This window comes from Panicum virgatum, chromosome 6K (genome assembly GCF_016808335.1).
Source record: "Panicum virgatum strain AP13 chromosome 6K, P.virgatum_v5, whole genome shotgun sequence".
Classification (NCBI taxonomy): Eukaryota; Viridiplantae; Streptophyta; class Magnoliopsida; order Poales; family Poaceae; genus Panicum; species Panicum virgatum.
Genome location: NC_053141.1, coordinates 1689345 through 1759021, shown reverse-complemented (window position 1 = coordinate 1759021; position 69677 = coordinate 1689345). Strand labels below are relative to the sequence as shown.

Here is a 69677-nt window from a genome sequence, read left to right as displayed (position 1 = left end):
GGCGCAGCTCAGCGACCTCGACAAGAGCTCCGACACCGACCGCTCTTCTTCACCGACCTCTGACGACAATGACAAGAAGAAGAAGCGGGACAAGGAAGCCACCGGCTTCATTGGCCTGTGCTTGGTGGCTGGTCGGCGAAAGGGTTTCTGCACCATGGCGGGCGAAGCCGATGGTGTTCGTGCGTCTTCAGGTGGACATGCTACACCGACGCACGCCGACTCTTCTCCTGGATCCGAGAGCGATTCAGAGGTAAACTCCACAATCGACCTACTTGATACAGAGGTTAGGGAGTTGTACGCCGCTCTCGACAACCAGAAGAGGCTGCTTAAGGAAGCAGCTAGAGAGCGTAGAAAGCTTAGGGCTGAGCTGGCTTGTGCTAGGGAGAAATCTAGTGAGGATGAGTACGCTGGCTGCATATCTCACATGAATGATCTTGTTGCTCTCCGTGCCAAGCATGATGAGAACGTTGCGAACTTAGATGTTGCTAAGACTTCGCTTGCTGACGTGTCTCATGAGCTCGCTAAGGCCAAGCATGAACTAGAACTGGTTAAGGACGCTCCAATTGTTAGCGATGTGCATGAATGCGATGAGTGTCCTATCTTTAAGTCTGATCTAGCTTCGTTGCAGTCCAAGTTTGCTACTATTGTGTGCGAGCTAGAGGAGCTTAGGTCTAGGCCTGTTCTGCTTGGTGCTTCTAAGCTTTGTCCCACGCTTAGGTCAGAGCTAGACGAGAAGAACGCTTTGATTAAGTCTTTGGGGGAAGACTAAGGTCATGGAGTCTAGCCCACCTATTGACTGCTCTGTTTGCCCTGGATTGATTGCTGATCTGGATAGTCTTGCGGTAGAGAAAGTCAACTTGGAGAATAAGAATACCTATCTTAGGGCGATTCTGAGTTGGGTTTCTAGCAGTGAGCCGCAGTTGGGCATGATGATTAAGCCGTTCAAGCGTGGTGATGGGTTTGGGGTCGGTTACACATACACGAAGTCAGACTTTGATAGGTTGTATGGTAAGATTGGCAAGGCTGCTGGAAACACTACTAGCACGAGCACGCAGCCTTCGCTTGTTGACCCCGCGGATGGTGTGCTTAAAGAACCACCGAAAGCACCTCCGCAGAAGCAGGTTTGGGTTCCAAAGCCCAATGAGCTAAGGAATCCCCTCGACACGCTCCCAGCTGCCGCAGCCCAGGTTGCCCAGAAGAAGGGGGCTGCTCCTCCCCATCTGCAAGCTAGGCCTCCACCTCCCAAGCGTGAGGTGAGGTACCACTGCGAGTTCTGTGACCGGGAAGGTCACCTGGAGGAGTTTTGCTTCAGGAGGAAGCGGGCTGTGAGGCGAGAGCAGGAGAGACGGAACGCGGACATGTACTCTGCTCGGGCGCATGGTCCTTCTAGGCGTGGTGGTATGCAAGATGCTAGGGCGCACCGTGTAGGTGGAGGCCAGGGAGACGGTGGTGGTTACCGTGCTCCAGCGGGTGGTCGCTTTCCGGTCGTGATCCTGGTCATTTTCAGTACGGCTATGGACCATGGGACCGAGGCCTTGGAGGAGGTTTCGATGCTCCACGCTTTCCTCACTGTGGTGGTCGTCAATCACGCGGTAGACGGGACGGGGGATACGCTTTGCCTGGTTTTGCTAACCCTTCTGTGGAGCAAATGGCTCGACACTGGTTTGCTTCTCACTTTGCTAACCCCAGTGTTGAGACATTTGCTCACCTTTTGTCTCACTACTGATGTGCAGGTCGGAGGCTTGGAGAACAGGTGGATCATGGACTCCGGTTGTTCGCACCACATGACCGGAAATGACAAATGGTTCTCCAGCCTCACCCCGATGCGCTCAAAGGAGTACATTGTGTTCGGGGATAATGGAAGAGGAAAGGTACGTGGACTTGACGCTGTTCGAGTTTCTGATTGCTTTACCCTGAGAGAAGTTGCTTTGGTTTCGAATCTTGGCTTTAATTAGCTCTCTGTTTCGCAACTTCTTGATGAGGGGTTTGAGGTTCGCTTCAAGGAGGGCTGTTCACGTGTTTTGGATTCCAGAGGAGATTTGGTTTGCCGGATGACACCTCGCGATCGGGTTTTCTTGGTTGACTTCTCTGGAACCCCTCTTGGCCCTTCTCGTTGCTTGTTGGCTGGTCCTTCTTCTGATTTGTGGAAGTGGCATAGGAGACTTGGACATTTGAGCTTCGATCTGTTGTCGAGACTTAGCTCACTTGGCCTGATTCGAGGATTGCCCAAATTGAAGTTTGAAAAGGACCTTGTTTGCCATCCGTGTCGCCATGGGAAGATGATTGCTACTTCACATCCACCTGTTAATCAGGTGATGACCGCTCACCCTGGAGAGTTGCTACACATGGACACAGTTGGTCCTTCTAGGGTGATGTCTGTTGGTGGGAAGTGGTACGTTCTTGTGATCGTGGATGACTTTTCTCGCTATTCTTGGGTCTTTTTCATGAGAACCAAGGATGAGGCTTTCGAGTTTGTTCGAGACTTGATCTTGAGATTGAAAAATGAGCTACACCAGGCCATGCGAGCGATTCGCAGTGATAATGGCACAGAATTCAAAAACGCTCGTTTTGACGTCTTTTGCAGTGATCAAGGGCTTGAACACCAGTATTCTTCTCCCTACACTCCACAGCAGAATGGAGTTGTAGAGAGGAAGAATCGGACGCTGGTTGAGACGGCGAGGACGATGCTCAATGAGCATAGGACTCCTCGCAAATACTGGGCTGAGGCGGTTAACACCGCTTGTTATGTGTCCAACTGCATTTTCTTGCGTGCTTTCATGCACAGGAATTCTTATGAGTTGCGATTTGGACGCCAGCCCCGTGTTGACCATCTCAGAGTTTTCGGTTGCCGGTGCTTTGTGCTGAAAGATGGAAATCTTGATAAGTTTGAGTCTCACTCGTCTGACGGCATTTTTCTCGGTTATACTTCTCACTCTAGAGCGTACCGTGTGCTGATTATTGATACTAACATCGTCAGAGAGACTTGTGAAGTCACTTTCGACGAGACTGCACCGTGCAATTCTTCTGTCTTTGAAGTTGCAGGAGATGATGAGCTCGGCACCTCCATCTTTGAAGATGAGGAGGAAGAAGCTGCGGAGGGTGAGACTGATGCTACCACGCGTGCTGTGGACCCAGTTGCCTCCGCCACAAGCTCGGACGATGATGACGGCCCCGATCTGACTACGTCTACTTCACGGGGGCCGATCGAGGAGATGACTCAGGCTTCACCAGCTACACCTGAGGAGACATCAGCTTTGGTTGAGGAGGAGGTGACTTCGACACGGGAAGCACCTCGACACATTCAGCGTCGCCATCCACCTCAACAGATGCTAGGTGATCTCAACGAGCGAGTCACCAGGTCCAAGGTAACAAGTATCGCTGGCTTTGCTCTTTCAGCGTTTGTTGCCTCTTTTGAGCCCAAGGATATTGGACACGCTCTTTCTGATTCTAATTGGGTCAATGCCATGCATGAGGAACTTGAAAATTTTGAAAGAAACCAAGTTTGGGTCTTAGTCGAGCCTCCACCTGCTTGTAATCCCATCGGAACGAAGTGGGTTTTCAAAAACAAGCAGGGTGAGGATGGGTTGGTTGTTCGGAACAAGGCTCGTCTTGTTGCCCAGGGGTTTTGCCAAAAAGAGAGTATTGATTTTGAGGAGACTTTTGCCCCTGTTGCTTGTTTAGAAGCTATTCGAATCTTTCTTGCATTTGCTGCTTCCAAGGGTTTTAAAGTTTTCTAAATGGATGTGAAATCTGCCTTCTTAAATGGTTTTATTGAAGAAGAGGTTTATGTGAAACAACCCCCTGGTTTCGAAAATCCCAAGTTTCCAAACCGTGTTTATAAACTTCAAAAAGCTCTTTACGGTTTGAAACAGGCACCTAGAGCTTGGTATGATAGATTAAAAACCTTTTTGCTGGCACAGGGCTTTAAAATGGGATGTGTGGATAAAACTTTGTTCCTCATGCGGTCTGACACTGAGTTCCTATTAGTTCAGATATACGTGGATGATATTATCTTTGGTGGCTCTTCTCACGCTCTTGTCTCCAAGAATTCTGAGCAGATATCCAGGGAGTTCGAGATGAGCATGATGGGTGAGCTGCAGTTCTTCCTCGGGCTGCAGATCAAACAAACTCCTCAGGGCACGTTCGTCCATCAAGCCAAGTACACCAGGGACTTGCTGTGGAAGTTCGACATGAGCGACCTGTCTCCTCAGCCGACTCCGATCAGCACTTCGACGGCGCTTGATGAGGACTTGGACGGCGAGGCGGTGGACCAGAAGGAGTATAGGAGCATGATCGGCTCGCTCCTGTACCTGACGGCGACCCGTCCGGACATTCAGTTCGGGGTCGGCCTTTGTACGTGGTACCAGGCTTCTCCGCGCACCTCCCACAGGCAGGTGGTGAAACGCATCTACAGGTATCTGAAATTCACCCCTGAATTTGGTCTTTGGTACTCTGCGGATTCTTATTTGGTTTTGATGGGCTTTTCTGATGCCGATTTCGGTGGGTGTCGGTTGGATCGCAAGTCGACATCCGGCACTTGTCAATTTCTCGGTACATCTTTGGTGTCTTGGTCCTCTCGCAAGCAGGATAGCGTAGCGCTTTCTTCCACAGAAGCTGAGTATGTTGCCGCTGCTAGCTGCTGCTCCCAGATACTTTGGATGAAACAAAACTTGCAGGATTATGGTTTGAGTTTCAGAAGGGTTCCCATCTTTATAGACAACATGTCAGCCATTAGCATTGCAAAGAACCCTGTCCTACACTCCAGAACCAAACACATAGATATCAGATTCCATTTCTTGCGAGATAACCATGAGAGAGGACACATAAACTTGATCCATGTCCATTCTGAGAGGCAAACCGCAGATGCATTGTACATGTTTGCATTTTGCATTGTCTCACTTGCACTAGCATTCTTGTATGCATTGCTATGATCTTCTAGTGCCTGCTAGTGTGAGTTGATAAATTTGATCATGTATAGCTTGCTCCACTGTGTATATGACATCATCTAAGTGAAGCTATTTTAATTTGAAAATCTGAAAACATGGTCACCCTGTCTTGGCTACTAGCATGTTAGGTCGTGTCGATATGCTTTGCTATCTTATTCATACTAGTGTAGCCTTTCATTCAGCAATTCATACTTGAAATGATCTAAATTTGATAAAATTGTTTGAACTGTTCTTGAAATGGATTGAAAAGATCCAGGTGGGATTGCTTGTCGCACTGATCGAGCTTTCGGGACGGCTCACTTTGGACTTGTGAGAACTCGGGCAAGGCTGTGCATGACTGAAACGAGCGTCTTAAGCTTCTGGTTGTCTTTGGTATAGGCTTGGCCTCGTTGCTAAGTAAAGCATGACAAGCTTTCAACCCCTGGCATTAAGAATTGCTTGATATAATTTGATTGAAAAATGAATGTTTGCACCATGCTTTGGCTGGTTTGGCTCACCTGTATGAGTATGATTAGCACTGCTTTCCTTTCCCTACTTGTTAGTGGTAGATCATGGGTGATGCTTTTATTTCTAGACTGATTTGATATACCCTGTTGAGCTAGATGCAGGTCTTGTTTATGGATGCACACGTGCTTGTGACTAGATGTTGCTCATATCATTGTATCCCTGAATGCTTTCACTTACACCTCTTGCATTGCATTTATTGCATAGCATCTGTTCAGGGGGAGTTTCAGCTTCAGGGGGAGGTTTAGGCATATTTTAGGCTTGATGTGTGCATGTGCCAACAAGGGGGAGAATTTTTGGGAGAAGTGATCGAACAAGGGGGAGCTTTGCTTGGGGAGTGCCTGCTTTGTTTCTGGCTTCTGGTTTTTCTCGTTTTCTCTCCACTTCGAGCATGACTGAGTCGAGCGTTACCTCTGTCTTTGAGGAGTCATGTTTTGTCTCTTGATTGATTGCGTCGAGTCGTTGCCCTTGTCTTAGGGGATCGATCTGTGCTTGAGTAAGTGACTGTTCTTGCCTTTCTGAGCTTTTCGTCACTTGCTTGAGCTCTTCTCTCTCATGCTTCTTTGTTCTTCTCTGTTTTCACTTCTCCTGGTTCGTTTGTGGTGTGTTGACAATGCACTCATCAAGGGGGAGATTGAGGAATGTGAGTACTCTATCCTGCCTGTGATGAGTGAATTGCCAATCGTGCGGTGTGATCGTGCGATTGGTCTTTGGATTGCAGCTTCACGGGCGTCGAGTGTCGATGGAGAGCTACCGTGGAGGAGCTCAGGCCGGGCGGCAGCTGTGGCGTCCATTCCTGGATCGAGGGCGCAAGCGGCGACGGTAGGCGGGTTTCTTGGTTTGCGTCACAAAACTAAGCAGGCGGACGGCGGTTGAAGACGCCAAGTCGTGGAGGCACGGGCGTCGGTCTCGGGACTGACGGAGGCGACGGGCGTCGACGGCGTATAGGGCCTCGCTGCGGGCGAGGAGGTGACGGGTGTCGGGCGGCGTCTAGGGCCGTCAGAAGGCCGAGGCGGGAACTGCGTCTAGGGCCACGGCGTGGAGGTGGGAATCTTCCCGCGCGAGGAGTTTTGGCGGTTTTCTCAAAACCGGCCACCTACCCGGGTTTCGCGGACTCTCCAAAACCGCAAACCGGATCTTCATCAACATGGCAGCATCGCGGAGAAGACTTCGTTTCGAAGAAAGAATCTGAGCCGCCAGATGAGATCGTGTACAGGGGGATGCTGCAGACCAACCGGTCTGACCGGTCCCTGGCACCGGTCTGACCGGTCTGACCGGTCCATGGAACCGGTCTGACTGGTCTCCGCGGGTATAAATACCCCTTCACTTGTATTAGGTTTCAGCGGCTTTTGTAACTTGTCCGTGAATTGCTCTTTCTCCCAGGCCGCCGCCCCTGTGTTTCTCTCCCCCCGTTCTTCTCTTTAGAGTAGATTTTGTCCATGGATTGTTGTGACCTCTTGTTGGATTTGATTGGGAAAGGAGGTCCTATCCTCTTCGTGCCCTCTGGGTTTTTGAATCAATCCAATCCCTTCGTTTTTGTGGCCTTTTGTGATGGATTTTGATTTCGTTTTTGGTGCACACGATTGCGATGGTTCTACGAGCTCTTTGATGTGATTCCCGTGCTTCTAGCCCAGTTCTAAACCTTCTGGAATCGCGAGCTCTTTCGAATTGGATTTCTTGAGTTCTTGAGAAAACCCCATCCTCTTAATCTCATCCCGAAATTCTCGTGTTATGATGATCTTTAGGACGAGATCTCTTGGGGATATGTTCACGGGGTAGATGCGAAGCTATCCTCCAAATTTCGTTGGATTTGGACTTCGTTTGCTCGATATTTGCCTTTTGGAGCTTTGGTTGCGGGCTGTCTGGGAGCGACCGGTCTGACCGGTCTGACCGGTCTGGGACTTCAGCCCAGCCCGACTGGTCTGACCGGTCAGTGAGAGCGGTCTGACCGGTCTAAGGCTGCCAGGTCTGCAGTTTTTCTCGATTCGCTTCCGTGTCTTCACTCGCTCGTTCTAGGGCCTTTTGTGTTGGTTTAGCTCTTCCATAGCTATTCCAAACTTCGCCTAGAACTCTTAGGGCTTGTGGTGTTTTTGGGATATAGGCCGACGGATCAATTTCGAGAGAAATTTTGATCGGCTCCCATTCACACCCCCTCTGGTCGCCAGTTTCGGTCCCTCACTAACTTTGTAACAAACTTCTTCTTCTTTTAATGAAATACATGCTCAGGCACGGTCGTGACGAAAAAAAACAAAGATAATACCAAATAAAGAGCCACAGAGCATATTCGTGTATGAATTAAATAGTTCTCAACTAATCGCCATCAGTTGAAAACAACGCATCACCTGATTACTAATAATCATATACATAGATCCCTTTGGACGGACAGACGGCGGCGATGAAGAATCGACAGGTACAAATTTGAAGGGCACCAAACCACACACTTGTCGATCTAGTCTAGGAAACTAGAGACGATTCCACGCAACATGTGGACTATTTGCAAGGAAAAAGGGTAGGCAAGATGAGCAAAAGCAGCTGCTTTTGACAGCATATGGACGGGGAATCAGGCATTCGAAGAGGTAGGTGCCAAGCAGGGCATCATCCGGTGTTGATAACAGAGCATGGCCTTATCGACGAAGATTACAATATGCCAAAGATGGAATCTGCTGAATGATGGCTGGCATGGGAGTGGTGGTGGAAATCAATCGGACATCTCTTTTCGGGCAGTGGGGGCAGCGCCAGCAAGCATTCCCCCCCATGGTCCATGCATCGGATCAGCCAACACTGACTGACTGATGACTGACTGGATGGCTCTACATGTTCCTGAGCTTGCAGCAGCGGCCTGACAGAAATCGGTGACAGTGATTCACTGATGACTGCTGTGTATATGAGTAGAAGCAGGATATCGTGGCGTCATCAGGTTCAGGCTTCCCGTACCGCAAAGGCCATTGCTTGCATGCTTATATTATACACACCCAAAAATGCCGTGAAGCCAGCCATGGCGATGGCGATGCTCTCAAGCGCCGTTTTCCGAGGCGTTGTCACAGCATTTTCCTACTCCCGGTGTCTTTTGCAGCCATCTGCGGATCTTCGGATAAAAACCCATTCTCGGCTCGCCGGATGAGGCGGCGACAACGTTTTTGATGTCATTTTCTTCTTGAAACGTCGCCTTGGAGATCCTACCTTTGTCACCTCAGCGGCATCGGACGATTCGAACATCCAGTTTCTAAGAAGACGATTGATATGATTGTTTGGTGTTGTGATAAGACTTTGCAAGGAATAAATGTAAACGAAGAAGATGATTGAAACTTAGTCTTCTAGTTTTCTTTCTTTATTTTGGAGTTTTTTTCTTGTATTTTCGAGGGCTATCATCCGAGCAAGGTAAACAATCGAGGGCGCACAAAGAACTTGAGACAGAAACAAGTTGGAGAAAAAGGAAGAGATGATCTTGAAGCCACTTTGTGTGTGCCTGCTTGAGGTCCAGGGGCCAGGCCGAAGAGTCATCATCCCTCCCCTGTTGTGCGTGTGCTTGCAGTTGCAGATGATGCATGGCTAAAAGGGGGGCATCTTTTGGGTGCATTACCCAAAAGCATCCATTTGATTGCACTAGAGTAGACTACTAGAGAGAGGAAAAGAGAGCGAGATGCAAGGACAAGAAGATTTCATCGCCCAGTACCAAACCAACAGGAATTCAACCTTTTTCTTCTTGGAGCCCAATCAAACCGCAGCAATCTCGTAGAAATTCTTCAGGGGTAGAGTGCACAGCAACTGTTTGACACCACCATCACGATGGCTGCTGACAGATGGCTGCGGCAGGCATTGATGCTGCGCAGGGGAGTGAGGGCGGGTACAAGATTACTGACCGGCGGACGAAGGAGGAGACGAAGGCGTCGGGCTTGCCGGACTTGAAGGCGCGGAGGAAGGCCCACATGGCGCCGACGACGGGCCACCCCATCTCCCCCGGCGGCAGCCGCGCGCGCCGCGCCGCGCCAAGCGGCGCCTCCCTGTACCACCCGTGCAGCGCCCGCGCGGCGGCGTCGAGGAAGAGGAGGAGGAGCACGGCGCCGACGAGCACCACGGCCGCCGCCGCCGTGGTGGGCCACCACATCGCCGCCGGCAGTCCTGCAGCCGCGCCCTCGCCCATCTCCGGCACGGTTACCTGGGCGCGCCGCGCGCGTGCAAACTCTCGGACGAGCACACGGCGGCGGAACCGACGACGAGACGAGGGGATGGCGAAGAGGCCGAAATGGAACCGCCCGTCGTCGTCTGGGTCGGCCGCTCGCTCCTCGCGCTATAAAACTCATGAACCGCGCTGCTGTGGGGCCCACAGGTAACACGTCGGTGCATGTGGACCAGGTGTGCGCATGCCTACTCCTGCCTGTAAACTCTCCGAGCACGAATCCCAATGCATATACATATAGTATGGATTTAAATGTTGTTTTGGCTTTTATTTCTAGGTAGGCGATTTTTATCATTTATCTGGACATAATATATATCTAAATACGTAGGAAAAGGTTTATACCTAGAAAAATTAAAATGAAAAAGGAGTATGTTGCTAGTAATTAAGCCCCGTTGAAATGATAGATGAGGGTTCTAAGATTGGATTTATGTGCAAGCTGGATCCTATGATGATACAGTTTTATTTATCCCCTCTCTCTCCTCATTAATTTATTTATAAATCTGTAAAAAAATATTTGGACATCTGAACATTTTTTTTCTATGACAGTAATTAAACTCTACAAGAATATCATATAAACACAACTCCATTCTAATGCCGAGCTTCGTAACAATGGTTGGTTTCATGCCCAAAACTGGATCTCAAAATAATACAGTACTTTTCTCCTCGATCTATCCCTATTAATTTATTGCTAAATCGATAAAAGATCTTATAGGAACAGAAACAGGTCCAGTAATATCCAGTACGAGATGAGCATTCTAATGGTTGGAGCATGCCCAAAGGTGGATTCCTGCCGGCCGGATGGTTTGCACTGTCAGGCGCCCGCTGCGGCCGGTTTTGTTTTTCATCTCAACACTGCAGCATAGCATAGTGCATATCCGCCAAGTGTTGCCGAAACACGCATATGCCTTGTCTAGCTAGCTGCCACTTTATTTTTCTTGCTCGTTTCAACAACGACAAAAAGGAACCATGCTTTCTCTCACGCTGCGGCGCCTTCTGCTAAGCGTGCAGTGTACACACTGCCGTCCATCTACGCAGCCAGTTACTCAAAAAAAAGATCTTGTGGAGAGGTTGGAGGAGGCCCGTTTTTAAATTACCCATTAGCATTGTAAAATCTTGCTATCACACTAGTACAGAATCAGCTAGCAGTCCCGGTTCCCAACCCTCTTTAGTCCCGGTTCCTGGTTATGGAACCTAGTAGCGTCCAAATGTGTAAATTTGTGGCAGGAGTAGGATTGGTCAAATCATTTATAGGTACATAAACTGTTTGGATCATAGTTATAGATACTTTTTGGTAGAGTAATTCTTTCTTGCAAAGAAGCCATTTCTGTACTAAGGTAGGTTGATAGCCTCACTACGGAGGGCATCCTCCCTAATAAGGCAGATACTTCCAATCACGCTTTAACAAAACGAAAAATATTATCGATGAATAAAACACATCTTGCTTATTAAAATATTGGAAATATTCTGCCATAGTTAGTGCAGCTAAACAAACTCTCATATGAGCTTCTGGTGGTTTATTCATTTGGCCATATAGACTAGAGTTACTTGACTAAAGATCCGGATTATTAGTCATGGTTCCCACCCCTTGGACTAAAGGTCCGTGACAAGGCAAAAAATTTACTCCGCACCTAGGACTCAAACCCGATACCGTACCACTTACCTCACGCATATCTCCTTTACCACCCCACATACACATCAGCCTGGGTATTCAGTTCTAACCAAACCAATCAGAAAATTTTGACATTTGGGGTGGTTTCAAATGTGGTTTTATATTTTTGAAAAAAAATAAAAATCTAACTATATCTAAAAATTAAAAGTAATTCATTTTAAATCAGAAAAATATGAAACTAGTACCAAAATTTTTTCTAAAAATATAACCTATCTGTTATTGCTCTATTTGAATCTTAGTTACTCAAAAATAGTAGGCATAGCTACAATCAACCAAATATAAATAGCATAAAAAATGATATCTAAATAACCGACAAGTATCGTACCAATAGATAGGTTATATTTTTAGAAAACTTTTGATATATTTTTCCTATTTTTTGACTTAAAATGAATTACTTATAACTTTTTAGTTTAAATTTAAATATTTTTAATTTTCACAAAAATAAAAAACCATATAAAGGGCCAAATTTGCCCGATTTTAACAATTGATTGACTTGTTATCCAGTTTCGTAGTTAAAGATTGCAAATGGAGTTTTGTAATAGTTTGAGGGTATAAATCGAATTTTTTCTATTTATATTCACACGACGCTGGATCGGATTGGAGCGGAGCCGCTCACTTATGAGGTATGGTAATAGCTAGATTTATTGGCCCAAAGGATTTTACAGCGTGCTGCTTTATTTGCTAAAAATGACCTGGCGATCTGGACAAGAGTGAAATCATACGAAGATACTGATGATGATGCATGGGATCCGATACGCTGTGAAAAAGTAGCTTGTTGTTTTTCGACCTTTCTGTCTAGGAACATCGAGGCAAGGTACAATATGCATAGGAATGACTGGATGTGGAGACATCAGACGACATGAGGGTACAAATTAAATAAGGCCTAGTTTGGTTGTGCTCCATAAAATTTTTGAAAAATCATCTTTTTGCATTTGAAATACTAAACATAGACTAATTACAAAAATAATTACAGAACTCGTCTGTAAATCGCGAGGCAAATCTAACGAGGCTAAGTAATCCGTCATTAGAGGTGGTTTACTGTAGCATTACTGTAGCAATTTAGCGTCCGATTACAGCCTAATTAGGTTCATTAGATTCGTCTCGCCATTTACAGACAGCAGTCGCAATGCGTTTTTTATTTCGTCTAGATTTAAGTCTCCAAGCAGGTGCCGGAAAAAAATTTGAAATTTTGAATTTTGTAACTAAACACAGGCTAAATAAAAGCGATGAGACTGACTCTTGTATTGGCGCATCATCGTACGTGATGACACAGCCAGCGACGAGGAGCTAGCTCAAGATAGTACACACAGACACAGCTAGCGTCACTACTACAGAATATGGATATTGTCCGGGTTGGAAACCGGCTTTAGTCCCGGTTTCCCAACCGGAATCATGACTCCGGGACAAAAGGTCCCAAGCATTGTTCCCGGGTGATGCAACTGGGATAAATGAGAACTTTGTATCCCGGTTGGGTTTTGGAACCTGGACAAAAAATTAGAAAAACAAACAGAAAAAACTGTTTCTGATCATCCGCAGTAGCTCCGCCTCCATGCCCACACCACCTCCTTCCTGGATTCCGAGCTCCAACTCCATCACAAAACTACTTCAACTCGCTAACAAAATGCAATCGCACTTACAAGAATCTTTAGATTGAATCCAGAAATATGTCATCTAACATATCCATTGCACATCACACAAGCAAAAGCACAAATCTAATTCACAACACGAGAAATTGATTTGATTCACATCACACAAAAATTCACCAGCACAATCGCACGAAATAAAAATTCACAAACAAATACTCGTCGACCTTCTCCGTTGCTCGCCCTCCCCTGCCATGGCGGCAAGCGTCCCATCCCCCGCGCTTGGCTTCGGTTCGCTGGCCTCGCTCGCGCAGGGCCGCACGGCGGCGGGCGCCTCCGCCCTTTGCGCCTGGCCGCGCACGGCGGCGAGCATCCCAGCCCCCGCGCCGGGCTTCGGCTCGCCGGCCTCGCTCGCGCAGGGCCGCACGACGGCGAGCGCCCCCGCCCCTTGCGCCTGGCCGCGCACAGCGGCTCGCCGGCCTGCCGACGCGCCCCGCTAGAGCCTGGCCGTGGCTTGCCGTGCCACGCGGCGGTGGGGGCTCGCGCTCGCGCCGGCGCCAAGCGGCGGTGGATCGCCAGCCCCCGCCCCTTGCGCCTGGCCGCGCACAGCGGCTCGCCGACGCGCCCCACTAGAGCCTGGCCGCTGCGGCGGCGGCTGGCGCTCGCGCAGGCGCCAGGCGGCGGTGGCTCGCCGGCCCCCGCCGTGCCTGGGAAGGGAGGAGGATGCCGAGGGATAGAGGAAGGGAGGAGATGCTGAGGGAGGGAGGAAGAGAGAAGGGGGAGAGAGATGTCGAGGGAGGAAGAAGACAGAGGAACGATAGTAAATAAAAGAATTGCAGAGATCGGAGTCCGCACCATCAAATATCCCGGTTGGAATTTACAACCGGGACAAAATGATCCCTTTTAGTTCCGGTTGGAGCTTTTGTCCCGGTTGGTGGCTCCAACCATGACTAAATAAAGTTACCGACCGGGATAAAATGTGTCTCTCTGCTCTATAGTTGTCCTAGACTTGCACCCGGGACTAAAGTCTCTATTTATCCCGGGTCTAATATTAACCGGACAAATTTGAAGGATCTGTAGTAGTGCGTGCGTGACCATAGGCGCCCCATCATATGGTACGTACGTAGTACGTGTCGTCAGTCGCCGGAGCACACCGCACCGGTGATAGATGCGCATGTTCAAGTAACGAGACTGACGCACATGCCTTTTTCTTTCACGTCGATAGATCGGTTGCCAACAATTCCCACTGCTAAAAAGTCTGTGAGCAGCAGAGCAGTGCATCATGTGCATATATCGTAACTATATTTTTTTTCAGAAGCATAAGCACTACATGCATGCAACCACGCACGTACTCCGTACTTGCTTGCTCGTAAAAGGTGTCAAATTAAATTAAATAAAGCTGCCTCTCTCTAGACTTGATTGAAATGAAATGACTGCAAAAGGTAAAAAAAGATGCTGCAGGGCCGTGTCGAGTTCGAGTATAGTAGTGACTGGGTTCCCTCAATTGTTTATATTCTTATTTGGTGGCTCTTATCAAGTTTATTATTTTACTATAATTTCTGACAGCTACGACGATATAAGTGCACTGCCGTCAAGATATATTTTTATAGTAGGATAGTAGTTGATTTAATCGATTGATTCGGGATGCATAAAATTAGAACCCTCGCATTTTCGAAAGGATGGAATACTAATCTAACACTATAGTACTAATTTGCTAGCTATTTATTTATTAGTTAAGCATCGAGCATGTTAATCTATGATGATCAAGGGATTTTGAGTTTGTTCTAATCCAAAACTATTTTAAGTTTGATTAATACAATAGTGTTTACGATATGAAATGATCGATCATAATTTGGATTCATTATGAAATATGTTTTCACAGTTTATTAGTTCTTTAATGTGGTACAAGTAATACGCTTTTTATAAATTTATTTATTAGTTAAACTGGAGATAAGCTAACCTTATATATAGGACATGTTTGGAAGGGCTCCGGCTCTCGCGGCAGCTCCGGCTGGAGCCCTACCAAATATTTTCGAGGTGGAGCGGCTCTGCGCAAAGCCGCAGAAATAGATTTGCTTGCCAGAAGATAGAGCAGATGGAAACTAGATCCGTTTGCTCTAACTCCGGCGCCACCCTTTCCGCGAGGAGCCGGAGCCCTCCCAAACACGCCGATAGTAAGGCCCTCTTTGGGAGGGCTCCGGTCAGCGCCGGCTTCTGCACTGTTCATCTACTGTTGACTACTGTTCACTGGAGCGGGGGAGCCACAAAATGCTGGCTCCGGCGGCTCCAACCTCCCTTACGTTGACTGTAGCGCGGAGCAGAAAAACCAGCTCCAAACTACAGTGTCGTGAACAGTGCAAAACAGTGGGTAAGGAGCCAGAGTCTATGCGGCCGGAGCCCTCCAAAGGGGGCCTAACTCGATGCATGCACCGCGTGATCGAGAGGCTACTGGGAGCGTGAGAAGAAGATCTAATAAGGATTTTTTTAAGGAAGAAATCTGCTCTGCTGTGAGGGGTTTCTTACAAGATATGATGAAGGCATATGATAGGGTTGAATGGAGATATCTAGAAGGAGTCATGACCAAACTGGGATTTTCGAGTAAATGGATCACTACTGTTATGAGGTGTGTAACAAATGTTAAATATGTTGTTCGAATAAATGGTGAGCTCTCGCAAGCCTTTATACCATCAAGGGGATTAAGACAAGGTGATCCGATCAGTCCATATTTGGTTCTTCTATGTGCAGAAGGGTTGTCTTGTCTTATAAAGGAGGAAGAAAGAAAGGGGCATTTAAAAGGGATTAAGAATGGAGTTAGCGGTCCACCTATATCACACCTTCTCTTTGCAGACGATAGTATCTTCTTTACAAGAGGGGATGTAAAGAACCTGCAAGCACTAAATGACGTTCTGCAGACTTACAGTGATGGTTCCGGACAGAGAATTAATCTCCAGAAATCTGCACTTTTCTTTGCTGATCGTTGCCCGGTGCATGTCAAACAAAGAGTGAAAACAATCCTTAGTGTGCAGAGTGAAGTTTGGCATGCAAGTTATTTGGGAATGCCATCCTGGGTAGGAAAATCACCATCAAATACTTTTAATTTCCTACCAGAAAGAATGTGGAAAGTGGTGCGGGGTTGGAGTGATCGCCCATTGTCTCGTGCAGGTAAGGAAGTTATGCTGAAATCAGTCATACAAGCGATCCCTGTTTACGTCATGAGTTGTTTTCGCCTACCAACTGGAATATGTGATAAGATGCGAACTACAGTTTCAAATCATTGGTGGGGTATTGAAAATGGAAGGAAGAAAATGCATTGGCGTTCATGGGAGTGGCTGACTACACCAAAAGCAATGGGTGGCATGGGTTTTCGGGACATGGAGCTTTTTAATCAAGCAATGCTCGGAAAACAATGCTGGAGAATTCTCACATGCCAAGATTCTCTTTGTTCAAAGGTGCTGAAAGGTCGATACTTTCCTCATTGTGATTTTTGGCAAGCACCTCAGCCAAGAAGCTCATCTTACACATGGCGCAGTTTGATGCATGGAAAGAAACTTCTAGAGAAAGGTATTCTGTGGAGAGTTGGAGATGGGAAAAAATTAGGCTAAAAATGATCGTTGGATTCAAAACTACTCTTTACTAAAACCAACAGTTTCTCTTCAAGGTGATATAACAGTCAATTTCCTTATAGATGAAGAAACAAAGAATTGGAATGAAGCCATCATTAGAACATGCTTTCACAATGAAGATGCAGAAAAGATCCTACAGATTCCATTGAGCAGTACATCATGTGACGATTTTCCAGCTTGGCCACTTTCCAAATCAGGTATTTATACTGTAAAATCAGCCTACTCATTAATAAGACTTGAAAGTTTTCATAACTATATGAGTGCCAATGGTAGGGGAGAGAGTTCAAATCAAAAAGGAAATTCTAAATTATGGAAACGTCTTTGGTCTGTTCAGGCACCACCAAAGATGAAGATTGTGCTTTGGCGTATGGCTCAAGACTATTTGCCAACAGGTACTCAACTCAAACACAGGAATATAACTGGCCCTGATATATGCTATTTTTGTCACAAGGAAGAAACTGTTGAACATGTTTTTTTTAATGTGCCAGTATGCATCTGAGGTTTGGCGCGAAATAAAAAGGTCTTTTGGCTTCAAATGTAAAATCAGATATCCAGTCTCGATGAAGCAATGGCTATTTGACTTCCTATCTACTGCAACTGAAGACGAAGCAACAATTTTTACTATCACTGTGTGGCATGTGTGGGAGGCAAGAAATTCAGTTCGCAATGGTGAAAAACAAGTTCATCCCAAAATAATTGCGGAGAAGGCGAAAGCTTATGTACAAATGGTCTTGCTGCACTTATTTAAACCACCGACATCACATAGGTGTGAGTCTGATTGTTCCATTCCAAAGTGGACTCCGCCGCCGGATGGGTGGTTAATGATAAACGTAGATGCAGCAATATTCAAAAGTCCACCACGCATGGGTGTTGGTTTTGTAGCCCGTAATCATAAGGGAGATTTTATAGCTGCAAGCTGTCAGCTGGTAAAAAGATTTGATGATCCAGAGCTTGCTGAAGCAATTGCTATTAGAAGAGCAGTCTCCTTTTCTTTAGAGAACAACTTCCAGCAAGTGGTGGTGGCTTCGGACTGTCAAAATGTGATAAAAAAGATAAACTCCAAGGTTTATGACAGATCTCATGTTGGAATCATTATTCAAGATGTAAAAAACTTGATCACTGCTAATCCTTTTATCTCCTTTGTTCATGTCAGTAGATGGTGTAATGAGGCAGCTCATGTTTTAGCTAAGGTAGCAGATAAGTTTGATGATTTCGTCTGGTTTAATGAGCCTCCGGAGATGATCCGGACCATATTGTGTAACGAACGGTTATCTTAATATATAATGCTGCCTTACATCTCAAAAAAAAAAGAATCGGAGGTAGTGGCCGGAAAGATGTGATGGCGACCGTGAACCGGGTCAGAAGAGGTAGCTTTCGAGATATGGGTGCTAGATAGGCTACGCTGCTAGCTTCTCCTCCACCTAGCTCCTTTGTGGGCATGGCGGCCCGGTCCCTACCCTACTGATCTGTCCCCTCGATGGATCTCTCTCATCCAGCCCCAATGGATCTCGGAGCCGGCCCCTCCCTACCAGCAGCAAACTGACCATCGACTCGTTCCCGACCAAACAAACACCTAGACTCTCCTAATTCCTAAATAAACTTGCATTGTCCGTGGCTTTAGCTTAGGATCGAAATTAATATGGCCTGTTCAATTCTTGGACCAAGCCATATATTGCTAGAAACAACTAGCTAGCAATCACTACTACATAAATGCATATCAGCTTTTGTCTTTAATCCCGGCCATATTTGGATCCGAGACTAATCTAGACATTTGTTCCGGATCCAACGGTCAGAGGACGAGGAGCTTTAGACCGGTTGGAGCCACCAACCGGGGCCGGTTGGTGGCTCCAACCAGAAGTAAAAGTTATTATGAACATCTAGTTTCGTTCACTACTACAAAAATGATTTGTAGCAACGCTCTCCTTTTTTTCTAGGGGCGGATCAAAATTTGACCCGTTGTTATAAATGCAGCATAGCTACTGTAGCAACTAATTCGCCCCTAAAAATATATTTTTAGCAGCGGATCACCCCATCATCCGCCCCTACAAATGGACTCATTTTTTAGGGGCGGGTGAGGGGGTGATCCGCCCCTAAAAATACTATTCGTAGGGGCGGATGAGGGGTGATCCACCCCTAAAAATACTATTTGTAGGGGCGGGTCACCCCTCAACCGCCCCTACAAAATTTGAACATAGTGGGCGGGTAAAAATCGAGGCGGCAGAATGGGCATGGGCAACAACAAATTTTCTATCTTTCCTATCCTCACAGCAGCCACCTCTCTCTCTCGGCAGCCACCTCTTTCCCTTCCCTTCCCTTCCTTCTCCTCCTCCTCTCCAGGCGCCTCGGCGCGCGGCGGCAGGCCCGGCCTCGGCGCAGCTTGCGGTGGCCGGCAGGACCTGGGTGCGCGGCGGCCGGCCGGGCCTCGGCACGGAGGCCGGCGGACCGGGGCGAGCGGCGGCGGCCGGGGCCTCGGCGCGGAGGCCAACGATGTCAGGGCGCGCGGAGGCCGGCAGCCCTGGGCGCGCGGCTGTCGGGGCGTCGGCGCGGAGGCTGGTGTGGCCTCGGCGCATGCGACATGGTGGATCTGGGAGCGGCCGACGGGGCGTCGACACGGATCTGGGCCTCTCCTGCCACCTCCTCGCCGGAGCGCCCGCAGATCTGGGCGGCGGCGGAGCCCGCGACGGCCATGGCGGATCTGGGCCTCCCTCGCCGCCTCCTCGCCGGAGCGCCCGCGAATCTGGGCGGCAGTGGGTGTGGGGGTCATTTTTTTAATTTTTTAATTAATTTGTAGGGGTGGGTTGTCCCATGGTCCGCCCCAAAAGATCCATCTCTAGGGCGGGTCGTCCCGTAGTCCACCCCTACAGATCGGTTTCCAGGGGCGGGTGAGGGGGTGACCCGCCCCTGGAAATACATTTTTAGGGGCGGGTACGTTACCCGCCCCTGCAAACAGCTATTTTTAGTTACGAAAAGTAGGAACATGTACGTTATCCGCCCCTAAAATGACTTTTTAACCATTTATGTAGTAGTGGTCGGTGGCTCCAATTAGAACTGAAATATTCTTTAGTCTTGGTTGGTGGCTCCAATCAGAATTAAAAAGATCATCTACAGATTAGTTTAAAATAAATGCATCTCATCCAATATCACCCCCTTTAGTTCCAGGTGTAGGAACCGGAACTGCGGATCCGGGATCTGGATCATTGTTCCATTCCCACACCTAGGCCTTTCTGTACCAGTGAATAATGGCCTTCTTCAATTCTTGGAGTATATAGACACACACACTAGTACAGATCAATACCAACCTGCCATTGCTAGAAACAAAATCAGACAATTAGAGATATAGCTAGATAGTGGCCTAGCTATTATGGACCAAGCATGCATGTGCTTTCTGGATAGACAGAGTCTTACAGGCAGCTAGCCAACGAAGCATGCCGGCATGATCAACAAAGATAAGCAAGCAAGAAGCAGTTGAAGGAAGAAGAAGAAGCTTAAGCTTAAGCTTAGTATACAAGAAGAGGAAGATATTAAGCAGCAGTAGCCAGCATAGCAGGAGGCCAGCGGAGCTACCACCGACACCTTGCCGACATGGAAAATCTATCGTACCAAAAGGCAATGGAGATGGAGAATGATCAAGATGTTACCTTTAATTTGCATTGTCTCCAAAAAAGTGAAATAATTTCATTTGGGGCTATGCTCATCAGTTTCTATCTAGAGGCCGGCAGATGCATGGTATCCCTTTCCCCTCTCTCTCAAAAAGAAAAGTGGAAACGTCACGGTATGAGATCCTAAAAATTCTAAAAAAGATATTGTTGACATCAAAATCTTGCAAAGTATATTTATAGAAAGGCGATGCGATGAAGAAAGCCGATGGAGAGTACTGGGAGAAGATGATAAGGAAATGCATGGTTAAGATTTTGGTCAAAGGTGATGTAGACCCGGTCAAAGATGGTGACGACTACAGGACGGATCGGATTAGCACGATAATGACGTCAGCAGAAGAATTCATATATAAGAGTCCGATTTCCTTTCATAAGTTTGTAAATATAGTAGCTGTATCTTTCTTTCTTTTTTTTTGTCAAGTTTTAGTGTGTCGTAATCGACTAGTAGGAGTCTTTAGTTTTAGAGTCTAAATAAAATATTGAGGTCAGGGTCTGAAAAAATAATCATCAATTAATACAATTTGTCTCAGCTTATCGCTAAAGCTATAGGAGTAGAAGTAACAGTAGATCTCGACGAATCCTCAGTATTCTCTAGGTTTTAATTACCGGCGCATCGCTATAATTTCATCTAAGTTATTTACCAATTTACCAAGCTCTTTTGAAATCTCACAAGGCTGCACCGTTTCGATCTCTTTGTTAGCTTTAATTGATATCACCATTTATCGATCTCTTTTAAATTCTCTCTCAAAAAGAAAAGTTGGAAACGTCACGGTAGTTCGAGAGGGAGAGATCCTAAAAATTCTAAAAAAGACAGACTCTGGAAATCATCATCAAAAGCCTGTACGTCTTGGATCTAATTTGCTTCTAAACTACCCACTTCTGTTGTTACGAAAAATAACACAAACTAACTCCTAAATCTTCATCTAAGAAATATCGGGCAACAAGACTGCCCATGAACTTTTTTTTTTTTTTGAAAAAGAGACCGCCCATGAACCTTGTGCTGCTGGTGACCATGGAAGTTGCCACTCAAACACCTCGTGGGCAGTACATTCCCGGGTAACGCAGTAAGATGCCGATGGATGTGGCAAGACCAATGCTGTGGTGAAGCTGAGAGTGGAGGTAGCCGTGGACGCTGTCGGGATAGTTTCCAGAGTGCTAGCAGCAGACGCTGGAAAGCAACTGTCGCGCTGCGGTGACCAGGTCCAGGAGTCGAGCACTTGCCGGGCATCTCCCATGGCGATGGGGAAACTCGATCTGCTGATGACAGGGCTGACGATGCTAGCTTTCAGGGGCAGAATGGAGGTCGAAGACAGCATGGGAGATGCCGTCGGAGTTGCTGATGGGCCCCCCTGGAGTGCAGCGGAGGTCGACGACGGCGTGGGCGTTGCTGAGGACACGGCCGCGGCACCGGAACGAATGCAGAGACCCACCAAACCAGGGGTCTATTTGTAAATATTAGGATCAATTTGCAAATAATCGGATATCGAATACTAATCGCAATCCGGTTTATTGGGTTATACGTAAATATACGCAGGGGGCAATATGCAAACAATTGGATCGCGAGCATTAATCAGTAATCACGATCCAAATCTGGAGGTTATCTGCAAGACTGCAACTATCAAGGGGGTGTTCTGCAAAACGTGCATCCGGCGGCGCTGCTGCAGGCGCCTAGTGCTCTCCTGCAGCTGAAAAAACTTTTGGGCACCGTCATCTATCTAGCCTGGAGGATTGCAGTTGCAGAGCATCATGCATACTGGATTACTGGTCACATGCATTCTGCTGTTACGAAAAATGACACATAAACCAACTCCTGAATCGGACGCGAGCTCAACTCAGGACCATAACTTGGAGCAGAGACTGATTTCACAACGTCATGCCCTCGATCACCTCCTGGACTTCCGGAGCAGCGCGGAGATGTACCACTCGTCCATCTCGATGCTGAGCACGTGCATCGAGTGCACCAGGTCCAGCGTCCCGTCCGCGAACGGCAGCCGCGCCGCCACGTTGAGGTGCAGTGCCACCAGCCCCCGCGCCGCCACGAAGCTGTTCAACGACCCGTCGAAGTTCATCGTCGTCGTCACCACCGTCACGCCGCGCTCCCGCATCCGCGCCGCGAACGTGCCCGACCCGCCGCCGATCAGCCGATGTCCAGCCCGATCCGTACCGCGCCCCTCGGCGCCGCCGCGGCGAGCACGCCGTCGATGGTGTAGTCGAGGGAGCCGCGGTCGTCGTCGCCGCCGGCGGCGTCCTTGCCGCCGCGGCGCATCCACCGGTCCTTCTCCCGGCCGCCGAGGTCGAAGCAGTCCTTGCAGTCGTAGCTGCCCTTGGCCTTGCCGCGGTTCACGAGGCACGAGTAGTTCTTGCACGTGTACGCGTCCCACACGATGCTGGTGTCCGGCGGGATCGCCCACAGGCTCGCCGGCAGCGGCGCCGGCTCGACGTACCCGGCGGGGGTGCGCGGCCGGCACCGCCGCCGGGGCAGCGGCTCGCACCCCTTGAGCATCAGCCGCTGCGCGAACGCCTCGTCGGAGGGGCACTCCCCGCCCTACCCCTGCTAATGGGTTGGAATCCGCACCATATTCAACCCTATCTAAAATTAACATATTTAGATATCCAATCTCACCCAACCCAATTAATTAATTTCTCAACTCTAACCAACCCGCCCCATTACAAGCGGGTAATCCATAAAAACTCATGGATTCTACTATGCAGAGGAATTTAGTAGCTCTAAACTTAATGTGGGGAACACATATATGTCTAGCCACACTACTTTACACAGAGTATCTGTCAGTCATATTGACCCATCTCAAAAAATTTCAGTCAATTTCGATAAGATTTTATAGTGTGAACGCGAGATTTTAATTTTAGGGTCCGGCTCTTGATGTGGAGCCCATATGTAGTTCTAGCCACGCTGCTTTGCACAGAGTAGCTGCCAGTCATACTGAGTCATCTCCAACAAATTTCAGTCAATTTCGATAAAATTTTATAGTGTGAACGCGAGGTTTTAATTCCAGGGTCCGGCTCTTCATGTGGGGCCCACAGGTAGTTCTAGCCACACTGCTTTGCACAAAATAGCTGCCAGTCGTACTGAGTCATCTCCAACAAAATTCAGTCAATTTCGATAAAATTTTCTGATATAAACACGTGGTTTTAATTTCAGAGTCCAGCTCTCACGTGGGACCCACATTTATATATAGTTATACTATTTTGTAAAAAATATCCATTTCAACCCACTCCAACCCACCCCAACCCGCATTTATATAGAACCCATCCCGACCCACACCATTAACTAATACAACCCATTTTAACTCATCCAAACACACTCCATTTCAAAACCCACCCCATAAAACTCATTTCAACCCAACCCATTAGCAGGCCTACCCCGCCCGCCGTGCAGTTCATGTACTGCTCCAGCTCGCCGCGGTGCCGGTGGCACGCCTGCCCCAGCGCCGGGAACATCTCGCCCGCGCCGCCGCCGACAAGCCGCCCGAGCGGGAGCCGGTGCGGGCCCACCGCCACCCGCAGCTCGCGGCCGGGGGGGAGCTCCTGCCGCCACAGCCCGTGCGCCGCCGCCTCCCGCTGCTCCTCCCGGGCGGCCTCCATGTCGCGCTTGGCGGCCGAGCCGCCCAGGATGGCCTCGAGCTGCTTGTTCGCCGCGCTCAGGCGGCTGGACAGGTCCACCACCTCCGCGTGGCTCGCCGCGAGGGCGAGCCCCGTCGCGTTCAGCTCGCGGAGCAGGTTGGACGAGCCCCACGCGTGGACGGCCGGGTAGCGCCGGCCGACGTGCGCGTGGAGCGCGGCGCCGGCGCCGGAGAAGACGAGGATGGAGGCCGCGTTCGTCAGGACGAGGAGCAGCACCACGGCCCTGCTAGACCTCCGCTGCTGCTGCTGCTGCTGCTGATCTGATCTGGGCTTCTTGGCGTTGTCGTAGTCCATGCTCCTCCCCCATTCTCTTCTTGATGCAAAACCAAACCAAGGTGCTTCGACGCAGTGGCATGCCATGCCATGGCGCGGCAGTGTTTTATAGGTGCGTGGTGGTTTTGGCAAGTTTAGGTGACGACCAGGGGAGGGAGAATTGGACGAGAGGTTTCCGGACTTGGATGCTTAGAGCCGATCGAGCTGTTGCTTGAGGAGTGATCAAAGCAGAAGGGGTGGGTGTATTCATTTGCAACATGGAGTGGCAGTCAACACATACACACACCTTGCTATCTTGGGAGGCCTCGCAGCAATTCTGTTGTGATCTACTGGAAGGGAAGAGCCAGCTGCAGCTACGTTCCCAGCATAATTTGTCACTAGTCAGGTAGAAGAAGAAGAAAAGAGCTACCAGAACTGAAGATGCAGTCAGGAGCCCGGAATCATGATGCATTTAAGCTCAAAATTGTGTATCAGGAAATCTTGACATGGCAAAGCTGCTCAGGCAGATTACAAGTCTAGGCTCATGTCTACCAGCTCACCATGAAACCTCTGATGAAGCCGAAATACCAAGACAAAACAATACAACAATGGAGTAGGTTTATAATCCAACAACATTAGCAACAAGATCATTAAGATGTAAGACCACAACAGTGGCCATGATGTGGGTGAGAGTACACGAACTATGCCTGTAATCTAAGGTTGATGCCATCCCAATTCCCATCCGTCGACCTCATTGACCCTTCTAAACTAAGCTACAAGAACTGCTACGTGCCCCTGTTGCAGTGACCTGTGGGCTGTGGACTAAACACACTTGCAGACCTATATGGTTCACTATGATATTGACAAAGGGAAACCAACTCACTTGCAATACGGATTGCTTGGCGAGCCCAACTGCAAGAGTCACCTTTTAGCCACTGAATCATAACCTTCACCTATCATAATTCCTAAGAAAGTAAGCCACCTGTACTGCCTATAGACCAATATAGCTCAGATCACAATTTTTCGCTCCCTCTTGGCTCTTAGCGGGGAAGCCCTTCTATATCCATAAATCCTAGAAGTCTGATGATTTCTTAAGAAAGAGCAGTCAGGACTCGGGGAATTCAGACATTCTGCTTCACTGGCATTGTGCACCGTTGAAAATTCATATCATAACAAGCATCTCATATGTACAGACAGACCGACTGGAGAAGAGGAATCTGTACACGGCCATCCCAGGTTAAAACTTCTCCCCCAACAGAAAATTTTTGTTTCCACCAATTGCCATTTGCCAGTGCCAAAAACAGCAAAAACATCTATTGCTAATATTACCTCCAACCCCATATGTAAAGCAATCATCTTATCTTGTATGCCCAACCATGTTCACTCAAAAATGCCTGTACAGCTTCCTTGATGGCAAGATTTGGAACTAGTTGGTGTGGTTCAAGCGCCTCACGGGTCAAGGGGTCGAACTTCCCCACCTATAAATTTGGAAAGTTCATAATTTCGATACTTAAAACACTAGTGCACTGCAAACCAAAAAACAGAACAATTGCCAATGCTTGTTTCAGTTACCGTTTGAAGATGATCAAGAAGTACAGCCCTCTCATATGTAACTCCACTTGGGGTGATCACTGGATCTCTGAAGATATCAAGTGTAATTTTGCAACAGAGATGGTCAGGAACCTGAAAATAAATAGATTGAATGATTAGACCAGTCAAGGCCAACCGAGCAAATGTGCATCAGGCAGTTTAGTACTTCTGCTGGAGTATCAGTCTTTGCAGCTTTCTTGAAAACTTCCTCAAGCTCATTTAGCTGTTCTTCAGGTGCATCAGCAGCGGGATTACTAAGGCTGTTGTAATTCCTAAGAGCTTCTTTACATACTACCCTGTAAAATGATGAACAATACATTAGGGTACCAGAGTACACCCCTGCAATACTAATTGTGCAACACAGAGAAAATCTTCACGCACTTCAGCTTTTGCAATTGAGAGGCTCGTTCTCTTGATAAGCCTTCCCACTCAATGTACTTTGCTTTAGAAAGCTCTTGCCAGATCTCCTCAACCATGTAGCTTGCAGGATGTGCACCCCTTCCAAGCTCCAAGGACTAGTTTTGAATAAGTTTGGTTCGTCAGAAATAAGGATAAACAGAATTTAAAATTCTAACTGAAATAACACAATCGTCTGCATTAAACAAGGCCTTCATAATTATGGTTTTCCTGTTTCTATTACCGATTATTGATTCTGGCTAAGATCAGAGTTTTCATCTTTAGCAGATCAAGCAAACTGGGACAGGGCATCTGGATGCTATTATTGTGTTAACACACAGACACACGCTAGGGCAGGAGGGAGGGAGGAGAGACCTTCTCCAGTGCTTTGATTCCTTCAGATAATCTTTGGCTGTTGACAAGTGCTAGGCCAAGCATGTAATGTCCCTGCCAACAAAGTAAATAAGTTATCATCTAAAAGAAATAGAATAAGAGATGAGGAGGGTAAAGATGATGTTTTACTCATCCATAAAAACAAAAGAACAGTTATGCTGCAATGCAGTGCCACAACAATTTCAACAGTGAATGAAAGAGCGACGTCAAAATGGTAAAACCCAGTTATCCGCAGTTAGCAAACAAGTTGCAAACAGATTCTGTAGTATTTGAATTTAGTTCTGTTCCTTCCTCTTGACTCCAGAATAGTGCATACCAAAACTTAATTACAAACATATCTTACAAGCTCTATTGAAGAAGTCAGAGTGTACAAATTTGAAGCATGTCTTACACATGATCAGTTCATCAGTAAAGGTTGTCGTATGGACTCATATAGAGAATCTAGATCATTCTGCTAAAGTCAGAATTGTAGACCCCATTTCGCAACTACTTCAACATAGAATCAATAACAAAGGACAAGAGACTTTTTACCTATTGCCAAATCAGAATTATAGGATGTTCAATTAAAGCGCCATGAGGCAAACAAAAACAAGCTCAACAACTGAGTTGTTCTAGCACATCCTGTTCTCAGGTGGACCCTCCATCTGAATGACAACAGGTGCCTTAGCTAGTTCATGTGAAATCAAAGGCCACAGGCCAGTTTCACATTGTGCTAACCTGCATAATCCAGCTAGCAAATGGAATCTTCCCAGCTCCATTAAAATAGCTTTGTTTTGGCTCTAAAGTAGAGATGTTTACTTATCTCTAGTCATGGAATGTGCCAAGAGTGGATTTAAACAGGTCATAACAAGTGCAATACAAATGACAAATCCATGCATCATATTTGTCAATGTTATCACTTCTCTTTTGTGATTTTGAGCTGATTTCTTATGTTCTTGCCTCCCTCCTTTTGAAAATTAGCTCATCTCCGCAAAACCTAATGAAGCCTCACTCCACTAGCATGTCCTTGTGTGCAGCAGGTGCAATACTAACATGAGATATACTAAATCTGCTACATATTTGATTGAGAAAAAAATGTTACGGAAAATGCAATTTGTTTTCCCAATGAGAAAACCATGTCCCTATAATGCACAATAAATTTCTCAATAATTTTACATGCACGCATAGTCAGCTTTGAACAAAAATACACGAAGGCAGATCAAGGCATCCACTCACCTTAACAGATTGGCTGTCAAGCTGGATAGCCCTTCTACAATCTTCCTCAACCTTAGCCCACTCACTGATAAATTCAATAGGAACATAGTATGAGGCAAACTCTTAGATTCTCACCAAAACTGAGAAATAAAATGCACCAATCAAAAGGGACTAGCAATTTTACAGACCTCCGCTTCTTATAGCAAAGTGCTCGGTTGGTCCAATATACTGCAACATTTGGGCAGAGTGTGATGGCCTGTTAAGCAGAATAGACACTGAAGTTAGCAAGGATTGTGCAAGCTACGCAGGGCTTTACAACTGCCATCGTAGTTGCTAGTATACAGTTCATATTTTCAGCATAATATACAGTTCATGTTCATCATTGATTCATACATGCTTTCACTACAACTACCATCATTTTACGAAAATCTAGACAAATGGATCTATTAGGTATAGAGGTAAACTTTAGTCTTAGTTGAAAGGCTAAAACCAACTAATCCAATGTCATATTCCTTAATGAAAAATTGATACTCCCTCCGCTCCAAAATGTAGGCTGTTTTAGCTTTTCTAGGTTCATAGCTTTTGCTATGCACCTAGACATATGTTACATCTAGATGCATAGCTAATATTATGAATCAAGAAAAGACAAAACGAGCTACATTTTGGAACGAAGGGAGTATTTAATAGTCCTGTGACTCACAAGCATAACGATTCGATTCTAGAGGCTTCTGATGTTTGTACAGTATATGATTGGAACATTTCTCTGCCCAGTCTCCATCAATTCCTCCATCTCCCAGCAACCCTCTCACAACCACTTTCGCTGCCTAGTGCTAAATGTCTAGCGGATTACGAGTACAACAACAGTGCATTAGAATTTGCCACAATGCCGTAATAGGTAAAATGCTCTTCAACTTGCATTGTTGTGCAGCGACTCTTGACTATATAGCAGACATCTCTGTTTCTCTGTTTTAAACAAATGAACTAATCAAGATAGCCTTACAGTAAGGAGTAATATGCGTAATCAGTAATCAAACCACCCAACTGCCCAGTGCAAACAAGCTTACATCAACGGTGACCGTCTTCAATGTAACATGACTTGAAACCACAAACCAGAGCCGCAAGTTATCACGTTAACCATCCTGATGGGCAAAGCCAACACCGCAAATTAAACTTACCTAGCCATGGTTAGTACCTAGCAGTACGGGAAACAAATCCAAAGAATTTCGTTAAAAAAAACGTGATATGCCAAACACGCTGCTGCTTTCCGCGGAATGCACTAGCCTAACTGATACCTCACTCACTGCAGAGCGCATCGATTGAACAGGAGAGGGGGGAAAAACGACGCCTAACAAATGCAAACGGCAAGCGTAACTGGCGAATCAGGCGGCGAAATCCGGCGCGGGGGAGCTCGCCCCGGCGGCAGCGAGGAGGCGGCGGGCTACGCTTACCCCTGTGTAGGCGTCGATGGCGGCGCTGAGACGCTCCTTCCTGAACAAGGCGTTGCCCTCCTGCTTGAGCAGGTCCGCCTGCCGCTGCGACTCCGCCCCGCCGTCCGCCGGCGCCGGCGCCATCTCCGGCGGCCCCTCCTCGCCTGCTTCGCGCTCGGCGGCGGAAGGGGAGCGGGGAGGAGGCGCGATTTGTGCTCGTGTGGGATTGTGGCGTGCGCCTGGAGGCTTCGTGTTGGTGGGGAGCGGCGGAATGGAGCGGCCGGGTGGGTGGGGGACGCGGGGGACGGGTGATTTTGCGCTGAGGCCCCCGGATTTGACTATACGAGGGCTTAATTGCAAAACATAATAAGAGACCCCACGCAAATGAGAAGTTGATCAATTTGACAATCAAACATCACCTCCTAGAAATATATAAATTCCACGTGGAATCCACATCCTATAGATAGTGAATCCACATCCTATTGATGTAGCGTGAAGGGCATGGTATATGATGTTTTGATGCGTGTAATCTTATCGTTTAGTGATATCGTCAGAGATGCCACCTAACATGCTAAAATTGAATGACACCGCCTGTTATTCACTCTTTGAAAATAGTCATCCACAACTTTGAAAAGTTTTCGTGTACCTTACCTCCTCCTCCTCCTCCTCTTTGAGTTCTTGTTACTCTTCTCTCTTTGCGGTTCATGTCATTTTATTACAGACAAGGAGGTGGTTGCTTGTTATCTTCCATTATTGCTTGGATTGTTTTGATCTAAACCCATTTATATGTCTCACTAGCCATATATGCACGTGCGTTGCTACGGTCAAAATTATTTAAACATGGTGAATATGATTAATAAGCAAAATTGTGATCCGAACAATAGCCACCGCCTCTTTAATCTCCGTTGTTCTGTCACACCTTGTCGTTCTCTCCACTTGTGTTAATTTGATAAAGATTGGAGTACTGTATAAACCTTAGTTTGATATGGCACGAGCCGGACCTGACCATATATGGGATGTACACACGTGGTGTGCTCCATGTCTGTTAATGTGTGTCGATGGACGGACGACACAAGCATATCTTATTTGATCGAAAAGTAGTCTAATTTTTGTTTGTCTGGCTCATAATAGTTTAGGCTTATTTCAACTCATGTAACTTAGTCCTAATGTGTATAATCCCAAATCCATCATCCCCAATTTCTTATGCGCTCTACGTCTCTACATGACCGATGTGGTACGCTCCATGTCATGTGTCCATGTACGAACGGCACAAACATTATCTTATTTTATCGAAAAAGTAATCTAATTTATTTGCTTGGCTCAAATTTAGGCTTATTTCAACTCATGTAACTTAGCTCTATCAACGCGCATCCCAAATCTATCCTCAATTGCTTATGCACTCTACGTCTCTGCATGACCGCCGCCTGCCGCCGGTCCACTGCACAGCGCAAAAACACCTCTCCTCTCTGCTCTTTGTTCTACTGACAAAACGAAGCAGCAGCACCTCTTTTCTGTTTTCATCCAGCAATATAGGACTATAGGAGGCAATAACATCTCCTTCGGTGCTCGTCTGATCTCTATGAGCAGAAGAGCACGCCATTAGCCCCAGCTCCACTCAAACAAGCAAGCAGGAAGACACTTTCCTATGACACAGCCAATTCTTCTTTTTTAGGAACCGCTGCCACTGCTAGGCAATGTCGTGCAGCAGATGGAAGGACTGAGGTTGCAGGGGTGGGCCTCCGCCGCTGCGCCAGATGAAGGGAGTAGAGGTGGATTGGATTTGGAACCAGTAACTCCAAGGTGCACGTACGCTCGGCTTCCAGCCTTCCGGGTCCGGATGGCAGCAACACGTTTATAAGCATCTATGCCCTCTAGGTATGTTTCGGTGATTAATGACAATTATTATTGTGATTAATGAGTTTGTGCAGGTTAATGAATTATTATCGCTCATTGGATCATGTGTTAAAGAGGCCCTTAAATTTCATTATTCAAAAAGGCGATCTCGGTATTCAACTCAAGTATATAACAAGACTAAGGATCTTTCTAGTTCTAAGTGTCGCAAGGTTGAGAAGGACACTTAGGTTAGTATATGTTTTATAGTTTTGTAGAGGTCGCACTATTAAGAGGGGTTAAAGTCAAGTAACTTGAGCATGGACATAGTCAATCAAAATTGGATGCACACTATGGTCACTCATGTTCTTAGAAGTTCAAATAAGTGATTTTCAACTTATATCTCAAGAATATTTAGATTTCATTCAAGACTCAAATCAGAAAAGGCAAAATCAGAAAAAGTCTACACACCGGTTTAACCGACGACTCTAATTTTCTATACGTCGGTTAAACACAGTTATCAGAGTCTGGACAAGTACATACACCGGTTAAACCGACGCTATTTGAAATTAACGTCGGTGCAGTTGACCAGTACGTTGGTTTTTTCCAGGGATTTCTAGTTATACTCACCGGTTAAACCGACGATATTTGAAATTAAACGTCGGTGTAGTTGTCCAGAACGTTGGTTTTTCCAGGGATTTCTAAAGGTTATACTCACCGGTTAAACCGACGATGGATTTGAGTTAGCGTCGGTGCAGTTGTCCAGAGAGTTGGTTTTTCAGTTGATCAGTGGACAACTACACTCACCGGTTAAACCGATGCTACGTCGGTTAATTTGTCCGAGTTGTAAAAGCTAGTTTTCCAAGTAGGCAGTTTACATTCATCGGTTAAACCGACGATGACTTTTGGAGGACCGTCGGATTAACCGGCGTTGCGTACTTTTCTGGCAGCTTTTCTCCAACGGCTCTATCCGCGTGAGCTACCTATATATACCCCTCCAATGGGTCATTTTGAAGTCTCTTGACACCAGGCAACATTCATACACTCATACTATTGTTGACAGCCACCTTGAGCTTCATATTCCACACATTTGATCATTCAATTATTCAAGAAGTAAGACTAAGGACTTGAGTAGAGAGAAGCTTGTATGTATCCGTTTTTGGTGATCGGTTCTTACTCAAGTGAAGGCCCTAACTTGTTACTCTTGGTGATTGGCAGCACCTAGGCGATCTTGGTGATTGAGGTGTTTCTTCCGGAGCTTGCCAAGTTGATTGTGGGAGCCCGAAAAAGTTTGTACGTGGCTTGAGCTCCACCACGCCGGGATGGTGAACGGGGACTCTTAGTGAGCGCCCTCGTCTCGGTGACATGTGAGGTGACAAGACTCTTAGTGAGTGTCACAACGTGGATTAGGGGTGTGTGCCAACACATCGACCCCACGGGAAAAAATCCGGTCGTCTCTTGCCCACTATTTACTTTCAAGCACTTACTTTCATGCAATTATTCATGTGCTTGACCTTAGAGATCATAACTTAACTCTAACTTGCTTAGTTTCATATCTTGTTGTATCTTTGATAGCTTGTGTAGTTTGCTTAGTTAGCCGGTTGGTGGATTGAGCCCTACTAGTATTGCATAGGTTAAGGTTGTTTTATTTTGTATTAGAAATTTGAAAAAAAGTCCAATTCATCCCTTTTTGGTCCATCGATCCTTACAACGTTGCCTCATGACCTTGTCCGACTTCAGAACAGCGATTTAGTTTATTTGGCCCCACCATGACGGACTAAAAGTCAAAGTACCACAGAAACAGTTCGGTTTTTATAAATAGGTAAATATAAAGATTTTATTTCTCTTATCTCGAATTACTGCTGGTACAAAGCTACAATTCGTATATTAATTAACAATTAACTTTGATAAAAAAAATCCAAATACATATATATTTTTTCGAAAACATTACCCATCGCTCTGTCATGCAGTAACTCTTGTATAGCAAAAACCTAAACCGCCTTTTCAGTTTTCAATTAGCAATTCCAAATAAACTGGCGGTAACAAATTCCATGACAAAACACAACCTGCGAATTGTCAAATTTTTTTCGTACGAATTTTCATTGCCTGCAATCAGCAGCGCAAGGGGCACCTTTTTGTTTTTGTTTTTTTGAGATTGGAAACGAATCGACCTCTCCACCCGAGCTTGCACAGCTGCGCGCGCGGGGAGAGAGACATGGCGACGGAAGAGGAGATGCCGGCGGCGGCGGCGGCGGCGGCGGCGCCAGCTGGTGGAGGCGGGGACGACGCGGAGATGCGCGACGCCGCCTCGCCCTCGGAATCCGACTCGGACTCGTCGGACTCCGACGACGAGGGGGCTGCCGGCGCCGACGAGCTCCGCATCCAGGCCCTGGAGCAGGCCCTCAAGGAGCAGCCACTCGACTACGAGACCCACGTGCAGGTATCCTTCGCGCTTCACCTCCCCCGCTGCCATGGCGCGCTAGGGTTTTGAGTGGGTTTAGTCACTTGTTGGCTCCTGCATCTGATGGTAGCTGCGCTGCTAGGGTTGGAATCAGTGCGTGCTCTTACGCACTCGATCCCATTTGCTAGGCTAGTTGTGCCCACTAGGCTGTCAATTTTGGTGCGTGTCAGCTGCAATGCAGAAATGGACTGTGAATTCTTTTTCACTGCTTTTATTAGCTTAGTTGTGGAGTAAGTGGGGATGCTTCCTCGTGTAGCTGTTCTTACATTACCTTAGTTGGGTGGGCACTGTTTTTTGAGAGACTTCCCATACTATTTGGTATTAGCTTCCTGCTGGTGAATGTTGTGCATCTGTTGTTTGCAGTATATCCAGTGCTTGAGGAAGTCAGGCAACATCGAGAAGCTTCGTGCGGCAAGGGAAGAGATGAACAAGTACTATCCTCTTACCCCGAAGATGTGGCTGGAGTGGGCGAAGGATGAGATCTCATTGAGCACAAGGTTTGTGATGCTTTCTCCTGAATTATTCGTGTCATGTGGGCATGTGGCAGTCCACACTTCAGATTTTGTCGAGTTTCATTCTTTTGCTGTGTCTGTCTGTCTTGGTTGTTATGTCACAGTGAGGAATCTTTTGGGGATGTTGTAAAGCTCTACGAGCGTGGGGTGCAAGAATACCTGGTAATTTGTTGTTCGCAACATTTTGTTGTTTAAACTATTGATCTTGAGCATGTGGGTTGTGGAGTGCTAACTTTTTGTGGTGATAATTCCACTGCAGTCCATTAGGTTATGGAGGGATTACCTTGACTATGTTGAAGAGCATGATCCATCAGTATCCCAGTGTACACCTGCCGGCCTCTCCAAAATGAGAGATTTGTTTGAGCGTGCTATCACTGCAGGGGGGCTGCATGTTACTGAAGGCAGCAAACTGTGGGCAGCTTATAGAGAATATGAGATGGCGATCTTGATCACCATCAGTGATGAAAATGATGAGGAAAAGGCAAAGCAAGTTCAGCGTATACGCACGCTATTCCACCGCCAGTTATCTGTTCCTTTGGCTGAGATGGAATCTACACTTGTTGAGTATAAGAGCTGGGAAGCAGAGCAAGGGAATGCAAATGATCCAGGGTCCACTTTTGATGGTGTCCCTTCAAATGTCACATCTGCGTACAAAAAGGCCAATGATATGTACAATGAAAGGAAACAATACGAGGATCAACTAAGCAATGCAGGCGCATCTGAAGCTGACAAACTGCAGGAGTTTCTGGTATGCTAAACACAATTATGATCTTACTATTCTTAACTTAATCTTGTTTAAATTCGTCCTGTAAGCTGCTACCATTTACTTGAGAATTGGTATGCCCTCCTATAATCATGTCACCTTTTAGGATATTTTTCAGATCAGGTTTGTCTGTGACTCTGAGTAGCACTCCTGTGTTCAAGTTTGTGGTGAAAATTGACATATTTGTTGAAAAAACTCTTTATTTGAATTTTCTCCTTTTTTGCACAGTTTCTCCTTTTTTGGGGGTGGGGGAGGGGGTGGGGTGGGGGTTAACTACTGAAAGTTATAGAATTACTGTTCCATTTGATGACCTTGCTGGGGAAAAAACATTTTGTTCGTCATTTCTGTCCTCTGAATTTGGGTTTCTGTATTCCAGCAATTTTATCCATGGCCCTGCTCAATTAGTATTTTTAATAGAATATCGTATTTGGAAACCAAAATGTTCCCCTTATATAATTCAATTGTGGATGAAACAGAAATACCTCAAATTTGAAGAGTCTTCTGGTGACCCTGCTCGTGTTCAAGTTCTTTATGAGCGAGCTGTTTCAGAGCTTCCTGTGTCAAGCGATCTATGGATGGGATACACAAGCTACCTGGATAGAAGCTTGAAGGTTCTTTTAGAAACTTGTTTGGCAATACATGTAGATTCAACCATGATGATATTCTTTCTTTGTAATATCAAGAGATGCTTTTCTCTGCAGGTGCCTTCTGTACTCAGAAGTGTTTATTACAGAGCCACAAGAAACTGTACATGGGTTGCTGAGTTATGGGTCCATTATTTGCTATCTTTGGAGAGAATTCATTCTTCTGAAGAAGAGCTACGCCATGTAGTTTCTTAGTTCTCTCTGTTGACACGTAGTTGGAGATTTTGCATATTAGATTCTTTAGATCTTATATATATGTGAAATAGATGACACAGTTAGTTCAGGTACCATGGTTCAAAAGCTAAGCTGATTATAATTCTGTATAGTTTTGTTTAGGTAGCTGTAGATGTTATCATAATGTCAATGATATAATGATATAATTCTCTTATCATAAGATTATCTAATACCTGCTAAATGTCCTAAAGCATCCTGGCAATCATCCAGCAGAGTACATTGTGACAAAACTGAATGTCTAATGTGTTCACTGCACTTTTTTTTTTGTTTTGCCATTTTCCTTACTTTTTTGGTAGTTTTGGAAGAACAATTCAGCTTCATCTATTTCTGTAATGTATATTGGGAGCTAATGATATATATGTGCCTGTACATTTCAGGTGTTTGAACGGGCAGTACAATGTTCTTTTCCAACCATACAAGAGGTGAGAATGAATCGTGTTGTTTTATTTTGGTTACTTTCAAGATAAAAACCAGAGCATAATTTTAAGGGTTTCTTCTGATCAACGACCGTTGCGTGTTAACTGTTCTGGTGGGATGTGGATTCTCATTTATTTATTTTTAATTGGATGGCTAAACCTCTGCAGTATCTCAATGTTTATCTTACTCGAGTTCATAGTCTAAGACGGAGGATTTCAGATGGGTTGGATTTCCAGCTGATTAGGCAGACATTCATGGTATATTGCCTGTCACCTCACCATTTATGTGTATTTTCTTAATTTTGCTATAATTAATCATGGCATATAATATCAGGATGCTGCAGAATTTCTCTCACCTCAACTGGGAACCAAGGAGTTACTGCACTTGAATGCGTATTGGGCCAAATTAGAGCGTAATCTGGGCAAAGATCTTGCTGCAGCTCGTGGAGTTTGGGAAAACACTATCAAAAAAAGGTATAATGTTTGCTGTGTGCAAATAAATAAATTGTTGTTTTCCTGGCTATCCGCCACCCTTAAATCTATTTATTATTCTCCCAGCGGGTCTGTTTTGGAAGTCTGGCAGCAGTACATTTCAATGGAGATGGAAATGGGAAATATACATGAGGCACGGTCGCTTTATAAGCGCTGTTATAGCAAAAGATTTGCTGGGTCTGGATCAGAGGTAAAGCTCTTCTCAAACAAGCATAAGAACATCTCTTTCTTCCTGCTATCATGACCTGAAAACTTGCTGATATACTCTTATTGCTTCCTATGAACCACTCGTAAATAATAGCTTAATTAGTTAGTTGCCTCTCTTTTTTGTAAAATATCATCATTGTTGGTGCTTTGACATGACAAATCTCATGAATACTGATGATTTAATTTTCAACATTATGATCTGAAACTTACTAGGATATATGTCACGCATGGATAAGATTTGAAGAGGAGAATGGCACCTTGGATGATTACGACCTTGCTGTAAAAAAGGTATGCTGCGGTCTGAATGTTTTTATGTTTCATCTGTTCATTTGGTTTTCTGCTGAATGTGAATAAGGAATTACCTTTTCCGAATTCCGATTCTGCATTATCAACATGTGTATGTGAGTGAATGCTCCTTCAATTGGTCATCTACACATGAATCACTTGTTTTGGTGAACTCCGTCAAAAAGAGAGTCATAATATATGCTATACCAATTATACATTAATAACCATGAGAACACCATAAGTTTCTGGGTATTCCTTGTTCCTTTCTACATAAAGTTGATAACATGAAAGCTTTTGACATTTTTCGTATTTTCATGTGATGAAATCCGCCCCCTTTCGTGTTATTAATTTCATGAGTTAAAGTATTAGAAATGATGCTTGATATCTATTCAACTGTTTACAGTGTTTCTATCTAAACTGTATAAGTTTGGTGATAGCATGGTTACCAACTTATCATGTTAACTATAATTTTGAACTTATTCTCCTATTTAACCAGGTCACACCTCGGCTAAAGGAGCTTATGATGTTCAAGTCTCAAGAGGAGGCTAAAGAAGAGGCTTACTCTATGCTCAATGATAATTCTAATGCAGATGATTCCTATCAGAAAAGAAAAGCAGGTAAGATGACCAATAAACAGCAGCCTCCTGCTAAGAAAAGGAAAGAGAATCCACCGAAAAGTGCCAAATCATCAGACGACCAACGGTCAAAGGCACAAAGTGGACATAGTGCTGCTATCGCTGCTGTAGAAGTTGGAGATGTCGCCAGGGAGAAGGTTGAGGCATCTACAGAAATGAAAGTGGACAGTGACAGCCGAACAGGGAATACAGGTTCAAATGAACCAAAACCATCCTTCTACAATGACAAGTGCACAATATTTGTCTCAAATATAGACTTGAAGGTATGTCATGTTCCATTTTTTATCCACTTAACTCCTGAAATTCAATAAAATAAATAGTTACCCTCTCTCTATAGGCAAATGAGGATGACCTGCGACGGTTCTTCTCTGATATCGGTGGCGTCACAGCAATAAGATTGCTGAGGGACAAATTCACCAAAAAATCAAGGGTATGTATTACTCTTATTCTTAATATCTTTGCCTCTGGAGACCCAGTGTAATGTATTGTTTGTTTGTTGAATTCTATACAGAGCATCTTTACAGTATAAATAACCCTAGATTATGCTTTCCTGGATTAGTTCACTAGGTGTTCTTGTAGTTTGTATTTCTTAGGCTGAAACTACAATGTTAGTTTGAACATTGAAGAGGCATGCATGACATCTCCAAGTGCATTTTTTAATATACGTGGTCCCTTCCACTCTGCCCAAAAACTGCTTCCATCCTTCTCCAGTTTCATAATTCTCCACTACTAAGTTGTCCAATCTGCCCAAGGACCAACCAGATCTGCTGAAGAGCCACCCAGGCAGAACCCCTTTCCTGCCAATGATGGATAAGGCATGGGGCTGTGGCTCACTAAAACACACTACATGCTCCAGTAGTGCCTTGATACGAAAGTGCAACGTGGGTTTGTGTGTATGTGTGTTCAATGAAACTAGTGACTCTAGTGGACTTTTATGTTTTCACCATTTTTGCATTTATTTCCCAATTGTTTGAGACTATTGGAGTGTTAGGAAGAAATGTCTTTTTTCCCCCCAAATAGTCCTCTTGCGCAGTGCATATGCAAACTAAAGTGCCACATCAGTTCTATCATCCTATCGCTTTCAGTATTATTCAAATTGGTATTATTTTTAAGTGCAGAGAATCTGTCTTTGTGTTTTAAGACGGTTGCTGCAGAATTTGGATTACATTTTTCATTGATTTGTTTTTCTTTATATTTTTGCAGGGGTTGGCTTATGTGGACTTTTCAGACAACAAGCATCTTGACGCAGCCCTTAAGAAAAACAAGCAAAAGTTGCTGGCAAAGAAAGTGAGTATCGCTCGGTCAGATCCAAGCAAGGGTAAGAAGAACTGGGAGGCAGGTCCTTCCTCCAAAGGCCACGGTATGTTCTTTGACCAGTGAATGACATTTAGTTTTGACTGCTGTCCTATTTCAGAATTTGGATCAACCTAAAGCAAATAACTACTTTTACACCAGTAAGGAGCAAGAACTTCAGAACCGCATATTGTACCTGGACAGTCAAGACTGCAACCCGCTTGTTAATAAATAGAAAACCTGAGCTTTTACCGTTTTGCACTAAATATATTAATATAATAGTTTGTAAGATGCTGGGTGGAAGAAACCATGAGTTCGGTGGAATCTTGGAAGTTACTCCATAAAATATGTGCTGAAGTTTTGAAAAACTCTCAAACACACACACACACACACACAAAGTTTCAAGATTAAACGGCATACATATTTTTTTTGTTGAGTTGTATCTTATGTACATTGTATAAGACTAGAATTGGAGCTAGAGAGCATCACTTTTGCGTACATCAATGTAGCTTCAGATTGTGACCTATCTGAATTTGGCAAATATTTTCCTTCAGATAACTTGCCTCAGAGTGGTGATGATGGTGCAAAAGCACCCGGATCCAGTAGATCAGACAAGGAAGTACCCAAAGGTGACGTGAAAATCACAGGGAAGAACACCCAGTTTGCACCACGATCTGTGGTTAAACCTCTTGGATGGACTACCAAGGAGGAGAAACCAGATGGTGGTGCAGGAGAGTTGAAATCAAACGAGGAGTTCAGAAATCTGTTGCTTAAAAAGTGATCTTGGTAGGCAGATTAGTTCCTTGGCATCTTAACAGAATTTGCAATTCTCCTCAGCTGCAAAATTTTAAGAATCTGACACATGCGTAACCTTATTGTAGCACTATGTTTCAAACATCCGCTGCCGTGTATTGCTGATTTTCTTTTGGATCTGAGTCAACTCAGAGCTGCTCGCAATGCGTGCAGGTGCATGGATCTCCATGTCCCATCCAGCTTGTTCTGCTTAGATTTCCAGTGGCCTCACGCTCTTGTTAGATGGACCCCTACCACTTTCAACTAGGGATCCACAATTTTTCTTGAACCAAATGGAGGATAATAGCATCTTGAAATCAGAATGATTGGCCAGGAGCAATAGATAATTCTATTAACCGAGGGAGGTTCTATGCCAACCACGCCGCCGTGCCGCCTCCGCTCGGCCGAGCTTGAGGCGTTCCGAGCTCGGAGGATGGGTAGGAGGAGGGAGGGAGGGCGGCCCTGCGGCGCCGCTCACCGTGCCCGCGTCTACGCTCGGCCGGCGAGCCGAGGAGCGCCACTGGTGCCCGACGAGGGAGCGCTGCAGCTGCAGCCTTGGGGGCGGCGGAGGAGCAGGGAGCGGCGACGACGAGGGAGCTCCGGGGAGGAGGTAAAAACTTGCCGTTTGCAGGAATAACGTATGTGACGTGGAGCAGAAAAACCCTGATCATATAAAGCAAAAACAGCGATCTTAAGATATTACTGTTTTGTTCTTACTGTTTCTATAGAATGTTCAGACTACTGTTTACTTTAATTAGTCCATAATTGGACATTAATTGCCAACTTAATACAGCTACGAAATTTTTTGACAGAACGTGCAAACTTAAATTATTTACTTGCTGTCCGATTGAGCCTGCTTGTATTAACACTGATTGAGCCGAAACTGATTGTTAAAGACAAAGAACCCTATGATTGGAGAAGAGAAAGGGAATTTAACGTGGTAAAAATTAAAAAAAATTGGATGTCGATAGAATTATAGAAAATAGATAAAAAGTTTAGAATAGACAGGTTCTAAAGTTGCACGTTTTAAGATGCTGCTGACTCTTGGTGAATTCCTGAACAAAGATGCTACTAAATACGAAAATAATTTCGGAATGGAACCACATAAACAAATTCACACCTGAAAAACGTTGGTTTCAAATTTAGACTAAATATCAACGAAAGCTGAATTACAGCGGCTTTTCCAATCACACGACACCATTTCAGATCAATTTGTAAAAAAAATCCACCACGCATGCCAACTTTTTATTAATGCCCCGGGCGAAAACCATGTTCATCTCACACACCGCACACCACACTGAACTAAATTAACCCGCACGAGAACACCAGCCATCTAATAATTAAGAAGAGCAGCTAACAATCTCCTAATGATATGAATTCAAAGGATGACGTCGAGGGGCGACCAAGGCGGCGCGGTGGTGGTGGTGGGCCGCAGCAGCGGCGTCTAGTTGCCCTTGGCGATGAGCTCCTGCGCGGCGGCGACGGTGGGCAGCGCCGGGATGGCGCCCTTCTGGGTGGTGCAGATGGCGCCGCAGGCGTTGGAGAACTTGAGCGCCTCGCGGAGCTTCTCCTCGTTCTGAACATTTGACACCAACGGCATGGTTAGCAACACTTAGTTACACAGATGTGGTATTAGTTTGCTAAATTTGGATTAATGAGGAATAATCATACGTGGAAGATGTTGTCGTCCTTGGCGACATTGACGAGGAGGGAGCCGACGAAGGCGTCACCGGCGCCGGTGGTGTCGATGGTGTTCACCTTGTAGCCGGGCACGCTGCCCTTGAAGTCCTGCACGTGATCGAGGAACTTGTCAGTTAGCAGCCGACCACCAGCCGTCGGTTCATCCAAGAATCGCATCGCAAATAAGTAATAAATAATACGAGTAAGTAAATAAACGAGGCCGGCGCGGCGGACCTTGGTGAAGTATCTGCATCCCTTGTCGCCGTCGGTGACGATGAGGAGCTTGAGGCTGTCGAACCAGAGCGAGAGCACGTTCTTCTCGTCGGTGGCGTCCCCCTGGGTGAGGAAGGCGACCTCGTCGTCGCTGACCTTGATGAAGTCGGCCTCCTTCCAGATGCTGAGGATGCCGGTCCTGGCGGCCTCCTCCGAGGGCCAGAGCGGGAGGCGCACGTTGGGGTCGTAGGAGCAGAGGATGCCGGCGGCCTTGGCGGCGCGCATGGCGGCGAGGTGGGCGCCGCGGCAGGGCTCGGAGATGAGCGAGATGGAGCCGTAGTGGAAGATCTTGGCGCGGCGGATGAGGTCGAGGTTGAGCTCGGCCTCGGTGAGCAGCATGTCGGCGCTGGGGTTGCGGTAGAACATGAACTCGCGCTCGCCGTTCTTCTTGAGGGTGACGAAGGCGAGCGCGGTGCGCGCGTGCTGGTCGAAGAGGCAGCCCTCCGCGTTGACGCCGTTCTGTTTCAGGATGTTCACCAGCATGTGCCCGAACTCGTCGTCGCCGAACTGCGAGGAGCAGGAATCGATTAGCGAATATAACACAGATCAACAAAGGTGAGATCAGTACTCAACATTTCAGCAGCAGCACGACACATGTTTACCACATTATTACTACTTACTACTGCGTTGCGCAGATGCAGGTTTTATATACCAAGTTCTTGGCAGTGTTAACAAATGTTTGTTTTTTCATTGACTAGTGAGTTTCTTAATTGCAGAGGACTTTTCCATACCTGAGCAGATGTAAGCTTAGAACATTAATAAATGAGGAAACGAAGGAGAATATGGTTTCGCTGTGCTTAAACAATTGCAGCTTTGGGTTCTTGGAGGATCCGATCCAATCCGACCGACGGCAAGGCGCCAAGGTGACCCCAACTGCCACCAACGGACGAGCCGGTGTCAGATCCGAGTCAGCCAGGCCCCAGTGGCACAGAATGACTTATTAACCGGACGGGGCCCACAATGACACCTCGTAACCCCAGAGGGTGGTCAATAACGTTAACAAAAATGCATGTACTACAATACTGGTCCGTGCGTGTACAGTAGTGAGCAGGCATGCCGGCACCGGCAGCAGAGTGTGTGTGTACGTAGGCGCCCACGCGTGACCCCAAAGGCCGCCAAACACAGCTGCAGCTCCGTGAGGCAAGCAAAACCCACTTTCAACGCCGCACGGCTACCACGTGCTGGGCCCCATCCGCGGCCCCCAAAAATCCCACCACTAGATTACCTTTTTGGCTTTTGCAATTTGTTAGCATAAATATGAATATAAACAAACAAGCAACTAAATAAAATAAACTAGCACCAAATTGGTAGGCGTCGTTTACAAATTCAACAAATATTTTTTCCCCTAATCGCGTGATAATACTGCGTCAGGAACTCGAACAAAGTAGAGGGGTCGACGGCGGAAATAGCAAGATGCGCGAGTGAGGTGAGGTCACGCGGCGACAAGAACAAACAGCTCGTCTGTGCCGCCGTGGCGTCAGTGCGTCAGTACAGCGTCAGTGCGTAGCGGCTTCTCCTTTCGTCCGCCCGTCCGCCCGCCCGTCGAATGATGCGGCCGAGGACACGGGCGCAAAGATTTTCCTACCCGAAAATAGCATCTCGCCCAGAAATAAATCGTGCGCCTCAGATTCAAAGCGGCATCACATCACGTCGCAAGGCGCCGGTCAACGCCCGCCCCGGACCGGCCCGGCCCGGCGATCGCCGGCAGATCTCGCCGCCGGATCCTCCGGCGCAATGCGCAGATCCGGATCCCCGACGAACGCGGCGCGCGGATCGCGAGATTGCCCGCCCACAGATCAGATCCGCCGCCAGCAGATCACCTAAGCTGCTCACCAACCAAACGGCCGACCGGCCACCCGGCGCCACCGGATCTAGGCGCGGGCCGGACGGCCGGCGGGATTCGTGCGGAATCTCCAGCGACGACGAGTAATTAACCACCCCTAGCTAGAAGCCTAGAACTAGAAGCAGAGCAATCCGATCGACCGAGGCGAAACGATTGAAGCTATACTAGAGGAGGTGATAGTGATATAGTATACCTTGCCGAGGAAGGCGGAGGATCCGCCGAGCTTGGAGATGGCGCAGGCGACGTTGGCGGGCGCGCCGCCGGGGGCCTTGACGAAGCCCCCCGACTCGGCGAGCGAGAGGCCCGCCACGTCGGGGACGAAGTCGATGAGCATCTCGCCGAACGACACCACCAGGTTGGGCGACGCCGCGGAATCGGCTCCGTCTCCGAGGGGCGCCATTGATTCGCAAAGGGCTGAGGCCAACGAACCAACCAACGAGCGCGACGAGACGGTGGACGGATTGATTCTTCGGCTACACGGAAAGCAAGCAAGCAAGCAATCGAGGGCGTCCTGGTTGCTGGTGGGCGAATCGATTGCTGGGGAGGGGAGGCCTCTGCCTTGCCTGGGTTTTATAGAGGGGAGAGGAGCCTGGGGCCTGGCTTGCGAGAGGGAGTAGGATTAGGATTAGGATTATTAACCGCGCGTGATTATCCGATCCGATTACCCCGCGCGCGGTAGATCAGCAGCAGCTTCGGGTGGGTCTCGGCCTCCACGTCGGATAACAGCGGTATACATACACGGAGGTGTGCAGCGCGCTGGCCGACGTGTGGGGGCGGGGATGAACGTGGGCCCGCTCGTCAGTGGGCTGGGGTCCGCGCGTGGCGCGTCGGCATGGTTTGTTGAAGATTTGAAAATCGGGTCCGGGTCGGTGGGGCCCGCGTGCCGGTGCTAGCGGTAGCGGGTGTGGGGCTGGATCATTGGATCCGGCTGCTGCCACAGGGTATCGGACGGATAAGATAATTTCCTGGCGAGGTGGGGCCACCTGTCGGTGGTGGTGGATTTCGGGCCGGTCGATCTGCTCTGCCCCCTGTTGGATCGGCCTCGACTCGACTCCGCGAGGAGTTGCGATCCTACCCTATCTCGGAGCAGTAATTATCCGCCGGCTCCGAGTAATTACAGGTCAGGACTGCAAAAGGATTTTATCCCTTGGTTTTATTCCATCCAGATTTTTACTTTTTATCCTGCCGGCTATTCTTGCGGCTTAAGACTAGTAGCTAGAAAGAGGCCGGCGACATGGCGGCGCCGCGTGACGTGTGCTTCAGCTGGGTTCAAGCTCGATCGCAGCTCAGCTTCACTGATTCCCGGGTTGGATTCATCTGCGGAAGAAGCAACTGAAAACCACGCATCTCGCGGCCATCGTCCATTTTTTCCAAGGCAGCTGGAGCCGATAACCCCTTTTGGCCTCTTGTTCGTTCTACTCTGTACCAACAGCAACAACTCACTATTTTTGTCGCTTTTTAGACCCTTTATTTTAGCGTCTGGTGTGGTTTGGTATACCCCTTGTGCTACTCACCGCGTTCGTCAGGCTGGAGCTGGAGGCTGGAGCTAGAATGGTACAAGAGAAAAATACTGTTGGGCTGGCTGGAATTGGAGCTGGTGGCTGGAGTAGTGTGAGAGGAAATTACTGTAGCGCTGGAGGCTACAAGACCAGCCGAACGCAGTAAGTAGCACGGAATGCTACTGCTGCTGTTGTTTTGATCACGATTCACGTACGTACATTGCAGCAGCTCTTCGCCCGCGCGTGTGTCGGTGTGTGTTGGTGGTGCATCGAGATCTGGGATGGGCTCGTCCGAGCTGGCGCAGGCGGGGCGTCTCTGTTCGTTTGAGTCCGCAGCAAGCAAAGTGGACGCTAGCTGCTACTGCTGCGTTGATTATTATTATTAGTGGTGGTTTGGACCAAACCATCAATCAATACCCACTGTGTTCGGCTGGTGATATAGCACTCCAGCGCTACAGTGAATTCTTCTCACATACCTCCAGCTCCAGCCTCCAGCCACCAGCCAGGCAACAGTGTTTTTCTCTCACAGCACTCCAGCTCCAGCCTCCAGCTCCAGTCTGCCGAACGCAGTGACCGTCGGCTCCTGCTGTTACAGTTGCAGGCAGGCACTGTTTGTTTATTCATTCCGAGACCAATGCAAAAATCAGATCAGATATCTCACCTCGTCTGCCAAAAACGAGCCATTCGATACGACGGGGCAACCTGCGACCTGCAGGCTGCAGCAAACGGCGATCGACCCGCGCCCATGCTTACCCAGCAACAACGTGCTGCACACAAATACATTTTTTCTTCTCTTTTCTTTTTCCGTTTTCTTTTCTCTTTTTCACACACAGAGAGAGAGTTTTCTGTTTTTTTTGGCCGACGAAAGGTAAATAATGAATATCGTACGTAAAAACAACTGATTAGTCCATTTTTTGGTGCGCAAATAAATAAAAAAAAGGTTTTGGCGTTCTTGCCCCTGTTTTGAGTGCCAATGGTGGTTTTACCCCTTCTTTTTGTTTTGTGCGATTTTACCCTTGCTTTTTAAAAACGAAGCTCCAGTTTACCCCTAATTTGTTAGAAGGTGTCACTTTTTAAAAACGAAGCTCCAGTTTACCCCTAATCTGTTAGAAGGTGTTAACGGTGTCAAATATGTAGTAAAAAGGCAGATATGCCCTATGCGATTTTGCCCTTCTTTCACAACATCCAGCCCTCCTAAATCCTAACACCCTCTTGCCAGCGGGCCCCACCGGTCAAAGGAGGTCTAGCCGGCCAAGACCGAGCCATGGCCACCCAGGGGCAGGGCCGGCGACTCGGCCAGCGCCCAGCGGCGGGACGGGGCGGCGTGGCGTGGTGCAGGGCCGTGCGAGGGTGGTCCGCGACGAGCGCGGTGGCGGCTCGGCCAACGGCTTCAGACAAAGGCAGGACGAGGCAGCCCGCGGCCAGCGCGCCCAGGGGAGGCCACGGCGTGCAGCGGCAGCGCGAGGGGAGGTGAGGGAACAGACGTGGACGACGAGAGCTCCGCCCCGCTCCTCTGGCCTGGTGCCGCCGCGTGCTCCCGCGCCCGTGCGAACGCACAAGCCTGAGCCGAGAAGCCACCGCCCGCCGCGCACGCCCGCGCCTAGGGGCGCACGAGCCTACCCCTGCCTTCCGCCGTTCCGCGTGCCTGTTCCTGCGTGCTGCGCGAGGCCAAGCCTGGCCACGCTTGCTCCCGCAGCCGCCGTCGCCGCCTGCTGTTCTGCTTGCTGCTGCTTGCTTCCGCCGCCAGCTGCTTGTGATTTGGGCACGGGCAGGTGACTTGGAGATGAGACGGAAGGAGAGCTTTTAGATAAGACGAGGGGTAATGTTGTCTTTTCTCAGTACTTTGAATATTTTTCCAATCTGTTTCTTTTTTTGGTGGGCCTCTAGTTAACAGAGTTAAAAATAGGGGTAAACGGCGCCTTCGTTTTGGAAAAGTAGGGGCAAAATCACACATTTGAAAAAATAAGGATAAAATCACCATTTGAGTTTGAAATAGGGGCAAGAACACCAAAATCGCTAAAAAAAATTGTTAATCAGCGAGGAATTGAGGTTTGCGTGGATATAATTATTCGACCTCCACGAGAACCATACATGAGCTAGCTAGCGTTCCTATATATATATTCCGGAATGGGGTTCGGCTCCACAAGAATATCAGCCAAGTGCTGCACGAGAACATTTTTCTTAAAAAAAAAAGGAGTTGGTGCGCGTCAATTCCGTCACGAGGCATAATATGTATGCGCCGGCCTTTTCCCCATCATCATCATCCTTCCACAACACCCGGAGTCTAAGCTTTGTGACTCTTTGGAAAGGGGGAAAAAACATGCATGGGAACTTCTCCGGTTCATCCTTTTTATTTACTACGTTTCTTTCGGTTCTCCAGTCCTTTCCCTTTTTTTCTTTTTTGAGAGAGAGAGGACATCCTGGGTTTTTTTTTGAGCGGGAGAGGACATCCTGATCTTGGGGCTCCTATACATCTTGTGGAAGATAGTTAAGCAAGTTACCTACAAAATCCAATAAAATCCATTTAATTAAAAAATATTGAACCAATATTTTAAAAATATTGAACTAATATTTTGAAAATGTTGATTCAACAATTGAGAAATGTTGAATCAGTGTTTCGAAAATATTGAATCAATATTTTAAAAATATTGAACTCAACATCTTCCTTCATCTTCTCCGGCTCCGGCGCGCTCGGGCGGCATCGGCGCAGCAGCAAGCGGTGGCCGCGGCGGCAGCAAGCGGTGGCCGCGGCGGCAGCTAGCAGCACAAAGCAGCAGCAAGCGGCGGCGGCGGCGGCGGCTAGCAGCAGCAGCACAGCAGCAACAAAGCAGCAGCAAGCGGCGGCGGCGGCTAGCAGCACAACAAAGCAGCAGCAGCACGCAGCAGGAGCAAGTGGCGGCGGCGGCTAGCAGGAGCAAAAGCGGCGGCGAACAGCAGCACGCATCGCACGGCAGGCAGGTGGATGTGCAGGCGCTCGCGAGGACGCGGGCAGACGGACAGGCTCAGGTGGCGGCGGCGGCGGCGCATAGGGAGGAAGGGAGAGGAAGTGGGCGGGAGGAAGAAGGAGGTTAGGATTGGGAAGATCCAACGGATGAAATAGTTTGCACGAAACTCAAACACTGGAAGTTGGGGAAGAAAAAATCTTCCGGAAGATGTATATGATTTCTGGGTGATCTCGGTACTTTGTCTTTTCCATAATTTTCGTGGCCCACTGAGCAATGGCTCCACCCGCCAGGCCCAGCCCAATTCGGAACCTATGACACCTGCCCTTGGGCCGGGCGCCGTTTCTAAGGCCGACAAGCCCATGTCTCTCGCTCCAGCAGCAAAATTCCTGGGCCCGCGTCCTTTGCTGCTGCGTCGACAATGATTCCCTCAAAAAAAAAAAGAGTTCCGCTCAAATTTCAAGAATCTTTTGGCCTACAAATACACTTTTGTGATGTGGTGGTGAACTAAACCACCTTTCTTGGGTCTTGATGAAGGCCTACTGGAGGTTGATGCTTAATCACTAGGCTTTTGTAGCAGAAGCTGTACATAAAAGTAGAACGAATATTACCAAGGAGTTTTACAAATTCCAACTTAACCAGATTCTTATAGTGCAAAATTTGAACCCACTTAACGGAATCCGCAAATCGAGGATAACTAAACTATTTTTTTCTTGACAAGAATTTGACCCTACACTATTTTTATAACATTGAGAAAACTTAAGAAGAGACATTACTAGCTCAACTACTCATTTGTTCAAGGAGAAAGCACTACAATTTCCTATATTGTCTGACAGACTTCAGCCACCCCCATGGGTTTTATTCGAAGGTATCTTTTTGACTCTGCCAGTGCCACACATAGTCGTTACAGTAAGGCACTTGGACACTTTATAGGTATAGTCGTATATAGTACTATATGCGTGCAAGGGGTATTTTTGCAAATCCTTGATTATCCAGTTATATTATTTTTCACAATACATAAATTTATATATTATTACACCACCACCCCATTATTTGCTTTCAGCTTCCTTAGCTTCTACCTTGATGCATGCTGGGCACACCAGTGCCATGCCTGCTTGTTTTACTTTTACACAAGCCATGCACCTACTTACTGTCTATAAGCACACGATGATTTCACACACAACACACTTGATTGTTGACAATGCAAACAGATCGTCCGACAGTATAGACGAGCTGCCTGCATGTAGTATGTAAAGTAGAGTACTTGGGATCGATTATTAGGAGGAGTCGTTGATGACCCTGCATGTCTTCCTGATCTCGCCCTCGTCGCCTTCCTTGAGGTTGATCTGCCCCATCTTGTACATCCCCTGCTGGAACGAATAGAAGAAGTAGTCCGGGTACATGGCGAACATGCTCACGATCTCCTTGGTCTCCGGCGACTCGAACAGCGTCTGGTCCGAGCTCAGGAGCCCCCGCCGCGAGGTCAGCTCCTTGTAGTACACGCCGTCGAAGCGTGTGCTCGTCCGGTCGAACGGCGCCGTCGTCCCCGAGTCGCCGCCCCCGCAGGCGGAGCCCAGCGACTTGGCCAGCGACGAGTCCAGCGTCTCCGCATCCGCCTGCAGCCGGTCCTTGAAGCTGGCGCAGTGCGCGACACCCAGCGTGTGGCCGCCGGACAGCGCCACCAAGTCGTGGACGTCGAGCCCGACGTTGTCGAAGATCTGGATGAGGAGCGTCAGGTTCTTGAGCGGCGGCGGGAGCGCCAGGAAGGTGTCGGAGGCGACGGAGCGGGTGCCGTCGCGGCGGCCGAGGGGCACGCCGTAGTAGGGCCCGCGCGCCATGAACACGGCGTCGCGGGCGGCCAGCGCCAGGGCGTCGGCGCAGGAGACCACGCCGGGGCACCACGCCTCCAGGGCCTCCTTGACGGCGTCCATCACCTCGAAGCCGCGCAGGCTCAGGTTCGCCGGCGCGTCCTTCTCCGCCGTGTTGCCGTCCGTCGAGTCCAGCAGCACCGACGCGTCGCAGCCCTGCACGAAGCAGTCGTGGAAGTGCAGCCGGAGGAGGCCGGCGGCGAGGGTGGGGTCCTTCGCCAGGGCCTCGCTGACGACGTTGCGGACGATGTACTCGGCGAACGGGCAGGTCATGCCGTAGTAGCCCATGCTCAGCTCGGCGGCGACGGGGCCGCCGGCCAGCAGGGCGGCGGCCACCTGCACGAGGATCAGGACCCTGACAAAGCTCTTCATCTGGGCGCCGCGGCTCATCGATCTTCAGCTAATGCCCAGGGGAAGAAGAAGAAGAAGAAGAAGAAGAAGATGAGCGAGTGAGCACTTGCTTGCTGCTGCTTGGTGAGTAGTGCAGTGCAGCGGGGGCAGCTATTTATAATGCATTCGCCAATGCAACAGGATTGCCTGAATTATTGCTGTATTTTTTTATCGTATACGAAACGTGTGGTTTATACTTTGTACACACACATGTATAAAGTATAATAATCTAACATGTACTGGGGGGTGTCTCTAGTGCTGTAGTGCAGTACATGGATGAATCCAAAAGAAAGGCCGAAAACATGGCCACTAGGAGATCCATGATCTTGCCAAGAATGGCCTACTTCTCCATGGAGTCAAAAAGAACTGCAGATCACTCACCACCAGTCGCCACTCGCCACTTCGCCACCCCAATACAGTGCTCTATACCGTCATGCAACTCAAACATCATCGATCAGTTTTTCTTTTCTTTCTGTGCGTGGCAGAAGAAAAATTACTGGAATAAAATCACCACATTATTGTCAGGCAGTCAGGACACACAACGATCAATTGCATGCCGTAGCAGAGGTTAACGGTGGTGATGCCTAACCCTCCCTGGGACAATACAAATAAAACTATTGTGATGAGGAAGCTGATGAACTTTTTGCTGGAACATGGTGCGTTGGGAGGGCACGATTGGGTTGTTTGCCTGTTCAGTCCTGACGAGATGGATCGTTGTGGGCGGCTGGCTGATCGACCTCCATGATCAATGCCTCTCAGATCCGACCCTCCGATCCTGCCGTCGCCATCGGCAGCCTGAGTGGGTCACTCGATCTCCGTTCCTCTTTACAGTTCAGTAGCAGTCAGTTCATGCATGTGAGACAGTAGTGAGAGTGAAATTCTATTTCAGAATTCAGGTATATCTATACCTGCAGTGCCCGGCGACTATCGCGTAGGTGTTGTCTAGTGCTGGTGCCATGAATGGAACAAGGTGTAGCATGCAACAAGCCGCCCCGCCAATGGCGGCACCACCAGGGCCTGCTGCTTGGAGTTGACATGGCCTCGCTGCTGTTCACCGCACGCGCGTGCTCCAGTTCCTGAACCTGCGCCTGCGTCACGCAGCATTGCTCGATTTGTATATACGCTTCTATTCTACAAGACTGCACCTGAGAGAGGCTGCTGGCGAGCTGCAGTGGAGCAAGATAAGCTGAAGGGACGTGCGTTCCAGTCCACAAGCTCTCGCGGCACTATGGTGGTTTGATCACTAGGAGGATGGAAGATCATTAGCACTAGCTAGTGATGAGGCAGTGATAAAAATCTGCAACTTGTGAGTTATCCTGCGTTGTTGATTGATTGGCTTGACTGCAAGTACACTAGCTAATTGTAGCTTCATCAGATATATACTATCTTAATGCGCTCGTGCAGAATGGATGGATGTATATTTACCATATAATTCATCTTGCAATCATGGTGGTTCGTTGACTTTTGTAAAGATTGCTGGTTCAAAACTTATTCAGAATTTTCTCCGTATATGATTGTGGGGAATTGGGCTGCAGTTTAGATGTACTGTATAGACCAAAATGTATTCTAACCTGAAGCATCTTTTTGATAAACCAACAGTACAGTGTACAGTACAAATGAACACAAGAATCTGATATAGTACAAGGCATAGATTGGGGTAACACAATAACATGTGGATGCTCTGTGTCTGCAGCAGGAAAGCTGTATGATTCACCTAACAAATATGGCTTCTCTCTTGGTCGGCTCTTGTTCTTGGATCTAGTGATGGCTCATGCTGCACATGCATGATTTAAGATCTAGAACGCACTCCATGATTCGGATCAGAACATACAACAATTGGACAAGCAATTGATAAGCTGCCAGTTTAGTGTCTGTATTCGCATCATTTTCCTTTGAAATTAATGATTGCTTCCTACACATTTTTACATAAGGAGATGGCCACTGAGATGAATAGCAGTGCCACAACAACACTAAAGGTGTAACAAGTGAAGTAAAACACTACTCTAATGAAGTGGAAATCTTTTGACGAAACCATGAAGATGTGGACATCAACATATCAGAGTCAATGCAGCTTCCTTCTCGGAGTACATGGTCACCATTTGACAGTTATGTATCACTTATGAGAGTACAGCAAGAGCTTGCACCACAACAATAACAACATAGATGAGCCTTGTAGAAAATCTTAGACAGTGGAGTTGAAGCAACCATGATAAGAGATTTTGACAAAACCAACCATAAATAAATTTTTAAAGCACAAGTCCACAAGAGTATAAGCGATTGTCGCTCCTTCACAACTCTACTTCACGCCTAAGTGCTATATGATTCTTGTTGCCTTATACAAAACCTTGCCAACCTGGTGTAATTGAATTACCTACCCTAATCTCCTTGATCGCTCCTAATTTCCCACACAACCCTTGAACGACGTGCATGCCCCTGTCCAGGCTGGAGCACCCAAATCTTCCATTGGATAGCTCCTTTGTTGTGTATACTCTGGTTTCCTTGTCCTGATCACGGTTCTTACCAAATCTCCTTAAGTTGTGTCACCTTTAAGATTTTCTGTCACTCAATATCATACTATCCTAACCGCAGATGGAGGCTGGTTTAGCAATAAAACATACTAAACGTTTTGATCTTGTTCATGTTCGATGCAGCTAGCTTATATATACCCTATTCGTTCCAAATTATAGGCCATTTGATTTTTTTTCCCAAATTTGACCACTTATCTTATCCAAAAATTTGTGTAAAATATCACTTCTTTTGTTGTAGCTTGTATTATCAATACAAGTTATTCTTTAATAATAATTTAAATTTGACTATACTTGCATAATTTTTTTGAATAAGACGAGTGGTCAAATTTAGAGTTAAAAAAGTGAAACGGCCCATAATTTGGAACGGAGGGGGCAGTAAGTAAATGTGTTCGACATCGGCAATAGGTACGGATCACTTGATGCACATTGAGGCGGTCTCCGGATTTTATTGGTTTACTCACTAGTAGTTGTACAAACAAGGAGCGCGGAATCATCATCAAGTTGTCATCATGCATGCATCTTGGTCATCATCAGAGCATGGCAAGCTGGCCAACGTTGATGGGCGCCACCACGTCGGCGCCGCCGTGGAACGCCTCCCTGGCGATGATGACGTTCACCGCCGCCGTCGGGTGGTACGCGTCCCAGAACACGTAGCGCTCCCGCTCGGCGCACGGCGGCATGAAGGGCAGGCACGTCATCTGCCCGCCGTTCCTCCCGATGCCGCAGCAGCCCCTGTCCACTACGCTCAACCCTGCCATGACCGCCACCACCATGGCCGCCGGTCGCAAGGAAAACACTTGCGATCAGATCATCATCATCGGCTAGCCAGCTAGAAGACGATCGATTGTATTACCGAAGGCGGCCGGGTTGGCGAGGATGGCTTTGAAGATCCTGAAGTTGTCGAGGTACGTGAACCGGGCGCCGGGGAGGTCGGCGTTGAGGCCGTCGAGCATCGCCCTCACGTTGGCATTGAACGGCAGCACGAGGGCGTCCACCTCCGGCGAGCACCGCCCCGCCGCGCTCTGCGCCAGCACGGTCGGGATGCACCCTATCGACCCCACGCCGGCCACCACCAACTTCCTGGCTCCGGCCTTGTACAGCCTCTGTACATCGATCAATTTTATTTGCGAGATCAGCAGGTTGCAAGCAACAATGGCGATGGCGATCGCCGACGACGGGCGACTGGCTCGTGCTAGCTAGCTAGCTTATTACGGTGAGCTGGGAGGCGAACTGGCCGGCGAGGAGGTCGGCGAACTGCCGCGGGTCGTAGCGCCGCCTGGTGTCGTAGTTGGGCGCCAGGTAGTTGTTGAGGTAGTCATTGCTCCCCATCCCCACGAACACGATGGACCTCGCGAGCCTCTCCGCCGCCGCCGCCGCGCCGGCCGCGGCGGCGATCTGCGCCACCGTCGTCTCAAAGTTCTGGATCTGCTGGTTGAACGGGATCCGCCCGGCCTGCATCGCAACTCGCAGATAAAGCTCAATCGGTTCTTTGATCTGGTTGGAACATGCTGACATGCATGGCCGGTCTGCTGCTTACGAAGTTGCCGCCGCTGTCGTCGAGGATCCCGGCGGCGGCGGAGGCGTAGTTGGCGCCCTGCAGGACTTGCTCCACGGACGATGCTTGCGAGTAGGGCGGCACCAGGGGCAGCCCAAGCAGCTCAGCTGCAAATGAATTGAACACAACACACAACAACGCTAGCTTCTTCAGTTGATCCGACATTGCAGTACATTTTCAGATCGTTTAAGTAAAAGTCACTCGATCTGTCAGATTGATTGAACTCAGCGTCTGTTCAGAATGGAGTTCAGTGCCATTTCTACTACCCCATGTGCATAGAGTTCAGCAGCGCAAGCTGGTAGTCACGCTCGCACGCATTCAACTACTACAGAACAAGATGGCCATTACAAAATTGCAAGTCACAAGCAGAAGACGATGCAATTTGATCTACACCGGAGCAGAGATTCAGTGCTCTGTCAAGATAGTCACTGTGTTCCATGAATGAAAGTGGCCTGAGTTCTAGATTATATACTCCCTGTCAAGACAGTAGGAGTAATTCAGACTTCTGATATTTGTTAATTCAGTGATCTGTGCGGTAGTATGGGACAAGAAGTACTCCAGGTCTCCAGCAACATTTTCTATTCTCTTTGTTGGACAAAAAGCAACACAGTTTTTGTTTGTCTGAGCTGAAGCAACATTGTCACCAAACCGCTCAAGATTGCATTATACTTTTCCCGAGGATATGGAAGGGAGTTGCATATTAGAACTGTTTCCATCTCAAGATGTGAGAATTTAGTGTCGTTTTCGGTGATGACATGCATAAACCATCGGTCAAATTGGATTTAAATTTTAAAAATTTAGAATTAGAAAAATGTTTCGTGCCTGTAACCAATGGCCTAAGGCTGTAAACATCGGTGACATGACATGCGTGGCAAATGTTTCGAAAAAAAAACTGTTCGCATTTCTAAGACCTGAATGTGAACATGCACGATGTGTGGCTTGTGGGCATCAGCTAAAAAGTGGATTTACATTCTAAAAAAAATTATAATTAGCTAAAATTCTAAAAAAGATCACATTGTTGAGGAATATTTGCGAGCTTAATAATTTTTATACGTGAAAGAGAGTATCAAAACTAAACTATCAAACGTCAATAATCGCATATCTAATTGATTTTTAGGTTCCTGATAATCCTACCTACGTGCAACTAAATTTTTCCCAGAATTGTTCAATTTCGTATACTAATTTCTAGATACAAAATTGAAAACCATGCATATTTTAATAGAGCTTTAGATATTTATATTATAAAAAAAGATCAGATGAATGCGTATATGAGTACAGAAAGCTAAAAAACAAATTGTTATCTATCAGGGGGATGAAATTTCATTAAATACATAAAAATGCACAACCTATATTTAATATTTCAAAAAAGTACGAAATTTAATTTATCAAGGTCTGAAGAATCTCCACAACGCAAGTGGGAAAAGGAAGACCAAAGTTTTAAAGCAATTTCCAAATTTTAAAAATGAAAACAAAAACAATTTTGTCATTGGCCTTACCATTACATCATTGCAACTTGTGTAGGAAGCCTGAAGAAAGCGCACCCAAAGATGGAGACACGCACACTTACCGAGCTCGTCGACGATGGTGTATCCGTTGCAGAAGCGGCCGGTGGGCCCGGCGGCGAAGTCGATGCCGTAGGGGAAGTAGTTGGCCTTGGCGAGCGAGGCGAGGTTGTTGTTGTTGCCGCTGTCGATGAGCGAGTCCCCGAACACGAACAGCGCCGGCGGCGCCCTCTCCGCCTCTCCTCCGCCGCCCGGCGACGCAGCCGCGAGCACGGCGAGGAGGAGCAGCAGCCGCAGGCCGTGGCCGCCGGCCATGGTTGCGCTCTGAAGCCTGAAGCTGCTGCAGTGAAAGCAAAGCAAGCACTCGGCGCAGGAGAGGGTACTGACCAAAGACTAGGTAGCTGCTACTGGCTCGGCCGGTGCAGTCTTGCAGAAGGTGAATGTGGAAGCTGAGGAAGGTAATAATGGCGGCGATGCAGCGAGGAGTAAATGGCGTTGCCACCTGCCATGCGCCGCTCATGCCACGGCGGCGTGCGAGACGGCCGGAAATCATTCATGGCCGTGCAGTAACTTGCACAGTGCAGCATGGTGATCGAGGGACGAGGTTTGTGTCAGTCACAGGCCTGCTGCTCGAAAGGAAATGTACTGGCATGCCACGCTACTACGCCAATTGCTTGTCCTCACCGGCCGGCCAGCAGCCCGTCTCGATCTGGTGGGGCGGCGCGCAGAGCATGGCGGCAGCACCGGCGAGCATGGGCGTCTGATCTGCTGCTCGGTTCTGGCGGGCGTGCAGGCACAGGCACAGGCACAGGCAGGGCCAGGGCTGCCGCCGTTGCACAGGGGAAGTAAAAAGATGGTCGTGCCGGGCTGCCGGCCGGGCGGGGGCCCTGATGCTGCTGCTGGTGGTGGCCTTGCCTGCCAACGCAGGGCTACGTACGGCTGATGCAAGCGGAGCACGCAATGATACGGTGCACGGCGCCGGCCAGACGATGATGAAGGGCTCGTGAGAGATGTGGTCATCCATTGCGTTCGATAGGTTGAGTTGGAGTGTTGTGAAAGAAAAATATTGTTATATGATTGGTGGCTGGAGGCTGGAACTGGAGGGATGTGAGAGAAAAATACTGTAGTGCTGGAGGATAAACCACCAGCCGAACGCAGATCAGACTCGGGGGTCTGGCTCCTCCCATGGCTCTTTTGTATAGAATCCTACTAGTGACTTCTCAATATATTATCTATGGGTAAAAGCTATCTCGCGTCATGTCGCGCTCGCGACTGAGCGCGCGACCTGTTGTATGGCCCTTCCGGCGGCCTGTTACGGCCCGTAGGGAGGAAATAAGACTCGTGCACACTTTTTTTAAGTGTTTTACATTTTAAAAATGCGATAACTTTCTTCTGAGATATCCGCTTTCAACATGGCTCTTTTGAGCTATCACCACTAAAAGAAAATGTAATGACATCAGTGTGACATTATCTACTTCTGCATGGTATCGTCCTCCCCTCACAACATGCATGATTAACTCCATCTGATGATAAAAGCCGGCGTTGCACCTCTTAGCGCTCTATTCATATGCACACAACAACGTGCGTGCACCCAATTTACTCTATGTGCACCCAATTTACTATAAACAGCGGGTCGCACGATCACCTGGGTCGCTTGACAGGTCGTGTGTTAACGCGGTCCTTGCCTGTCTATTTATATACAACGTCTGTGCTATTTTTTTTCCAATAAATTCAATGAAAATAATTTATATGATAAATTTGAGTTGAGTAATCTTAGTCAAAATCAGTTAAAAAACTAAAGAGTTCATTTTTTAAGTTAACTGTAAACAAAAAATACAATTTACATTTACAAATGAGGTCTAGTCTGTACATCAGCCATACAGCTTGTCAATGTTAACTACATACAAGTAAAAAAAATAAATAAAAACAAATGTGGTGGATTGATTCCAAGGCAACTAAACATCGATTGTTCATTAATCCAAGAAAAGCAAAGAATGATCCATTATAAATACAAGAAAAGCAAAGAATGATCCATTCTAAATAAAACTAAGTTAAGATGGTTACATACCCCGGCTTCATGGCAAGACAAGAAGTCTCTACAATAGCTATTTTGTATAGTTTAATGAGGATGACAAAATTCTGGAGTTAGATATTTTTATAAAGAAAAGTATGCACACCACAACACCTATGACCACCTATAAATAAAGGTGTTCTCCTCCCCTCTTGCCATATCTTGGTATAAGAGGTCTTAAGTAGAAGGTGGCATAGTAGCCATGCATTGTAGTTATCTCATGGTAGGATACTCACATAAAAAGTAATAAATCTTGTATTGTAAAACTTAGAATAAAGAGTTGAGTTCTCTTGTATAGAGTTGATCTTTCATGTCGATGTTTAGAAGGCAAATAAACATTGGTTCTCATTTTATGCCTCCTCCAGCTCCTAGGCAGATTGATGTTGTGCCTTTGACAAGTCTGCAAACTCCAAGTTTTTTTCATATTGCATTTTTAAGTGGTAGAAAATAGAGGTACTTTCCAGTGAAATTAACAGCCCGTTAAATATATAGAGTTGTAGATGTACTTGTATTGTATTTCTTCTATCCCAAGTCTATACGACCTATATAATGAAATGCCACCATTGGTGAAGCGTCCCCTCATAAGAGAAGACTTAAAAGTGATACAATATCAGTCCCAGGAGGCTGATAACACTTTTATTACATCAGATGGTACATCACCGTACAACTCTACGCGTAAGTGGGCAGTGAAGCGCCACTATCGCGAGGATAACAACTAACATCCACACAACGATATTAACTACGAAGAGGGGGTCATCAGAGTCTTACGCCATACAGAACTTCCTGCGGGTGACTCTATCCACAGGCAAGGTTGGGTGCAGAACGGAACCTCTAATCAACGTCTTCGGGAACGAAGTCTGGATCTTCCTCTGTAAAAATTAAGAATGGGGTGAGTACAAACGTACTCAGCAAGTCCAACCACACCCACGGAGGGGGTATAAACAGAATATAATGCACAGAGTAAATCAAGGATAAGGCTAAGGTTTGATTTGCGGAAAGCTAATTTTTATGCAGGGGTTCATTTGAAAGGAAAGACTTTTCAAAACAATTTTTTCTTGTACCAAGGAACACGTAGTGTTGACCCACATAGGATCCCAGCTTTAAGCTGCTACCAGACTCCTCATCCGCCGTAGCACACGTCACAACTGCCGGACACTTTTCCAAAACAACTCACGCCAACCCATCCAATCCCAGAAGAAACACTAGTTATGTGACCACACCGTAACTCGCCCAGTACCGTGGGCACGACTATTTGAATAGATTTTAACTCTGCAGAGGTGTGCAACTTTACCCACAAGCGGGGTACCACAGCTCGATCACCGTAGTGTCGGTGCATATCCCAACAAAGCCATTACCCACCTTAGCTAGACCTGACTAGCCATCACGGGATCCACCAAGTGGTCATTGACCTATCACAGAGGTTTTAACCAGGGCATGAGTCACACAGAGCTAATCCCTTCTCCTTGATCACCCGTTGCTCTCAGCTCTCCTGATGGCTATCAGACTAACTAGTGGGGTTTATGCTAAGCCGTTGCCCATACAACGGTCGAGTGGTTTGCACGATAGTGGAGTTAGGTGAGATGACACACCAACTCGGTCCTTAATTGTGACAAGATGGATATCTCCCTTCCATGCCCTGCCACACAGGCACGAGCACACCGTTTGGCAAATCACACAGAAGTGCCATCCATCATGTCTAAACTTATCTTTCAAAAGTTCCACATTTTTCCCTTCCCACACACTCACACATTTTCCTTTTATAAAACAAGTTGTATTGTGTTTAAGATCCTAAGCGTTCTAGCAGTGATTAATGTCCAAACAAATCACATTCAGACATTAATCTAGGTGGTCAAGGAATGGTTATAATAAATCAAGGGGTGGCTATCCAACCATGTTTTCAGCAGGCAAAACATATGCAATTTTATAAAATAGGCCAATAGGTTGTGTTTATAAAAACTAGGACAAAACATGCATCAAAGGGCGGGATTGAACTTGCCGTCTTCGAAGCCTTCCGGGAAGTCCTGCTCGAGGTACTGTCCTTCGGGTTCGTGGTCGCGGAACTAATCCTCGTTCGCTTGTTCGCATTACTGCCCATCGACGGGTTCTCCCTCATTCACACCGTGATCTACGATGCATACAAACAAACACACAATCAAGAAAAAGAAATGAAAGTTTCATCGCTGAGCTTGATTCGGAAATAATTAAGATATGGATATAGGAGTAATATTTTTGGGTGGTTTCCTAATGGCATGGCCAAAACTATGTTAGGATTGGCGTGGTAGAGTTTCAGGTCGATCGGAGATCGTTTGGCGCATGAAATGATATGTTATATAAAGGTTTAGGGGTTAAATAAAGAGTGAGGGACCTGTTTGTAATTATTTCTGAGAAGGCAGGGGCTTGATTGGTATTTTAGAAATCATCCGGGTTATTCTGGAAAAGGTTAGGGGTTTATTTGGAAATATGTTTATATGAGGAAAGGATTTATTTTGGAATATAATAAAGGAAAAGGTTTAATTTGCAAAAAGGCTAAAGGGTGGAAGGGTTCTTAAACAAATAGAAGAGAGGGGAGTGGGGTCCGGGCAAATGTGCCCTTCCTCTTCCTCCTTCCTCCCGTGAAGCAGAGGAGGGGGAGCAGGGCGCTGGCGGCGCCTGGGCCGGCGGCCCTGTGTAAGGATCGATGGACCAAGAGGGTGGGTGAATTGGGCCTTTTTCAAAATTCTAAAACAAAGTAAAGCAACCTTAACCTATGCAATACTAGTAAGGCTCAATTCACCAACCGGCTAGCTAGACAAACTACACAAGCTTACAAAGATACAACTAGATAAGAAACTAAGCAAGGTAGAGCTAAACTATGATCTCTAAGGTCAAGCACATGAATAATTGCATGAAAGTAAGTGCTTGAAAGTAAAGAGTGGGCAAGAGACAACCAGATTTTTTCTCATGGTGTCGATGTGTTGGCACACACCCCTAATCCACGTTGTGACACTCACTAAGAGTCTTGTCACCTCCCAAGTGACCGAGACGAGGGCGCTCACTAAGAGTCTCTGTTCACCATCCCGGCGTAGTGGAGCTCAAGCCACGTACAAACTTCTTCGGGCTCCCACAATCGTTGGCAAGCTCCGGAAGAAACACCTTCAATCACCAAGATCGCCTAGGTGCTGCCAATCACCAAGAGTAACAAGCTAGGGCCTTCACTTGAGCAAGAATCGATCACCAAGAACGGATGCACACAAGCTTCTCTCTACTCAAGTCCTTAGTCTTGCTTCTTGAATGATTGAATGAACAAATGTGTGGAAGATGAAGCTCAAGATGGCTCTCAACAATATATGAGTGTATGAATGTTGCCTGGTGTCAAAAGAGTGCAAAATGACCCATTGGAGGGGTATATATAGGCAGCTCACACGAATAGAGCCGTTGGAGAAAAGCTGCCAGAAAACTGCGTAGCGCCGGTTAATCCGACGTACCTCCAATAGTCAGCGTCGGTTTAACCGATGAATGTAAACTATCCATTCTGAAAACTAGCCATTACAACTTGGCAGATTAACCGACGTATCATCGGTTTAACCGGTGAGTGTAGTTGTCCACTGATCAACTGAAAAACCAAGTCTTTGGACAACTGCACCGACGTTAACTCAAAACCATCGTCGGTTTAACCGGTGAGTACAACTTCTGAAATCCCTGGAAAAACCATCTCACTGATCAATTGCACCGACGTCTCATTTCAAACAGCGTCGGTTTAACCGGTGTATTGAACTTGAAATGCCCTGGAAAAACCAACTCTGGACTAATGCACCGACGTTAATTCAAACAACATCGGTTTAACCTGTGTATAGAACCTGTCCAGACTCTGCTGACTGCGTTTAACCGACGTATAGAAAAGTGGAAGCGTCGGTTAAACCGGTGTATAGACTTTTTCTGATTTTGCCTTTTCTGATTTGAGTCTTGAGTGAAATCCAAATATTCTTGAGATATAAGTTGAAAACCACTTATTTGAACTTCTAGGAACCTGAGTGACCATAGTGTGCATCCATTTTCAAATGACCATGTCCATGCTCAAGTTACTTGACCTTAACCCCTCTTAATAGTGCGATCACTACAAAACTATAAAACCTATACTAACCTAAGTGTCCTTCTCAGCCTTATGACACTTAGGACTAGAAAGATCCTTAGTCTTGACATATATTAGAGTTGAATACCGAGATCGCCTTTTTGGATAACGAAATTGAGGGGCCTCTTTTGACATATGACCAAATGAGTGGTAATGATCTATTAAGCTGCACAAACTCATTAGTCATAATAATGGTTGTCATTAATCACCGAAACATACCTTGAGGGCCTAGATGCTTACACCTTGGGGCACAGCGGCACGAGGAGCAGGGGGAAAAGGGGGAGGACGACGTGGGGATCCCGTCCCCCACCTCGATTTGGGTCGGAGCACGGCGAGGCGGCGGCGCCACGGAGGCCGGCGGGTGGCGGGCGGCAGCGCAGTGATGGCGGTGCTGTGGAGCGCGGCGGCGGCCAGGAAGTGGGGGGAAATGGAGAGAGGGGTGAGGGGGTTCGGGTGCCCTACCTAGCTCAGGCTGGAATGGAGCGGGGCGGCCTGGCCATGAAGGCTGACGGCGGTGGGCGGAGGTGGCCCTGGCGGCGGCGCTGCAAGGCGAGGGGGAGGGCTAGCGGCGGCGGAAGGGTTTGCGGTGGTGGGGAGCGTGATGGGAGGCCTATTTAAAGGCGGGGTAAGGCGGTGGAGGAGGGACGCGGCGGTGGTGGCGGGCGGCGAGCCCGACGGGGTGCCATTAATGGCGCTCGGCCGCTTGCGAGTGTCGGCGGCGCGATTCACGGCGGCGCCGCGATGTCTTGGGCAGCTGGCACGTGGGGTGGCAGGCTGTGGAGCTCGGCGTTGAGCTGTGCGGGCGGGAGCATCGAGGCGGGGCGCTGTGCGGCTCGGCGGGCGGCGCGGCGAGGTGGTCGGGTCGGCGAGCGGCGCGTCCGCCTGGTGCGCGTGCGCGTGCACGCGCGTGCGTGGAGCACGTGGGGTGGCCGGGCGCGGGCGCGCGCGTGTGGGCGAGGAGCAGGGTCGGTGCATGGGCAGGCCGGGGGTGGGGCGCGCGCACAGGGGCGGGGAGCGGCCGGGGTAGCCAGCGGGCGGCGCGCGTCACGTGCGGGCCGAGCAGTGCTCGGGAGCGCGCGGCAGAGAGGAGAAGGAGGAGGGAGGAAAGATAAAAGAAAAGGAGAAAAGAAAATGGAAGAGAGAGAGAGAGAGAGAGAGAGAGAGAGAGAGAGAGAGAGAGAGAGAGAGAGAGAGAGACGGCGGGAATCACAGCGGCGACCGCAACTGGACTCGCACGCGCGCCGGTCGGGCGTGACGCGCGGGACGCGGGCGAACAGGGAGTTGGGACAGCGATGGATTCGGATGTCGGGACCGGTTTTTCGGGAGTTCGGGAGATCGGGCAGGGAACGATTTTGAATGGACTGAGCTCAAGTTTGAAAATTTTTGAAGATTATTTTCCACGCGTGATTTATTTGGTAGATTTTCGGGATGTTACAAACCTACCCCACTTAAAATGAATCTCGTCCTCGAGATTCGGCTGGCTTCTAAACAGATGGGGAAATTCCTTCTTCAGGGCATCTTCACGCTCCCATGTAGCCTCTTCTATTCCGTGTCTGCTCCACTGAACTCTGCAAATCCGTACTTCGGAGTTTCTTGTCCTCCTAGTGACAGTGTCCAGGATCTTGACCGGTATTTCCTGGTATCGCAGGTCTGGCTGCAGATCTATCGCTTCTACTGGCACGTGTTCTGCCTCGGGTACCCTCAAACACCTTCTTAATTGCGAGACATGAAACACTGGGTGTATATCCGATATTTCTTCTGGTAGCTCCAGACAGTATGCTACGGCTCTGACCTTCTTCAGGACTCAGTATGGTCCAATGTACTGAGGGGCCAACTTTCCTTGTGCCTGAAACCTTCGGGTTCCTCGAACGGGTGAAACCTTGAGATAAACGAAATCTCCTGAGTTGAAACTTATTTCCCGTCTTTTCTTATCCGTGTAGCTCTTTTGCCTTGACTGGGCTGCTTTCAACTTTTCTCTAATCTCGGCAACTCTTTCTTCCGCTTCCTTTATGAGTGCGGGTCCGACTAGGGCATGTTCTCCAACTTCTGACCACATCAGGGGAGTTCTGCATTTTCTTCCATAGAGAGCTTCGAATGGTGACATACCCAGGCTCGCTTGATAACTGTTGTTGTACAAAAATTCTGCATAGGGTAAACTCTACTCACAATCCTTGCCATAGGTGAGGACACATGCTCTCAACATATCCTCCATAATCTGATTCACCCTTTCTGTCTGGCCATCCGTTTGCGGGTGGTAGGCGGAGCTGAAATCCAATTTGGTGCCCATGGCTTTATGCAAACTTTTCCAAAATCTAGAGGTGAATTGGGTCCCTCTATTTGAAATGATTCTGCTAGGCACACCATGTAACTTTACTATATTTTCCACATAGAGCTTGGCTAGCTTTTCTCCACCGTAATTGGTCCGCACGGGTATGAAATGAGCCGCTTTAGTGAGTCGGTCCACTATTACCCATATGGAGTCATGTCCTCTCTGTGTTCTGGGCAAACCTACCACAAAGTCCATTCCTATCTCATCCCATTTCCAAACCGGGATGGGTAGGGGTTGCAACAATCCTGCTGGCTTCTGATGTTCGGTCTTGATCCTTTGGCAAGTATTACAACAGGCGACAAATCGTGCAATATCCGCCTTCATTTCTTTCCACCAATATTTTTGTTTTAAATTCATATACATCTTGGTGGATCTTGGATGGATGGAGTAGGCCGAGTTATGGGCTTCATCCATAATTATTTGCCAGAAGTCTCCTTCCTAGGGCACACAAATCCTATTTTTATACCATAAAGTTCCCTCATTATCCACTCTAAAATCAGGTGCCTTATTTTCTCCAGTCTGCGTTCGGATTTCCCTCAAGCCTTTGTCCAAACTTTGTGCTTTCCTGATTTTATCTTCCAGAGTAGGTCGAATGCTCATCTTGCGAATAGAAGCTCGGGGGACAATGTGCACATTCAATCGTGCCATCTCTTCGTACAGATGGGCATCCTTGGGTCCATAAGATTTTCGGTTTAAGGCGTCAGCTACCACATTAGCTTTACCAGGGTGGTAATGGATTTCCACATTACAATACTTAACCAGTTCTAACCACCTTCTTTGGCTTAGGTTCAAATCTGGCTGGGTGAAAATATACTTCAAACTCTTATGATCGGTATAGATCTCGCACTTATTTCTAATTAGATAATGCCTCCAAATCTTGAGGGCATGCGCTACGGCTGCAAATTCCAAATCATGTGTTGGGTAGTTCTGCTCATGAGGCCTGAGTTGGCGGGAAGCATATGCAACGACTCTCCCGTCTTGCATCAGTACACACCCTAATCCTTGTCGGGATGCATCACAATAAATGACAAAATCCCAATGAATGTCCGGTAGGGTTAGTACTGGGGCGGTTGTCAATCTTCGCTTCAATTCCTGAAAACTCCTTTCGCAGGACTCTGTCCAAACAAACTTCTTTTCCTTCTTAAGTAGTTCCGTCATGGGCCGGGCTATCTTGGAGAATCCTTCAATGAATCTCCGATAATACCCAGCTAATCCAAGAAAGCTTCTGATTTCACTAACATTGGTCGGTTGCTGCCACTTGGAAACCGCTTCGACTTTCTCAGGGTCGATTGCTACTCCTTCTGCGGTTAGAATATGTCCAAGAAAAGCCACTTTCTCTAGCCAAAATTCACATTTGCTGAATTTTGCATAGAGTTTGTTTGCTCTCAATTTTTCCAAAACTACCCTCAGATGTTGCTCATGCTCCTGGACACTCTTCGAGTAAATAAGTATGTCATCGATAAAGACTACGACAAACTTATCTAACTCGTCCATAAACACCTTGTTCATGAGGTTCATGAAATATGCAGGTGCATTGGTGAGTCCAAAAGACATCACCGTGAACTCAAAATGCCTGTAACGGGTGACAAAAGCTGTCTTTGGAATGTCACTTTCCCTAATCTTGAGCTGAAAATATCCTGACCTCAGATCAATTTTGGAGAAGTACTTGGCTCTTTTTAGCTGATCAAAAATGTCATCAATCCTGGGGAGGGGGTAATTATTTTTAATGGTAACTTCGTTCAGCGCCCGATAATCTACACACAACCTCATACTCCCATCCTTCATTTTGACAAATAGGACTGGGGCTCCCCAAGGCGATGAGCTTGGCCTGATGAAGCCAATTCGTTGTAGTTCTCCCAGTTGCTTCTTTAGTTCTGCCAATTCAGAAGCTGCCATCCTATAGGGTCTTTTGGCTATAGGAGAGGTTCCAGGGACAAGGTCGATGACAAACTCTATATCCCTACCTGGTGGCATTCCGGGAAGTTCTTTAGGGAAAACATCTGGGTATTCGTTTATTACCGGGACTTCTTCCAAGGACTTGGCTTCCATGCTGAACACCATTGGGTCAGATCCACTTCCCCAGGTATGGCAGGTCACTCGTACTCCTTCTGGGTTCGTTAGGTGTACCACTTTGTCGGTACAACCTATGAGATCATTGTGTCGGCTTAACCAGTCCATTCCAAGGATCATGTCTATTCCCTTAGACTTAAGTACTACTAGATCTGCTAGAAATTCTACCCCACTTAAATTGATCCTTACCCGTAGACAACCTAGTCGACACTTGATGTCGCCTCCAGGTGTCCGGGTTAATAGGGGTGTTTTTAGTAGTACTGTAGGTATATTGTGCTTTTCCACAAAACTCGAGGATATGAATGAGTGTGACGCTCCAGAATCAAATAGTACTGTTGCAAGAGCTGAGCTGACTAGGTACTCACCGAGCACTATGCCCTGAGCTCCTTGAGCCTCCTGCGCGTTGATGTGGTTGACTGCTGGGGCTGCCTCATTAGCTGACTGTTGTTGGTGTTGCTGTCGTTGCGGATGGGCACTCGGTTGGCACCTAATAGAACTGGCCTTGGTCCATTCACCGTGTTGGAGAAGGCTGATGTAGCAGGCTTGTTCTTGGCATATGGGCAGCTGGCAATGAAATGCCCTGTCTCTCGGCAGTTGAAACAGGCCCTAGCATTGCTGTTGTTGGTGGTGACTTGGCTGGCATTGCTCTGCGGGGCATTCATGGTGTTCTGGCTCCTAAACTGTGTGTTAGGGGCCTGTGGCCCTGTCACCTGGGACTGAGTCCTATACTGCATTAGGGCCTGATATCTTGGTGCCATATAGCTGGAATTCCTTGGTTTCTGGAAGCAGTCATGTTGGCGGGCCCTGCTTTCCAGAAACTTGCGCTTGTTATCCTTCCTTTCTTTAGTTTTGGCCCTCTTTGTGAGAATAACCTTGTTCATCAGAGTGTTGAAATCCGAGTAGATCTGAGGGGTAAGCAGGGTCCGGAGTTCTGGGTTCAATCCTTTCTTGAACATGTCCTGCTTCTTTTCATCATCGTTCACTTCCTCTGGTGCATATCGGGCCAATTCCATGAACTGATGTGTGGATTCTTCCACCGACATGCTTCCTTGCTGCAGTGCGCGGAACTCATCCGCCTTGTGCTTCATGGTGGCCGAGGGGATATGATAGCGGCGGAATTCCTTCACGAATTCCTTCCAAGTGATGGTGGAAGCATCTTCGGCAGCGGCGCAGTAATTCTCCCACCAGGCCAAGGCAGTCCCGGTGAGTTGGTGGGCTGCCAGGAGAACCTTGTCTTGATCCTGGCATTCGAACGGCTCGAGCTTCGTTTGGATCACCCGCAGCCAGTCGTCTACATCCAAGGGGTTGCTGGATCCGGCGAAGGTGGGCGGCTTGGTCCTCAGAAAAGCTGTCAGCTTGTCGTTCATGGTCTACTCTCGTGGCCGCTTGTTTACGAGAGCATTGGCCAGTGTTTCCAGTATGAGGGTCTGGTTGTGTATTATCTGTGCTAGGTCCCCGAGGGGTGGTGGTGGTGGCAGTGGCACTTCTCCTTGATTTTCTCCTCTGTTCTGGCTCACTTCCTGTTCTTCCTGAGGAGGGTTCTGTCCATTAGGCTGTACTCCTGCATCAGCGGCTGCAAGGGTCCGGTTGCGGGAGGCCCTCGTACCGCTTTGGGAAGCCATCTACAGATTGGGTAGAGTCTTTGAGATTAAGATTATGTGATGTTTAAGTTGCTTAATTCATATTTTTGAAAAAGGCAGAATCTACCTTCTGCCGAAAAGCACACAGTCTACCAACATGCACACAAACAAACAAACAACAAGCACACACAACTTTATTACTGCAAGGGAGGGTACAACATGGGGACGAGATTAAAACACGTACTACACGTCCAGTACAGGATCACACTTAAGGGTACAACTTAAGCCAGAGGGGCTGGGAGGGTACAACACTAGGGTGGCGTCGGGCATTCTACTCGCGGGGCGAGCCTTCTTCTGGGGTGGAGTGTGCGAGTAGTCCTTGCTCGCCGTCCTCTAGGCTTCCGTTTTCCTGGGGTTGCGTAGCAGCCTCTCTTTCAATGGCGGCAGTAGACCTTTCAGGGTTCTCGGGTGGGGCTTGTGGGGTTCTCAAGAGTGGTCCCCATCCTATGACGGGCGTCCCGAGTAGAATATGGTCTTCCCCAATTGCCGAGACTGGCATTCCGCTTCTGGTCCATTCTTGCATACGCCGGTCTCGGGCTTGCCTGAGGCTCTCCTGAGCAACCGTTTCGCTGCTGACCGCGGCTGCGGCTCTTGCCTCGGCTTGGGCTGCCCGGATCTATTGCAGCCTTACCGCGAGCTCTTCTTACTCGGCTCGATGGGTCTGCTCTCTCAGAATGTTGGCTTGCTCATCAAAGAGCTGATCCAAAGAGGCTAGGTAGGTAACCACTTGGTACAGGGGGTCTTCTTCATGGCGGCGCCGTTCTAGACTTCTCATGTGAGCTTCCCAAACTGGGGTTCTGATGGCCGGCGGGAAGAACCTCATTGGTGTGGGGGCGAGGTGTCTTTCAAAAATCCGGCATAGATAACGGAGCGCCTTCCTGACGGCCAAGGGATAGGTGTCCTGGTGCCTAAACCCTGTGGCGGTCACTCGCCATGGCTGGATGTCGGGTAGCGATCACTTCTGGCAATGACCAGGATCACCCTGCAGCGGAGGGTACCATGATGCTCTTACTCTCTGCTGTAGTACCTTGGGCGTTCCATAACGCCAAGGCTTTCCAGGGCATTGATCAAGAGGCTGGGGAAACCAGGTGCAGCTTGGCAATTGCCCTGGGTCCATTCTTCCTCAGCCATCTGAAAAACAAAGATTAGGTGAATACGTTTTGCATAAAAACGGTCTGTGAGGTTAAACAGGGTTGGACCTAATGGGAAACGCTTGGAAAAGGGGTTTCGCTCCTAGGGGTCACGTCCTACGGCCAACCTACAGCGCTGATACCACCTGAAGCGTCCCCTCATAAGAGAAGACTTAAAAGTGATACAATATCAGTCCCAGGAGGCTGATAACACTTTTATTACATCAGATGGTACATCACCATACAACTCTACTCGGAAGTGGGCAGTGAAGCGCCACTATCGCGAGGATAACAACTAATACCCACACAACGATATTAACTACGAAGAGGGGGTCATCAGAGTCTTGCGCCATACGGAACTTCCTGCGGGTGACCCTATCCACAGGCAAGGTTGGGTGCAGGACGGAACCTCTACTCAACGTCTTCGGGAACGAAGTCTGGATCTTCCTCTGTAAAAATTAAGAATGGGGTGAGTACAAACATACTCAGCAAGTCCAACCACACCCACGGAGGGGGTATAAATAGAATATAATGCACAGGGTAAATCAAGGATAAGGCTAAGGTTTGATTTGTGGAAAGCTAATTTTTATGCAGGGGTTCATTTGAAAGGAAAGACTTTTCAAAACAAATTTT

At 47.6% G+C, this 69677-nt stretch overlaps 6 protein-coding genes and 1 pseudogene across 6 annotated transcripts in view; 1 reads left to right on the top strand and 6 right to left on the bottom strand.

The window, feature by feature from the left end:
• LOC120711185 (cytochrome P450 88A1-like) overlaps positions 1 to 9706 on the bottom strand; it is a 14671-nt gene extending 4965 nt beyond the window's left edge. Inside the window, exon 1 of the mRNA XM_039996640.1 lies at positions 9311 to 9706. Within this exon, the coding sequence (XP_039852574.1) occupies positions 9311 to 9591 (281 nt within the window). The 5' untranslated portion in view covers positions 9592 to 9706. The remainder of the gene's footprint in view (positions 1 to 9310) is intronic.
• An 11940-nt stretch (positions 9707 to 21646) lies between these two features.
• On the bottom strand, positions 21647 to 25039 carry LOC120639298 (annotated as a pseudogene).
• A 133-nt stretch (positions 25040 to 25172) lies between these two features.
• On the bottom strand, positions 25173 to 29329 carry LOC120711184 (E3 ubiquitin-protein ligase CHIP-like). The gene is made up of 8 exons (XM_039996639.1): positions 29074 to 29329; positions 27814 to 27881; positions 27647 to 27710; positions 26414 to 26485; positions 26024 to 26157; positions 25809 to 25938; positions 25625 to 25735; positions 25173 to 25530 (listed from the first exon to the last, which is right to left on the bottom strand). Exons 1-8 carry the CDS (start codon positions 29194 to 29196, stop codon positions 25405 to 25407), a joined length of 828 nt encoding a protein of 275 aa, XP_039852573.1. The 5' UTR covers positions 29197 to 29329; the 3' UTR covers positions 25173 to 25404.
• A 3691-nt stretch (positions 29330 to 33020) lies between these two features.
• On the top strand, positions 33021 to 39822 carry LOC120711182 (squamous cell carcinoma antigen recognized by T-cells 3-like). Its single transcript, XM_039996637.1, has 15 exons — positions 33021 to 33322; positions 33707 to 33840; positions 33960 to 34017; positions 34115 to 34603; positions 35095 to 35229; positions 35320 to 35445; positions 35874 to 35918; positions 36081 to 36170; positions 36247 to 36386; positions 36471 to 36594; positions 36825 to 36899; positions 37393 to 37794; positions 37869 to 37961; positions 38735 to 38891; positions 39379 to 39822. Exons 1-15 carry the CDS (start codon positions 33098 to 33100, stop codon positions 39603 to 39605), a joined length of 2520 nt encoding a protein of 839 aa, XP_039852571.1. The 5' UTR covers positions 33021 to 33097; the 3' UTR covers positions 39606 to 39822.
• Positions 39823 to 40737: 915 nt separating this feature from the next.
• On the bottom strand, positions 40738 to 44040 carry LOC120711183 (fructokinase-2-like). Its single transcript, XM_039996638.1, has 4 exons — positions 43606 to 44040; positions 41531 to 42076; positions 41288 to 41404; positions 40738 to 41192 (listed from the first exon to the last, which is right to left on the bottom strand). The coding sequence occupies exons 1-4, from the start codon at positions 43810 to 43812 to the stop codon at positions 41061 to 41063; spliced, it is 1002 nt and encodes a 333-aa protein (XP_039852572.1). The 5' UTR covers positions 43813 to 44040; the 3' UTR covers positions 40738 to 41060.
• Positions 44041 to 48824: 4784 nt separating this feature from the next.
• LOC120711181 (peroxidase 47-like) lies at positions 48825 to 50187 on the bottom strand. The gene has a single exon (XM_039996636.1). The coding sequence runs from the start codon at positions 50109 to 50111 to the stop codon at positions 49131 to 49133; it is 981 nt and encodes a 326-aa protein (XP_039852570.1). The 5' UTR covers positions 50112 to 50187; the 3' UTR covers positions 48825 to 49130.
• A 2876-nt stretch (positions 50188 to 53063) lies between these two features.
• On the bottom strand, positions 53064 to 56171 carry LOC120713847 (GDSL esterase/lipase At1g71691-like). The gene is made up of 5 exons (XM_039999826.1): positions 55762 to 56171; positions 54177 to 54301; positions 53852 to 54091; positions 53493 to 53742; positions 53064 to 53390 (listed from the first exon to the last, which is right to left on the bottom strand). The coding sequence occupies exons 1-5, from the start codon at positions 56009 to 56011 to the stop codon at positions 53170 to 53172; spliced, it is 1086 nt and encodes a 361-aa protein (XP_039855760.1). The 5' UTR covers positions 56012 to 56171; the 3' UTR covers positions 53064 to 53169.
• Between the last annotated feature and the right edge of the window lie 13506 nt (positions 56172 to 69677).

Coding starts and splice junctions, on each gene's coding strand:
- LOC120711183 (XM_039996638.1), bottom strand. CDS start 43,812: ATGGCGCCCCTCGGAGACGGAGCCGATTCCGCGGCGTCGCCCAACCTG. Junction 42,077..43,605: donor CCTCCGCCTTCCTCGGCAAG/GTATACTATATC, acceptor TGCTCCTCGCAG/TTCGGCGACGACGAGTTCGG. Junction 41,405..41,530: donor GATGCAGATACTTCACCAAG/GTCCGCCGCGCC, acceptor GATCACGTGCAG/GACTTCAAGGGCAGCGTGCC.
- LOC120711184 (XM_039996639.1), bottom strand. CDS start 29,196: ATGGCGCCGGCGCCGGCGGACGGCGGGGCGGAGTCGCAGCGGCAGGCG. Junction 26,486..27,646: donor TTGACAGCCAATCTGTTAAG/GTGAGTGGATGC, acceptor CTTTGTTGGCAG/GGACATTACATGCTTGGCCT. Junction 26,158..26,413: donor GAATCAAAGCACTGGAGAAG/GTCTCTCCTCCC, acceptor ATTCAAAACTAG/TCCTTGGAGCTTGGAAGGGG.
- LOC120713847 (XM_039999826.1), bottom strand. CDS start 56,011: ATGGCCGGCGGCCACGGCCTGCGGCTGCTGCTCCTCCTCGCCGTGCTC. Junction 54,302..55,761: donor CACCATCGTCGACGAGCTCG/GTAAGTGTGCGT, acceptor ATTCATTTGCAG/CTGAGCTGCTTGGGCTGCCC. Junction 53,391..53,492: donor CGCCAACCCGGCCGCCTTCG/GTAATACAATCG, acceptor CGGTCATGGCAG/GGTTGAGCGTAGTGGACAGG.
- LOC120711181 (XM_039996636.1), bottom strand. CDS start 50,111: ATGAGCCGCGGCGCCCAGATGAAGAGCTTTGTCAGGGTCCTGATCCTC.
- LOC120711182 (XM_039996637.1), top strand. CDS start 33,098: ATGGCGACGGAAGAGGAGATGCCGGCGGCGGCGGCGGCGGCGGCGGCG. Junction 36,595..36,824: donor TTGCTGGGTCTGGATCAGAG/GTAAAGCTCTTC, acceptor GAAACTTACTAG/GATATATGTCACGCATGGAT. Junction 37,962..38,734: donor AATTCACCAAAAAATCAAGG/GTATGTATTACT, acceptor ATATTTTTGCAG/GGGTTGGCTTATGTGGACTT.